Below are 67,505 nucleotides of genomic sequence, written 5' to 3'. Positions count from 1 at the left end.
CCACAGAACAGCTGGGTATTGGGTCCTATTACAATGTCAATTTTTTTCGAGGAACTTATTGAGTTAAATTTGATTTAAATTTCACTTTGAAGTCCAGAGACCTCATGTTTATAAGAAAAGTATAGAAACTTCCAAGATTACATGTCATTATTCCTTCAATAATTTCCGGATGCTTTGGAAGCTGATTTATTTTAGTAAATTAGTGAATGAGTCTTGGTTTTCATTTGTTAATTTTTTCCTGTAGCAAATTTGAACATGACACATACTTAATGTTTCCTATAGTTCTCTGAAGTATTTTTAGTTTCACTTATGAAAACTGAAATGAATCTAAAAAAATATGGATGGAGGTAGTAGTATAAATATATAGTTAATTTACCAAATGTCTCTTTTAATTCTTCTTTTGAAATAACTTGTTCCCTTTTCATAGTTGTGAGAAAATAACATTTTTAGAAATAATGGGGTTATATAAAGTTTGGAAGGAACTTGATAAAAACATGATTATGGATGATTAGAAGTCAGCTCATTTGAGCGGAACTCTTAGACACTCTCTTGGCAGGATGGAGACGTTTAAATGTAACAACCAAATTACAAAAATGGAGTTAACAACATCCATGCATTTCTAATGGGAATGATTTCAGCCGATACCACAAATAGTGGTGACCAGCTGAAATAAATGGAGACTGTACAAGTTTCTGTCGATGTTTCTTCCCTCTAAGAGAATATCAAGGTAAACACCCTCTTCTTCCAGCTGTGTGCTCAGAGAACATATATTCCAAATTGGACTATACTCAAATGTGTGTTTTATCAACAACTAAAAATCACCATAACTATATCTTCTTTTCTGAAACAATGTCCTTATATATACAGATGTACATAAAATATGAGATTGAAATTTAATGTTTTTGAAAATAAGCAGTAAAATCTGAACTCATAATTAGAAATACCTGTAAGGTGTGATATCTTGTTTTTGAAATCACCATGACTATTTTTACAAATTATAATATAGGAACTATGAACAAGTTAGTATATGCAACACAGACAATACTGTATCCAGACAGTTGGTAAACAAAATGAGGGGGTGGCATTGTGGTACTTTCTTGAAAATATTGATATTGTGTTTAAGAGAGAAAAGCTAGTGTAAAAGGGCCTGAGTTGTTTTGGATTGCTTTCTTCAATTTAGATGCTATGGTGTTAGGTGCCTACTGGAATGTAGATGGTTACAATTTACAGCACATTGTAGTGAAAAGTAAACCATAGTAATCCATATACAACTTGGAGACGGCTTTGATGACTGAGTTTAATTCATATATATGCTAAGCTTGTAGGCATTGCCAAGTGGAACATTATGCATTTTATCCAGTGATGAAATACATTTCTTGTTAAATTATCTGTCATATAAAAAAAACCCACACAAACATAAACATACTTGATCCATTTGAGTAATTTTGTTAAAAATACATTAGAAAACATATAAGTACCTTTTTATGCATAACACTAGCATATATATATCATGATGTAGATCTAAATATCATGTGTATGTTGATAGTCCTCAAGGTTATAATTTCATATTAAATTACAGCATTCCTAAAATTCATTGATACGGTCAAAAGCTTCAAATTTGGACTGATTCACAAGTAATTGGATCCTGTAATTGAAGAGGCATTTGTTGCCAACAGGGTAACAGAGTTTGCTAGCTAGAACACCTGGCAAACTGGAAAAGGACAGCAATTGTTTATCTCTTTGCTTCCCTGAGTCTCTGATATTGTTACTTCTATTGGGTGATCTGTCAAAGTTTGTGAAAATGTGCTATGAAAATACATTACTTTTTTATGGAAAAATAAATCTACCTCCAAATGGAGACAAAACTGTGCCCCTCTAATTAATGATCGCAGTAGCAAGATTCACCATACTAGCAGATGAAGTAACAGGTGGGTCACAGGAGAGATGGCCTGGGAGATACCAGGGAAGCCACCCTGCCCCCAGATGTTACCTGGGCCTCTCAGGGTACTAAAAGACTACCTGAAAAATAATTTTTCCTTTACTTTTAAAGTAATTTTTTTATTGTCCCCTATAAATATGAAAATAGCCCTGCCATGGGAAATGGATAAACTGATATCAGCTAATGTATTACCAAGATATGTTAATAGCTAGATAAAGCCAGATAGGAATGAGGCCAGCTTAGACAAAATTTTAGAGAGGGGTGATATATCTATATATGTGTGTATGTATGTCTGTGTATACATATATTTATATCCTCTAGGCTCTACTGTTTTGGACAGTCTACCTTTAGTATATACCTGCTCTTTATTCTCTTCCCCTGATAATTCTCAGTTTGTTATAAAAGTATTAAGTTACGTCCTGGGTCAGCTTCATGGGCCACTCTTAGAGGGACCTGGGGCTTGGCTGAATGCTCCAGTGTCACCATCTTGAAATTCCTAATTTTTGAACAAGAGGTCTTGCCCTGGGCCCCACAAATTATGTAACCCATGCTCATTATGCCGTGGTGTGAATCAAAGATTTAAAATTCTGATGTCCGGGAAATAGAAAGTGCATTTGAGATTAACTTTGCAAGGTTAGGCCCAGTGAATATTTGCATTTAAAAACTTGTCTTTTAAGGACGATACAATGAAAGATACGAGATACTCTTTTAATTTTGTGGTGGAAGTTTCCCGTTGCCTCTGAAGTCACACGGAGTAGGTATCCAGCTTCTGAGAGCACCGGCCTGGTAAAGCAAAGGCCTCTGAAAGGGAGTGTCCTCTTTGTTTCATTGCGGTGGACAAGATGCCCCATTATAGTGTAAGAAGGAAATAGCAGATCTATTAATATTTATATTCACTTTTATGTATAAATAATGAAATTAAGTTTTATGACTATTAATAATAAACAAATTAACAAAGGCACAGTCTTACTCAGCATATCAGATGGTCGTGGAACAACAAAAAATGGAAATGGTGACAGCTTCTCTGAAGTAAAAATGATGACATTCTGCTGGGCGTGATGGCACGTGCCTATAGACCCCATCACTTGGGAGGCTGGAGCAGGAGAATTGCTTGAGCCCAGCAGTTCGAGGCTGTGTTGCTTTATGATCGCAACTGTGAATAGCCACTGTACTGCAGCCTGGGGAACATGGCAAGGTCCCATCTCGAAAAAATAAAGTAGTAATAATAATAATAATAGTGACATTCTTATTAGCCCTGTTCACAAAACACCACTGATATTAACTTGAAAAAAATTTGAAATGTACAATGTCATCCACTATAGTTATGATACTCATCCCAGTATAGATTGCCTTTAAGTATTTTATACATTACACATTAATATATATATATATTTAAATCACAGTTCTAAGAGGTTTGAAGACCACGGTGTAGACAATACATTATAGAATGAGAGGTCTTGAAAGGAGTTGAGCAGGAAGCTGAAAAATTTCCCACATAAACTAGTCACTGTTGTCGGGAGTATTCTTAGTTATTTGTATAAGCATTTCATAATTCCTCTGTTATCAATAGATATTATATGCCGTTATGTTCTGAAAATTTCAGTATTCTGATAGTTTAAAAAATACTTCCCAACACTTTTCATGAATATCATCGTATTAGTCCATTTTGCGTTGACATAAAGGAATACCTGAGGCTGGGTAATTTATAAAGAGAAGAGATTTATTGGGCTCATGCTTCTGTGGGCTGTACAAGAAGCATTGCATCAGCAGCTGCTTCTGGTGGGGGCTTCAGGGAGCTTCCCGTCAAGCTGGAAGGTGAGGGGGAGCAGGTGTGTCACATGGCAAGAGATGAGCAAGAGAGGGAGGAGGAGGTGCCAGGCTCCACACAACCTGCTCTCTCGGGAATTAATAAAGGGAGACCTTACTCATTATTGCAGGAGGGCACCGGGCCACTCCTGAGGGGATCGGCACAGGACCCAGGCACCCCCCATCGGGCCCCACATCCAACGCAGGGATCACATTTCATCGTGAGATTTGGAGGAGCCAAACATCCAAACCATATCAGTTGTGTTACATTTTAAAGTTTTTCTTTAAAATTTTATTGCTTTTCAGTTAAGTTAGTTATTAACCGATGTTACAGTTGTTTCTGTGCTTTGAATTTTACAACAGAAATGGAAATGACTATTTATTAATAATAGTATAACTTTATATAACCCTTGGTTGTTATAGGCCTTCCACATCCATCATTTTCCTTAATCCTCAGAGCAACCCAGTGAGGAAGATACTGTATCCTCTTACGCCTGAGAAACCTGACACTCCATTTTAGTGAAGAGACTTATCTAAACTTGCAGAAACTTTTTAAATAAAGTCATAAGTTTTTGGTTTCAGAAGCAAAACTGATGAAAATTTCTAAAAATTTTAAGTTGAGATTAATTGCCAAATTCATTCGCATGGACCCAATTTGCTTAGAATGTTTTTGCAATTTAATGATTCGGAGTATCATTTATTAAGCCTGCATCCACGAGACCATAATTCTAGGCTTCCTGTGCACTGTTTGTTTTTGGTAATAGTTAGCTAATAGAGAATTTTTAGGGGAAACCATTAAACTTTTCCACTTTCAAATCATTATTTAAGGTGCAGCAGAAACAACTTCTCTTTGAGAGTAAAAACACTCTAGTTCTAAATGGCGCTAAGGGCTACCAGTGATAAACAGATAAATAACGCCTAACATCTGTCCTTCCAGAAGGTTAGTTTTTTTTAATAGGGAAATCATGGAAAGTATAATAGAGTTTCCATCTCAGAATGTGTGTAGGTTCTGATGTAAACCTCCCCTGGCCTTCCCACACCCCCAGCCACCATTCGCACAAATTCTGCTCCAATCGTAAAAGGCAAGCTCGATTATCAGTTTGCTTTCTTAAGCCTACTTATAGCTGTGAGACTATCTCTTGAAATCAAATCCCTTTTCCTTTCTTTAGCCTTCTTCATTAGTCCGACTGACCAGCCATTCAAATCTGGGTGTTAAAATGTTCTAGGATGTGCTATGTGTTGAGTTTGAGCTGTCTTTCTTTCTGCATACACATGTAATAGAGCCTTTGCCATACCTTGGAGACAAGTTATCTGATAAAAGAAAAAATAAAAACATTTTCTTCAGTAAGTAGAGCCTAATAAGAAAATTGGTGATTAAAAAAGTAAGTTATAAGTTTATTAGAGACCCATAACCCATGATATTTAAACATACTCCAATTACGTATGGCAGCTGTATCACTGAAAAATCAATAAGTCACAGAATCCCTTTTGAAAATTAGTAATAATTAGTGGTAATTCACCTATACAGTTATTACATTATTCCATTAATTATGTGGCATTCTTGAGAGGTAAGAGGTGAAATTAGATCAGCCTAAGATTTTTAAAATGGATTATTTCAAAATATTGAATGAAACTGTATGTTTCAGTGAAATAATGAGAGCTATCATAGACATATATATGAGGATATATTCTATTCTGAAAGCTTAAAGCCCTTTGAAATATAAGAAAAAATAAGTTCAGACCGTAAAAGTATTTATACACCCATATTAATACTCCAGCCACCAAATTCAATCTGTAATTTAAAAAGAAAATCTGTACATTTAAAGTTCATTCACACATTTACAAAGCAGTGACAACAACCAGGCAGTTTTGAAACCTCTTTTTCTCTTGGCAGCAGCCTCTATTTTGTGTAATGACCACGGAACATTGTGGACCCCAAGCTGCAGCTTTTTCCTTAGCGCTTCCTTTAAAAAAAAAACAAAACAAACCACACCTAACTGTATATCTTACTTCCTTGCGGGGAGAAGGATGACATAATTGTGGGTCTGAATTCCCACACCAGGTCAGTATTTGTGGTTTGTCATCTCTGTAATTGCTGTAGGTTTATATGCTTGTATCATTTCATCATAATTTGCTATAAACGCATTATTAGAAATGACTGTGGGGTCTGTCTTCAGCGTCTGCCTTTTGAAAGTGTCCTTTTCTTTAATCATCTCTTAATCCAGAGATAATAATGCAGAACAACCCAGGAACTGATGTTGATCCTCCGTGCGTTAATCTCAACACGTGCCTCTGAAATCCTTGGCTAGATCTAGTGCCTGAGGAGCCTGAGCAGGCTCACCTTTGAACCAGTTCTAATCTAGTTTTGTTTATTAAACAACATTGATGTCCTCAGATACAGTGTAGCAAAGCTAAAAAATATTAAGAGTTTACTGTTGTTGATGTGATTGTTTTTAAAAATCCAACACTGTGGCCTTTCCTTTGTTCTTCTTTCTAGTCAGTCTCTACTTGAATAGGGTCCTAACCTCTTACCTTAGAGGTTAGGTGAATAAAGATAGAATAATCTGATGCTGGAACTCCTTCTATCTCCATTTGAAGAGCAAGTCGAAACATGTCTTTTGCTGTTGAATAAAATTTTGCAACCAGTTTGAGAAACTGGCCTACACCATTTAAAGATAAATAGAACCTTTTTAGTTTTAAAAGAGTACTCACATCATTATTTCATTTAATCTTATAACAATCCTGGGAATAATTGTCTCCATTTTGTAGATGAGGTAATTGAGATTGAAAGAGATTAAAAGACTCACTCAAAGTACAAAAGCAGATAATGTGATAATGGTTTGGTTAGGACTTCTTCAACTCAGATCTTTTTACTCTAAGTGATCTTTTTTTGTTTTGCTTTGGCAGCCTTTTAACTGTACCAAAATTTGAATGAATGATTGAATGAATGAATGAATGAAAAAATAAAAATTGCATGATAGTGGAGGATGGAAGAGTGAAGAGCAGACCAAAAATTAAATTCAGGTGTTGGCAAGAACGTTCGGTCGTGAATTGACAGGAAACTAAGATGTGGGAAGAGCTCACCTGAGACCCTGAGACACATGAGCTAGGAGAGAATGAGAGGGAATAAAAAGGGAAGTGATGTGTTAACTATGCTTTCTGCTGGGTTCTCCAAATTACTAGATTGTTAGGAACCAGTGTCCTTGGAGAATATTATCTAATCTTTCCAAAGATGTGTCTTGGTTTGTTTTTTTTTGGGGGGGGGTGGTGGTGCTTAGATAAGAGGGCTGGTAGAATAAATACATATTTGAATTTTAAATTATTTCTTTTTGCTAAAACATAACAACTACATACTTGTGTACCTTCTTTTTTCTTCTTTTTTTTTTCTAGAAATAAGAATATTTCTAGGGCATGGAAAGGGTTTAACTATTTTAACTATTTAAGATCCCTGGTATATCTACTCACTCATCTATCTGTGGATCATATTACCTTCATTATAGTTATTTTTAAATTACTACTTTGGTTACGTCATGTGCTTTGGCACTGGAGGCCACCACAAATTCTCTGTGGTGATAGACAGGCTTTAGTGCTGACACATCAAAAAAACTGCTTGGAGAAGGTGAAGCTTGAGAACCATCAGCTATTTGGGAAAATATGGGATTAGGCCCATGGAGTGAAGCATCACTTTTTTAATCTGTGGTATTTGTTATTCTGTGGTAGTAACGAATGGTTTCTTCTTGATAATATTTTATTTATTAGTGTTTTTCCAAACTCCGCTAAGTACACGAGTGGTCCACTGGTCCGTTACTGGGCTTTAAGAGAAACACGAACTACTCAGAGAGAATGGACTTCTCTTTTATGTAAATAAGGTAGAGAAAAGAGATCACTGTGAAATAACGTGGCCATAATAATAGTTCTCTTAAAAAAAGGAAGAAAGGATATGGACAGTCTCTATTTCATCCACTCCTCTCCCTAAATAGATGTCTAAAATATTAAATATTAAACCTTGGTAATGAATGAAAATTAGAGATCAGAATGTTTGAACAACCAAAGTGCTGGAGGTGAATATCATAGTGCTGCCACTATCAGGTGATAGGTCTTAGTATTTGGGGAGTTTGAAAATAAAAATACATGAGAATACTAGGGTTGGAAGCGACAAAGCCGTATAACCCGGCTACTCAAAGTGCAGTCCATGAACTGTCGGGTCCGCATCTCCCAGGCGCTTGTCAGAAAGGGACCATTTTCAAGACCCCGCCCCCCAGACCCATTGAACAAGAACCTGCATTTTGATGGGAAAACTGGGTAATTCGTATGCACACTAAGGGTTGAGAAGCACTATTCTATACCATGCCTGCTCTCAGATCAGAATGTATCCCAGCCAGGTCAAAATTTACACGTTTTCAGAGGAAAGAGGCCCTCCTGAGTAATGCACTGTATTTATCCTTACCAGGACATTTTTGTATTCTTAAGGACGGAAAAGAGGCTTCCTTATACCGTATGTCAGACTGCTTTGCTCTCTGCTAGTAGCTTCTTGAAAGCAGTATAATTCAGCAACTATTTATCTGGCGCCTACTTTATGCTAGGAGACTAAAAACAGCTGCGCAGGTGATCTAAAGATAGGTGAAGGGTAATTTCTGCTCCTAAACTTATGTCATGTAAGCCTCATGGAGATCTTTTCTGTAGGGATGAGAAAAAATATATTTAAAAAAAATATAATTCAAATAAGATAAAGTACCATAAGAAACAAAGTCTCAAGTTTCACCAGAGGACTCTGATTCCACGTTATCGGCCTCCGGGGCTTCCAGGGGACTGGCAATAGGCACTTGATAAACACCAGTTGACTTCCTGACAGTGTACAGGGAGAGCTCAGATAACATATCGTCTAAGTAAACACCCCCCTGCCACAATCCTGTTAAGACTCTCCCCGGAGATTTTATAGCACTCTTTTTTTTTGTTTGTCACTCTGGACAGTCAGGAAGCATCCTTCCTCTGCCGGGACACCTCCTGCTTTTCAAACTCCTTCCTTCGGGGTCTGTGCCTTGCTGAGCTCAGTCTCCTTCCCTCGAAAGCCATGCTGGGCCAGATCTCTGATACGTCTCTCATCTGACAATGGGCCTCCAAGCCTCTGCCGTCCTCCCTGAGCTTAGCACTGGCCGGTTGTCCCTCACGGAATGCCACTGGCAGGCCACAGTGAGCCAGTGCCTGTGTCCTCATCCCTGCGGCTTGGCAGTGTGTCCCTCTTGACGGCTGATGGTGGCAGTTAACCCACAGGTGAGGCAGCTTCCCGGGTGTGAAGCCTGGGAGGACCTTGCCCTTCCCCTCTCTCTTTCCTCAGTGTCCTCAACTGTGAAACATCCCCACTGGCTCTGGGTGGCTCACTTTTCATCTGAGTCTCTGCTGAAATGTTGCTTCCTCGGAGAGGCCGTCTTTGACCACTCGGCCCAGAAGGGCTCCTTCTCCCCCCACCCACCCTGTCTCCGTAATTCCCTTCCGGCCTCTCAGCCAGTGTTGTTTTCCTTACAGTGCTCACTGCTCTCTGGAATCAGCATATTAATTGCATTTCCTTGTTTGCTTGTGCATCATGTCTCTAACCCACGAGCACAGGCTCTGCAAGCTCACGATCGGCACACGTGTTGTTTGCTGGCCTGTCCGCAGCGGCTCGGGCAGTGCTGGCAGCAGTTGCCGTGTCAGCTGGGAGCTCTCCCATCCCGCCATGCTGACTCTTTGAAAAGTTTCTGTTGTCACTGCCTCCTTGGTGGTATCGCTGCTTATTACGTCACTAGAAACTAGGTTATAAAACATTTCTTTGATCCAGACTTTAGGGAGGGTGCAGCCCAGATGTTTAGCAGACAGAGCTGGCAGAACCACCAAAGCCGTTTTTAAAACCAGATTTGTCTTGAGAACAGGAATATCTTTGAGCTTGAATCATTTAAGTACCTTGTTTTGTTAATGTGGTAACTAGACCTAGAAAGACCTTTTGAATTTTTAAGATCCTTTGAGAAGGCAGTACGTATGATTCGAGATAGATAGATAGATGGAAAGTGTGTAAAAATTCAAGGTTGTTGCTGATGGACGAGTGAAAAGTTGGGTAGTGTTTTAGAAAATTTTTTTCCTGCTATAGTATTCTGTTTTTGGTTTTCAGTTTCATCCTTGCTGTCACTAACACACAAAATTAGTAATGATCTCAGGTCAGAAGACAGAGTGATTATTCAGTTTGGTCCATTAGTTCATCCGTATTTAACGAGCGCTTAACGTGTGTACTATAAAATGTATGAAGAGATTGTTGATTTTTCTCCTCTAGGGTGTGATACTTCCCAGCGTGGCTTCCATCCTAAGGATGCTGCCCGTCACTTCTTTTCTCCTCCAGCCCGCGTTTCTCGCCGGTCTGGTCCACTCTGTGAACTCACCGTCTGCATCTTCGTGGCCCAGGCCTGGGCAGCCCCCTGCAGTCCCGATTATTCCGTTGACTTTAGGATTGCTCCGCTGATGCTGTTGCTTCCCAAAAACGTGCCTGGAAGCCTAAGTTATATGACTTTGGCAGGTGTGTGTTTGTCGGAAGGCTCATGGGTTTTAATCATCTTATTTGGACACAGCTTATGAATATGTCCAGTCACGTATGCCAAATAGTAATACTTTCTTGTCAAATTTTCTTCATAACTTCTGTATGTCTCTCTTATGCTGTTTCCTTCTTACTTGCTATAAACTACCACTTTCCAGAACTAAAATAGGGCTTTGAACTTATTCCTCCTCCAGGTACTCTTGACAAATTAGTTGGCCTCTAATACTGTGCATTCTTGCATTTGAAATGTAAGTTTGAGGAAGCAGGTTTGGGGGGCAGGGATGCACTTACTGCCTTTTTCCAGTGTGTCCCACCAGCCCTCCCTGCGTCTGGCAAACCCCATGTCCCACCGTGACAATGGGAATCAGTACTTTTATTGTTCTAACCGACACATCTTACTACTTTCCACCTTGGCCTTCCTCCTCTGTGTTTCTCATCACATGGAGAGACCACCTTCCTCTTTGCTCCTCTGCTCCAACACCTTGTTAAGTATAATAACTAGTTTTTAAAAAGGCATCTAAAATGTCCCACTATTCGTAATTTATTTGATGCCACCTGGAAATTCTGCTTGACAAATTTTATTTCTCTCTGATTTCTTCCATTATGTTTTATCACTTTATTGTATGTGTGTTCCTGTAGTCAGTGTGTTATTTTTGATTCCTCTCTTTTCCTCGCTTTCTGCCGACAGCTCACCTGCATACTCTGGGCCGCCATCTGTAAAACACATCCCAGGGCTCTCCGTTGTCTTCCATCTTCTCTGCAAACTCCAAGCCACCACCATCTCTACCTTGCACAACTGCAGTAGCCATCATCTGATCTTTTTGCTTTTACAGAGATGAGGTTGTTTTTTATTTCTGCAGTTTCCCTGAAATCCATTTTCTACACCATGGACAACATGAATCGTATCGTGGCCCTGCTGGGATTCGAGGGCTTTCCATCACACTCAGAATATAATCCAGCCGCCTTAATATGGTTGTAAGGCTCTGTGTGGTCTGCACTTTACCTTTCCCTCTCTCCCACTCTGTTCTCTGATGCCCTTTCCTTTTGTTAATACCCCAAGCTTAGTGCCACCCCAGGGCCTTTGCACCCACCATTTCTCTCCCCAGAATGCTCTTTGCCGTACGTTTGCTTCACTGGCTTCCTGTTGTCACTCAGATCTCAGCATAAATGTCATTTCCTCCAAGAAATCACACACGGTCTTTCACACAAGCCTATTTTAATTTTTGCATAGCTACCAGTCTACCAGTGTTTTCGTATTTGCATATCTGTTTATGTGTTGTCTCTCACTCCCACTAGAATGTCCCCCTCATGAGGTCATCGCTCTCCCCAGAAGAGTGCCTGGCGTGTAGCAGGGACTCATTACACAGACGTTGAAGGAAAAAATAATGAATGAGTGAATATACTGACATTATTGGATTCTGCTACCTGGATATATGTTTTGTCTTTATAAGCAGATTATAAATTGCTAAGATATTTATTCTGAGCCCTCATATCACCCACTTCAGTTTAAAGTATGGAGTCATTTCTCGGCAAACTGTTATTCTCTTGATTTTAGCTCTTTGGGCCATATTTAGCTCTTGGTATCCTAAGGAATCTGTGAAGTCGTTCAATTCTTGGCTACCATGACTATAAAAATCTAATTTATAGGTGTTACATACAGCGAGGACTCAGTATTTGTTTGTTGGCCATGGCAATTCATGTCTCGCCTTCCTGGGTGGCGTGTGCTGTTGCTAAATGCTGTGGCATCTGCTATGCTCCATCGTAGCTAGATTTCGGTAGAGAATGAGGTGTGCAGTTTGTAAACCGCTTTGGGGAACATTACACAGGAAGTCATTTACATTTTGTGGCAGGTCAACAGGAAATAAGGCTTAGTTGCCAAACTAAGAAAGCAACCAGGCATATTACTGTTCCCTGAGGAGCTTTCATTATTCCAGCAGTCATCAGTTTCTCCCAAGACAGTGGAAGTTATCCCAGCTACATCACTTGTCACATGACATTTTGGTAGGAAGAAGGTATGCAGTATTTTGTGCCCATTTTTCTTTGCGTTATTTTCTACATTGTTTTTGATATCTTCTAATCACCTATCAGGTCCATTTTGGGAGATGTACTCCTTGCTTTAATATAGTGGGTCTAGCTTTCTGGATTAAAGACTGTTCCTATCTGTGGTGCATTTGTTTGGCCATTGCTATTATTCATCGTTCTTTTGGCAGGAGTGGTGGTGGGAGTCCAAGGTACTTACTTGAAAGTCTGATCCTCTTTCAAGCCATCTCCTTCTGTAGGCTTGGCCAGCCTTTGAAACAGGATGACCCCTGACCTCAGCCCTGTCGTGAACTATGCACCAGGAGGGTCGGGGGAGTGGATGACAGAATGGAAAGTTTAACTCCTTGGCATGTTTTAATTTCACATTTTTTATATTAATTTAATTTCCTTCCAGAATGAAAGTTGGCAGCCATTTAGGGAAGTGCTGGAGAAGGCTGGAGTCATTGCAGTTGAAATGCATGTGGAAATCCCCAATCCACAGGTTATTGACATAATGAACTCGAAAACCCTTCCCAGTCATGCCATCACGTGCCGACAGCCTGCGTTTAGGGAGCGTTAGCACATGGGTTCTGTGCGTCAAGTGAGCTCTCCTTCGCTGGGCTGGGCGGAAGTCGGTATCTTTCCACTGCTTTCCACAGTTACCTGCAGAATGAGGGCTCACCTAGCGCGAGCCGGAAACCGCTCCTTAGGGCAGGCCAGGAGCCTTTACTTCTCCCTACTTTATTTCTCCCTTTTCAAATATGGAAAGATCAGACTACAGATATGCTATATTTCTCTCAAATTTTTTAACTGTATCAGAGAATTTTTGGATTTTTAAAAACATCCAACTAACTTCAGTCAACATTTTCATTGTTTGCAAAAGACGACAGAATAAAACCACTTTTGAGAATCCAGCTTTTTTTATTGCTGCATTTTTGCCTAGAGGGATTCTGTTTGTCCAAGCTGGCAAATGGTGGGCATTCCAAGGCAAAAGTGCACAGAGCCCTTGCTTGCTCACTGCTCAGGGACTCTCAATTTCGGCAAACACGGGGACCCCGCCTGCTACCAAAACTACATTCTTTTTCTTTGCAGTTAGATCAAATGCTTCAGAGTTATTATCAGATGTGGCATGGAAGATCCAAACAAAAACAAAACGCCCTCGAGTTTAAAATAGAAGTTCTAAAGACTAAATATTTGCACTTAAAAAGGAAAAGAAAGTAACAGAAATCTCTGTGGCAGACCATTCCTTGAAATTATTCTCACTAAATTATACTCATGCACTTTCCACTCTCTGTAATAAAACAGTGGATTTCATTTATTCCAGATGCATTTGCTTCAAGTAAATCAGAATTCCCATCCTTCTTTTTGGTCATCGTGAATTTATTTCAGTTTTGTGGCCTACACATGATCAGGCACATTGGATAGTTTTTAAGTGAATCTGAATGATACTATGGGTTCTTTTTTTAAATTGTATACTTTGTGTTGTATTTATACAGATGAATCTGATTTTAAGTTTTGTAATATGTACTGTCTGTAAGAGCTTTGACAAATATGCTCATGTTTCTGCAAGTGACTTACGGGACCTTGGTGGCTGGTGGTGGAGGGATGAGGGAATGTGCTTTGACGTGTTGTCACAGGTAGGCAGGACTGTTGGCTGCTGTCCTGAGGAGCCTCCAGTGCCGAGAAAGGGTCATAATGGCTTCATGTATGTCATACCTTCTATTCAGAGAGCCTTGCACAGCTATATGAAAACCCAAAGGAACCTTTTATTTACTAGATTTGCAAATCCCTTGCGCTGGTGAGCTAGCATAACTAAACAGCAGTCTATAAATATTAAAGACAAGCTTTCTAGTGGTTTGAAATGTTTCCTTACTCTTAAGACAGTTGTTATTCATGGTTAAATCCATTTAATATATTTTTAAGTAGTAAAAAATTAACCAGGCTTATTTACTTATTATCATTATTTATACGATTTCAAATAATAAATGTTTATGTTCTCTAAGTGAACCTGTGGTTTAACCAAGATTGGTAAATTGACTAGTTGATCGAATGTAATTGCAGATAAATTTTGCAAAATGACAGTGGGGCAACCACTGCAGGTATCCTGGGGCAAGTTTAATTGTCTTTTACATACACTGTGCTTCTTGTGGCCATCCTGGGTATTTAATTGATACAATGGCAAATTATTCAAGCTCCTTTTAATTTTTTGTTTTGCTTACCATTGGCGATTTTACGATTCACAAGCATTCCCACAGGTTTGTGGGAAAAGGCTACACCAGGTCAGTTTGACCATTTAGCTACACTAAAGGCTTCTCCATAGAATAAGAAGTTGAAACTGATGCTGAACATTATGTCTTTGAATTATTTCTACATTTTTAGTTATCCATCATTTGCTCGACTCCCTACTCCTTGCAGAACAACGCAGATGCTTTATATCTATTCACTGGCGTTTCTTTTAAAACCGAAGGATTTGAGGGGGAGAAGCAGCTCCCATCATCAAAGTCCTCAAATATTGAAAAGAAAACCGTTCTCCACATATGCATCTTAAGCTGTAGTGTTTATCTGCTTACCAGAGAAGGGGCAGCACACATTCTGTTTTTATACTGAAATGACTCTTCTTTGGGGACTACTACTCATTTACCTTTACTCCAGCATTAACTAATTGGATTCATAGTGTTTCTAAATATTTTGACCGAAAAAATATGTATGTCTATATACATATACTGTCTAAACTAATTATATTTATTTACTTTGCAGTACCCAAACCCATCTCTACCTTTGTAAGTAGAGAACACACTAATACTCTCTAATTATATTTCAGAAATAATTTTTCCATTTAATCTAGGACACATGGACATTCCAAAGAATAAAACTATCTCATGTCACCATAATCTATTTTGCAAAGATTGAGGTGTATCAAATCATTAGGTCATTTTTCTTTTCTCATTTCAGTTTTGGCAGGATCTGAGGGCATAAATATGAAGAAGGCTTTTGGCAACATGAACAATGTCCGAGTTTCAGTTTAGTGTCCATGTGCTTGATTCATCAGAACATTTCAATCAAAACAAAGTTAATCTCCTCAGTAATAGGATAACACCACCTAGTTTTTCTGGGTTGTGAATAATTGTGCAACCAAATTGATTGATCTGCATAGTAAATATATTTGGAATTACCCTAGCAACTTGCTACTAGTGTTTGAACTAGAGCCTCAATACTGCAAAGATGTAAGATTTCTTGCTGTACAGACACATTTCCTGCACTACCCACCAGATGGCCATGAAAAAAGAAGTAGTGCTGAAGGTGAAATTTGGATTAGTGTTATTTAATCTGAACATTAAATCTAAATATGCTCTGGATACCTGGAAATAGCAAAAAGAAATGAGAGGAAAAGTTATGCCATTAGAGGGCACTTTTGTAATCTTAGAGAGAAGTCTGTTCTTATAAACTGACTTAACTAAGACTTATGTTTAACAATGAATTTTCAGATGTTTATTTAAAGTGAGTAATTCTTAAACTAAATGTCTGAGAGAGAATATTTCATGGTAAGGGAAAAAAATCTATAAAATCTTAAAACTACGGTATAAACAATGTTTATGTAAAGGTTCAATTTTTGATCAGTGAATATAAGTTGTAAAAATATGCACAATGTATCTGCACAGTAGTTTTTTGATCAACTATATTCATTGCGTATTTTAAATACATCGTGTTAAAAAAATTCTGCCTGTAACCTCATCAAATTGAACAGATGATTAATGCTTCCTAATATCCAAGTTTTTCCCCAATAGTAGTTGAATGTTATTATTAATAGAGAACATCTTGAAAACCATAAAGTGACAATATAAATTCTTGCATTTGGGGGCCATGCTAATTTTAAACACTTTTCTGAAAAATACCTGTTTTGTCCATAATTGGTGTGGCAATTAAGATGGTTAAAACTGTTTCAGAAACAAAAAGTGGGACCTGACAGAATTTTAGTTGGGGAAATACGATCTTTTGATGAAACAAAAGATCAAATTGAGTCTGTTCTCTATTGGTGGTAGTTTAAATGAAAATGTCTACCTGAGCCAATAAAGTAGGCCAACCAGTAAAATATGAAAGGAAAAGCTTAGTGTCAAGAACTGTGAAGAGTTTGAGATTTTATTCCACTTGCAAGCTAGTAAATGCCTGCCATAGTTTCATGGATGCTGGAAGAACGAACGCGACTCTGAGCCTTACTACTGGGAGCTGTAGCGGTGGGCGCAGCACCATCATTCGCTGCACTGGCTCCCTGAGCCCCCACCCCCTGCCCAGCGCCCGTAGGATGATGCAGACAGGCCAGAGGGCACCAGCCCACGCAGGGGGGTTTGCTGCAGGAGAGAAGTTCTGAATTCAGGGAACCCAGATCTGGTTTTCATGGGTAGCAGTCAGGCCTGCCCTCTGCCCTGGAGGCTCTGCCTTCCGAGGCTGTTCACTCTACAAACATCCTGGGAAAGATAACGTGGAACAGAGGCAGCCAGCACTTCTGCTCCCAAGACAGGCAAAATCAAACACAGAGACCCCTGGAGAATTATCTCCTAACACTTACTCTGCAGAGTCCTATAATTTGAGATGTTTACTAATATTAAATTGCTAAGTAGCTGATGTAGAGAAATATAGAATAATCAGATTTACCATATTTTAAGTCACCCATAGTACATAGTTTATATTTTTTACATCATACGGTATTTAAGCCTTGGTTTGATTATATTTAATATGAGAAAAATGTAGCCCCCACATCACAGGGTTGTTGCCAGCGTTAGGTCAGATTATACATACCTATATGTAACACACTTAGAAGAGTGCCTGGCTTGCAGCATGTACACAGCAAAGTTTTATTAATATTGTTGTTATATCAAAATTCATCTTTTATAATTAGCTGAGAATGCTGGAAAAATTCCGATGGACCGTGCCTAGCGATGTCTCTGACTCTGGGCTGGCCTGCGTGTCCCAGGCAGCCCGAGACACTGGCCGCCCGTCCTGCTGAGCGGCACAGGCACAGGCACAGCTGGCAGCTCTGTGGGCAAGCACGGGCCTGGGGAGGCGACCTGCCCTCGAGTGGTGGCTCCGGGCGGAGGTGCCTGGCACCACACACTCGCATACTCCCCCGGCACGTTTGCTCTGCGTTCCCAACAAGGATGCAAAGCCACATCCTACCTGTGTCTAAAGAGACTTTTTTTCATTGTCTGGCCTCTTCTGCTCTCAGGAGGCCAGTATCAGGAATGGTACTACAAAGAGAAGTGACCTGAATGTGTTTTATTTTGCTAGAATCGTAAGTATTTCTGAACACAGGCAGCCTATCGAATGCCACTCAGATTTTCCATTTCTCTTAGCTCCAGGCAAAGGGGGAGCAGGAGTCGGGGCTGGGGGTAGTGATTGGAGGTCCTGTGGGTTCAGCAGACCATGTCCCTGTTTGGCCTTGATTTTGGTCCCTCCAGTCGTCTTTCGTAGACATGACCTTGGTCTCTTAGTGACTCGCCTGAGCTCCCACTCACAGCCCCAGCGCCCCGTGGGTTTCTCCTTGACAGTCATCTGGGGTTTGAGGGACAGATTATCTCAGGAAACCTCGGCAGCCTGGTCTGGTTCCTAAACTGCGGCTGGTTGGGAAGAGTCTGATACTCAGTCACAGAATCGTTTCTCGTTAGAGATCACCTATCCACACCCGTACAGACCTGAGACCTGGGGTGGGTAAGTGAACAGATCCTACATCTAGTGAGGAACTGAAACTACGCGTCAAGTTTCTTAGCTCTCAGTTGAATTTTCTTTCCGTTGTAATAGAATTAAGAAATAACAGTGGCAAATAAAAACCTCTGTAAAAAATCGTTGGGCTGTCTTGAGAGATGTTAAAAAGGAGGCACGTTTTGGCTCTTCGGTCAGATCCACCTGGATTTGTGTCCTCTCTCTGCCTGCATGGCGAAGGTTTGTTCTTACACAGTGGCGGTGCCCACTTCACAGGGTCGCTGTGAGGACTGACGGGAGGAAGGCAGGGAGAGGAGCGTTGTGCTTCGCGCCCGGCAGCTAAATCACTGCAGGTATTTTGTGTAGAAAGCTGCAGGACACGGGGCAGACAAAACATTCGGAAAAAAGAAGAGAAGTACTTTCTGAGCAAGCTCATGGTGCAAGAACTACTTCTCACATCCTCATTATAAAAAAGAAACAGTTTTTTTCTTTCAAACATATTTTTAGTTGTCCCGATCTATTTTTGATAACACTCAAAGAAAGATGAAATTAAAGTCCAATGATGTTTTAAGTAGAGATTTTTAATTATTCATATCTGTAATGCTGTCTGTTTAAAAATAAAACAAGCATTCACCTCATCTTGAATAATCACAGATGTTTGCATTTGGCTTTCCCACTATTTAAGGTACTTAAATGTGAAAACACTATATTTCTGTAATGCTTGAAATCCCTGATGTAGGTAGAGTGAAAAAGGTAAGGGAACACAATTCCTTACATGGCTCTTCCTGTGAGGAGAACTTGTACCGAATGATCCGGAAGGCACAGCCTTTCCCTGGCACCTGCCGTGCCAAGCGCCTGTGCACCTCAGTGTTGTTAGCACTGAGACACGTGGAAGCCAGCTTCTGACGACGTCCCTACGGCCATGTGCAGTAGGGTCATCCGTAATCACTTACAAGGTTGTGATGAAAGTCAGTGGCAAATGCCAAAATGCAGCTCAGTGAAAATGCTCTGCTAGAGGTTAAGACAAAGGGTCTAAATATATGACTTTCCAAAGATCTGACTTGATCTGCAAGTGGGAGCCAAGCTCGCGTTCTCGTGTTGTAGGTGTGTGTATGTCAGTGTTGTGTTGAAGAGTCTGGGACTCTGTGACATCCGGACATCAGCAAGCAACTCACCTTGTGATTTTGGATGAATTGCTTAACCTGTGAGGGAGCTGAACTTTATAATCTCTAAAAATCTCTGATACATGAAATTTGATCTTGGAATAAGCATAATCTATACATGTATAATCCTTAGTCCAGTTTTAAGGGAGAATAAAAACGACTGTACAGGGATAATTTTGTGGCTCTCAGGGGGTCTCTGTGACTCACGCTGAAGGCAGTGGTTCAGGTGTCAGGTGACTGCTGAGCAGTGGTGCCTGCCAGCCACCGCCAGGGCTTTTATAACAGCCGAGAGAACTTGCCCTAAGTGACCATTTCAGCGTAAGCTTTGACACATCGATGTAACATTATCCATTACTGTCCGTATAGGCTTCCGCCTCAGTGAAGTGAGGGTTTTCTCTGAATACCCAGGGAAGTTAAGGCACCAAGAATCCTTTCATTTCAGCATCTCTGTAATGTCTGAAATTCTGGCGAATTCATTCTCAACTTCGTAAAACAGTTTGAAGAAAAAGAATAGGAGAGTTGCCTTCAAGATCATGTGCATGTATTCAAAATATGTGATACGTCCCTAAGTTTCCATCAAAGCTCACATAATGTGAACGCTTTAGTGAGTTTTGCTTGCAGAACTAACCCAAGCGATCGCTTCTGCTGCCCAGGATGGCGCTGCTCCGCTGCTGTCTGCTGTGGCTCCTCCTGCCCGTCGGCTGCGGGACCCAGAAGTTGCCCACGCGAGATGAGGAGCTGTTCCAGATGCAGATCCGGGACAAAGCGTTTTTCCATGATTCGTCAGTCATTCCAGACGGGGCTGAAATCAGCAGTTATCTCTTTAGAGATACGCTTAAAAGGTATTCTCCCTGCAGTGCTTTCTTTATCAAAAATCTCATAAAGGATGCCTCCAAAAAAGAAAGTAACCTTTTAGACTTAGTTTAGGGAATTTGCAAATCAACCTATGAATGGCATTACTTATTTTCTCTAAGTAAAAAAAAAAATGGCAATGCAACTTCTATTCATTAAATGGAGCTGTTTGGTTCTTGCTGATTGTGATCTCCTTTTGGGAAGAGGGGGCAATCCTTGCATTTCTTGCATTTTAGAATGATTATTTTCTTATTTTCAGGATAGTAGGAAATTTCTAAGAAGGCCCCTGTAGGACTAAGATGAAATTAATTGAATAGATGATTCTTCAAGGGTTTGCATTAAGTTTTATATGGATGATATTTCTTTGACAAATCTGATCAGATCCCGAGGGAATCAAACCAGTGATAAAAAGCTGGCATTGTTCATTTACCTTTATGCCAACATCAACAAATTGGGCTCGCATATGTTTCTGAATATTTTGAACTCTAAAAATTATATACCTCATATAAATTATTTACCTCATATAAATAAAATATGTCTTACAAACTAATTAAATAAAGTTACTTATTTTGCAGTGCTCAAACCCCTCTCTACACTTGCAGAACACATGGTTGCTCTTTGGATAATTATATTTCAAACCCAATTTCTCCTTTTAACTTGGGGCACATTGGCATTCCAAAGGACTAAACTGTCTCACACAGTCAATAAGCCATTCTCCAAAGATTGAGGTATCCCCCACCATCGGGTCATCTTTCTATTTTGATCAAGAGTAAGGGAAGGTGACGCTTGGAATCCCTTCCACTTCTGGCCCAAGGATATCACCGTCTGGTCAGTCTGGACGATGCTCGGAGGTGAGTTTTCCTATTTTGACTGAAGTGAACTACTGTTTAGGTATCACTTCAGCACTGCCCGGGTGAAATCATTTATGTGAATGAATGCAATGGATCAGGAGCTGACTTGTCATGAGTCTTTAAAGGACATTCATGAGAGGGAGGCACAAAATGAAAGGATGATCACGTAGAAGGAACTTGCTGTCCTAGTCCTTGCTAAGACTCAAGTCTGCGCAAACAGGAAAGGGAACACAAAGCAGTCCTAGCACTTCAAGTTAACCTTTACTGTTAACTGAGTTCTCACTGAGTACATTTTGCTTTTCATATTATTTTGTCCCTTGAAATTTTTGAGTATGTCAGATCAAATCAAAATTTTTCTTTGGAAGTTACTTTCATTTCCCAAATGTACATGTGTACTGCTTGTTTTGCAGTGTTCTTTAAACACAGCATTCCATATTATATAATCATATCACTCAATCAAATCGTTTATCTCCTTTAGTTTTCCACTCCCTGAAAAGTTAAGTAAGTTTCGGTTCTAAAAGTTGTCTTAAAAATTACACTTTTTTTTTTAGGAGATTACTCTAGCTGCAGTGTGAAGAATCATTTAGAGATAGTGAAAGTAGATGTGTAGGAAACAGCTGTTCATTAATTCATTCAACAGATGTGTATTGGGATTGCCCTGCTCTCTTATAGCTGTCATTCTAGTTGGGGAAGATGGAAAAAAAAAAAAGTAATATATAGCATGTCAGGTAGTGGTAAGTGGTTTGACGAAAAATGGAGTGAAAGGGAGCTTTGTGGGCTGGAAGTGTACCATACTTTACACCAGGGGTCAGGGTGGTTCTGTACAGGGTGGAGCTGGAGGAGAGAGCTGGGGAGGGGATGAGCGGGCAGGGTCCCTACCTGGAGGAGGAGGATCTCAGGTGAGAGGTGGGGGCAGGAGTCTGCGTGTTCCAAAGCGAGCAAGGCGCTGAGTGGAGGGGGGAGGAGAAGGGTTTAGATATTTGCTTGTAAGACATTGCAAGTTCTTATCCCGCAGGAAACAGGAAGCTCTTGGAGAGTTTTGAGCAAGGGGGTGTGGTGTGTTTGCCTTAGGTTCACTGGGACCCCTCCGCCTGCCTGGAGGGGGGAATAAACTGAGGGGTCCAGGTGGAAGCAGGAAGCTCAGTCAGGAGGCTGCTGCAGTGCCCAGGCAAGAGGTGGTGGCTCATATCAGGTGGTACCAGGTGGAGCAGGACAAAGAGCCAGATTCTGGGTATATTTTCAAAGTGCAGCCAAAGGTGTCTGCTCGTTCATAGTGTGTTAGCAGAAGAGAAAGTTGACAGTGACCCTGTTTGTCCTACATGACTGCAAGGGTGGCATGGTCATTTGCTGAGAAGGGACAGACTGCAAGAGAAGCCAATTTGGGGGAAATAATCTGAAATTTGGGTTAGATATCTTCAGTGTGAAATTGCCTTAACATCTAAGTGAAGATGGCAAGAAGATAGTTGTAACTGGAATTTTTAGGCAAGAGTTCAGGCTGAGGTTTTAAATTTGGGGGTGATTAACGTACCAGAGGTTAAAGCCACGAGCCTGGTGAGTTCACCCAGGAAGAGAGCACAGGTGAATGAGGGATGCTCCGAGCACAGGCCCATGGTGCATGCCAGGAGTTGGAGTTTGGGAAGGCGAGAGGCTGCCAGCAGGGGAGACTGCAGGCGTGGATGGCTGTGGTGGTCAGTTTGGAGAGCGTGGTGGTCTCAGATACGGAGAGAGCAGAGAGAGAAGAGGTGCCCAGGAGGTTCAATCTATAGGAGGCAAAACCTCCTTTTCTTTACCATGGAATCAGTGAGCAACTCCGGGCTTGCTAGAACTGAAATCACCATTTCCTCATTTGCAAGATTATAGGCTTTGAAATACAATTAAGTGAAATTATCTAAGTCACTTGGAGTAAGAATATACAGTCTTAATATTTTTATAGATAAGCAATATTTCATGCATTTTAAAAAGTCTTTTGAGAGATCACAAAGTCCGAGGAGAAAGCATAGAGCAGAATATTTTGAATTTTTTAAATTTTAAAAAATCATCAACTTATTAATTCAACAGAAAATCCTGGTGATAGAGAAGTGACAGACAAATGTATCTTTCCACTGACTGACACAGTGGTCTTTACTTTTTAAAAATATTTCTCAGATGGTGATTAGATATTGCTATTGAAAAAGATACGGAATAGCAAAGCTGTGAATAAAAGTCACTAATGTAAAAATGTGAATACAATGTTGTTTTGCCAGAGATCAACATACATTTCAGAACTAGGTTGCTGTGAAGATGGTGTTTCGAAATAGTTGGGACTATGTCAGAGCAGCCTCAGTGTAACGTGCAAATTTATCACCAAAATTATGGAAAACACAGCAATAAACCTGGAAATTTCCTTGATAGTGGCTTACTTTGCAATGGCAGGGCCTATGTTAAGTAACAGCCAGACACTGGTGAGGGTTGATTTTTAAGTCAAAATGCTTTTGGTTCAGTGTTTTTTGCTTATTTCACACTGTGTTTGCTGGTGAGAAGTCTGGCTGCGGAGCCCTGAGCTGCCGGACTTGCACAGTTAGTGCCGTACGTATCATGTTTTGTGCCAAGCAGGAAGTTTCAGTGTCTATGAAATGGAAATAAAATGAAATTTTATGAAAATGAAAACCAAATGATTTTTCCACTAACTCTGGATTGTAAATGTTAGAAAGAATTACCGTGGTCTGAATGGAGTTCGCTTTCCCACAGGTATTTCTTTGTGGTTGAAGAAGACAACACCCCGCTGTCGGTCACGGTGACACCCTGCGACGTGCCCTTGGAGTGGAAGCTGAGCCTGCAGGAGCTGCCCGAGGAGACGAGCGGAGAGGGCTCAGGTACACGGCAGCGCAGATCGGCCCAGACCCTGAAGGGATGGTTAAAAGGCTTGTGAAACATACACCTTCTGGTAATAAGAAAAACCAGCACAGGTGCCCAGGTGAAGCCGGAGATTTTTTTTTTTTTTTTTTTGAGACAGAGTCTCACTTTGTTGCCTGGGCTAGAGTGAGTGCCGTGGCGTCAGCCTCGCTCACAGCAACCTCAGACTCCTGGGCTCAAGCGATCCTCCTGCCTCAGCCTCCCGAGTAGCTGGGACTACAGGCATGTGCCACCATGCCCGGATAATTTTTTTTCTATATATATTTTAGTTGGCCAGATAATTTCTTTCTATTTTTAGTAGAGACGGGGTCTCACTCTTGCTGGTCTCAAACTCCTGACCTCAAGCGATCCTCCTGCTTCGGCCTCCCAGAGTGCTAGGATTACAGGCGTGAGCCACCACGCCCGGCCTGGGATTAAATCTTGTTTGTGTATCATTTTGTCCGGTTAGCCATCACCCTTGACACTGGGCCGTGATTTTTTAACCTTGAACCATTGATACTCAAATTTTTTCCAGTTGTTTTTATAATTGGCTCTCCTGTTTTTCAAAACTCTGTTTATATTGAACTTTATACTTTAAAATATAGACATTTTAACATTTTATCTCTGAGTACTTCAGTATGCATCTCTTAAAAATAAGAACACCGCCCTACATAACCAAATCATTATCATAATTAATATGACTGGTAATCATTCTTAACATTGTCTGATATTCTGTCATATTCAAATTTTAACAGCTGCCCCCGCAATGTCCTTGGAAGATGGTTTGTCTGAAGCAGAGTTTGGTCCAGGACATGCAGTGTGTCTGGGTGCTGTGTCCTGAGTCTCTTTGGCTCCAGAGCGCCCTCTTTCTCTTTTCTCCATGGCCCTGACTTGTTGGAGAGACCAGGCCGGTTGTTCAGAGAATGTTCTCTCTTTGGAATTCTCATCATTTCTTCTTCCTAGTGCATTCAGTTTATTCCTCTGGTTCTTGCAATTCTTGAAATAGAGTTTAGGTCCAAAGGCTTGAAGATCAAAGCAAACACTTGGCTAGAAATCATCACAGGTGACATGTTCTCATCTTGCATCTCCTCAGTGGTCATGGAATAGCTGGTTTTCCCTACACCTGAGGCCAATATTGAGCACCAGGTTCTGATTCTTCACTGTAAAGTTACATTTTTCCCTCTGTAACTGAGTCTAGGGTCTAACTACTAATTTGTAGTTCATACATGGGGCAGGAAGAAGCATGATAAATCCTCTGCCAACAGGTGTGACCATAATTACTGGCATTGTTTACTGGTGTGATCATTTTCTTTGGACTAGTCGGGAGTAGGGCCACTCGGTTCCTTTTCAGGAAACTAATTAATCATTAAATTCCCGAGACTAGATTTTTTTTAAGTGTTCTGACTGGGTATCAATTTCAAGACCAATTTTCTTAAACTTCCCAGGTGTTGGTGTTGGAGTTAGCATAGCATAAGATTGTGAGAACAGCCTGAGATTGCGTCCTACTTTTGGAGTTAAGCAACAGAACCTCTTAGTCCCAGTTTTCTCATCTATAACATACTTCCTAATTTATGGAGTTTTGTGTCTACAGGGCAGTTAGCTCACATAGTCAGTCTACCATATACATTGGTTATCAAGGGCAGTCCAATTAGGTACTGTTATATTTACAAATGTTATTATATGTTCAAAGTAAACTGAGCATTTGATGGTGAGATCATCAAACACTATCTATCTAGAACTTTTACTTAGTTAGCTGTATCTATGAATTTTATCTTCTAAAAAACACTCCAAGTGTATATATGTGTAGTTACTGAGTTATTAATTATGCATGGAGTGTGCTAATTGATTTTCATATGAGTTACTAGGAAACCTATGTCTTTGCTAAAAGTATTAAGACCTTTAAGAGTATAGTAATAACATTTAATATTACCAGTGGCAATATGGATTATTCTAAGTTTAAGCTGTAAGGCATTTTTATTATTAATATGTTTCTGTGGCGAAAAGCCAAACTTTTGGCCGGGCACGGTGGCTCATGCCTGTAATCCTAGCACTCTGGGCAGCCCAGGTGGGTGGATTGTTTGAGCTCAGGAGTTCGAGACCAGCCTGAGCAAGAGCGAGACTCTGTCTCTACTAAAAATAGAAAGACATTACCTGGACAACTTAAAATATATGGAAAAAATTAGCCGGGCATGGTGGTGCATGCCTGTAGTCCCAGCTACTCGGGAGGCTGAGGCAGGAGGATCACTTGAGCCCAGGAGTTTGAGGTTGCTGTGAGCCAGGCTGACGCCACGGCACTCACTCTAGCCTGGGCAACAGAGTGAGACTCTGTCTAAAAAAAAAAAACAGAAAAGCCAAGCTTTTGTTGCTTAGAAAGATGCATAGAAACTTTAAATGACACTGAATATTAGTTGCATTTATAGTTATTGAAGTCATCCTAAAAATGCATGTTGTAATGCAGAGTTCTTTCTTTAGTGACAGAGACTTTTTTTCACTTATCTAAGTAGTTCTCGAACCAAAGCCATGTTGACAACAACAGTCAGTTACACAGAACATAGAGATGGAGTCACAAGGAGGCCATATGTTCGTGTTGAGCACACGCATGAGTTAAGCAAAGTGCTAACATCTTTTTCAAGCACTAGCTCACTGCTCTTTTTGTATGAGGGGATTCATGTTTGGAAAAGTAGCTAAAAGGAAAAATATCTCTGCATATACAAGGCAGCAAAGATCCTCCACAAAGCCCTCATAACAACTAGCAACCCAGCTTTGTAGAGATTTGTTTTTAGCACAAGTTCTCTGATGCCCTGAGCTGACACTGTTGGTTTGCCTTTCTTGCACTGGATTTTATAGCTCTCTCGTAAGTTTGCATTAAAGAGTAATCTGCAACTCTTCCTCCTCTCTAATCTGTCTTGCTCATTGATTTAAAGGCTAAGTACTTTCAGATGAGATAGTTTTTTAATGACACATGGTTGACATCAGAGTGTAATTGTGGCTTGTCTCAATGTATGCTTTGTTCTTAAGCAAATTTCATCTCTGTCTTATTTGCTCTGTTGAATTCCCAGGGGGCAGCTACGTCATGCCTCCCTGGAATAGTGCTTGCAATTTCCCTGTGCGATGCTGTCTGTGTTGACCCTCATCTTTTAATGTTGTCTGTGTATTTTGCTAGCTGGCAAGCTTCCTAGATACAAAACGAATTATTATACTTAAGATACTTAAATTGGATTAACTCAGAACTTGGAGAAAGGTAAGGTGCAGGAAAGGAGGCAGCCAGATGTTAGAAAATTAGATAACTTGAGACTACATATATACCCAGTGAAGTTTCAGGTGCACACATTTTAATTAGAATTCCTTTCTGTTTGCTTAACATTAAAAGCATTTCCCCGTGTCTTTCAAAACACTTAAAAGCATGGCTGAGTCCTGTGACATCATATTTTATTGTGTGGACGTGCCATAATTTACACAGGAATTTTAAAATTTTGGACATTTCTTTCCCCTGAGGTTTTTTTTTTTTTTGGCCATAAAATGATCATGTACAACCATATTATTGAGTAGTTAGAATAAATTTTTTTCTGGTATAAATTGCTCTTTAAAAAAATTTTTTTTGCTCATGTATTTTACTGTTCATGAAAATTAAAAAAGTATTTTATAAACTTTACAATAAAGATAGCCTGGTATATGGAATTCTTGAGCAGGAAAGAGACCTTGTTTGATAGGTAAGGAAGTTCGGCCCCCTGAGGTCACCCAGTGGCCCCGAAGTCACAGTTAGTGGGAGGCAGAGTGACACTGTTAATAGGAAAATGAATAATTTCTTTGCACAAAAAGTTTTGTTTTGGACACTACAACCTTGTGGTTTTTTTTTTTTTTTTTGGTAAAATACTTTGCAGGCATTAAAATACTTGCAAAGGTTTGCCTCTGATTATGTATGTGTTCACTGAGAATCTGAAGTTGAGTAATGCAAGTCTCAGCTTAACTTTTGGGCCATCACCTTATAATCTGTAATAAAAATAACGTGTATGTTCGTCCAGTGTGTTATAGGCTACAAATTACCTCCATAAATATTCTTCCTAAAATTACGTTAAAATGAATAAATAAATAAAACAGATTTACAGCACTAAAACCAGAAAAGGTTAAGATGCTGACTGATTCTTCCTCCCTCCCCACTCCCCAGCTCTGCCTTTTGGGGAGCAGGGAAGGTAAAAACTCTGGTGTCTGTTTAAACTAAATACCAGGCAGTATTTAGGTAAATTGCATCCTGTGAAGGATGTGTTGTTCATCAGCTGTTGGGGGCCAGGGCAGAGGGGGAGCTGCTTGGCGGTGCCGGGAGAGGAACAGGAACCGGTGTTCACTGAGCTCGTGCATCATGTCAGCTTAGTTCCTACCGCCCTGCGGGTCAGCCCTGATCATCCCTGTGTCCAGCTGTGGCGTCCACGCCTGGGAGGTTTCAGTCAGTTCCCCAGAGTAGCCCAGATTTAAACCTCAGAGTCTGGCCAGGCGCCGTGGCTCACGCTGTAATCCCAGCACTCTGGGAGGCCGAGGCAGGAGGATCACTTGAGGTCAGGAGTTCGAGACCAGCCTGAGCAAGAGCAAGACCCCGTCTCTACCAAAAATAGAAAGAAATGGTCTGGACAACTAAAAATATATAGAAAAAAATCAGCCGGGCATGGTGTCACATGCCTGTAGTCCCAGCTACTCGGGAGGCTGAGGCAGGAGGATCGCTTGAGGTCAGGAGTTCGAGACCAGCCTGAGCAACAGACACTATCTCTGCTAAAAATAGAAAATAATTAGCTGGGTGTGGTGGTGCTGGCCTGTAGTCCCAGCTACTGGGGTGGTGCCGAGGCAGGAGGATCGCTTGAGCCCAGGAGTTTGAGGTAAAATATATGTAACACAAAATTTACCGTTGTGACAATTTTTAAGTTTATAGTACATTAGGTATATTCACATTGCTGTACAACTATTACCACTGTCCCTCTCCAGAATTTTTCATCATCCCCAAATCAAACTTTGCACCCATGTTAGATGACTGAGTTTGGGCCAGTGATGTTTAGGTAGGAGTGTCACGTATCACTGTAGGAAGTGTCCTGTCCTTGTCCCACTGCCGGCTCCTCGCTGACTGCAGGGCAGAGGGGGTGGCTGGAGCTTGAGGAGCTACATTGGGCCAGAAGGTGCCACCCTAAGGATGACAGTAGAGCAAGCGAGAACGAGCTTGGGGCCCTAATTACTGCCCTCGAGCCGGCAGCTACCTCTGGTCTAAACTTGTTTAAGTCGCTGTGATTTTCAGTTCTGTTGCAGCCACCTCTATTTCTAACAAAAACGTCTCTTCACTCAAGTTTATCCGTAGTAAATTTACTTCTTCCACAGTTGGAAGTGACACCACTAGAACCTCAGATTCCAGTGATGGTAACCGCCTGTCAAAATGATGAATGACTGCAGAAATTGCATTTTCAGCCCTTGTCACCCTTGTCATTTTTAGACTACAGCATCTATATTTTTAGTTTGTTTTTTCACTGATCCTATATCTCTTCCCCTTATTTTAGTTGCCCTTTTCCCATAACATTACAACTATCTTGACAATTTACAACAAAAAATACATTGAAGAAAAAAAAAGAAGGAGGGGAGGGAGGCTGGGAGAAATGGTCTTTATTCCAGATAGCCATTGTCCTCCTGAAAATCTGAGGTTCCTTTTTTTTTTTTTTGAGACAGAGTCTCGCTTTGTTGCCCGGGCTAGAGTGAGTGCCGTGGCATCAGCCTAGCTCACAGCAACCTCAAACTCCTGGGCTCAAGCAATCCTCCTGCCTCAGCCTCCTGAGTAGCTGGGACTACAGGCATGTGCCACCATGCCCAGCTAATTTTTTCTATATATATTTTTAGCTGTCCATATAATTTCTTTCTATTTTTAGTAGAGACGGGGTCTCGCTCTTGCTCAGGCTGATCTCAAACTCCCGACCTCGAGCGATCCTCCCGCCTCGGCCTCCCAGAGTGCTAGGATGACAGGCATGAGCCACCGTGCCCGGCCAAGGTTCCATTATTAATGGAGAAAAGGAGGGTACACATTGGGGCATCCCTAATGATCTCTGAAACGTGTGTAAGGGCTGAAAATGAGAAGAAGAACACCAAACAAACAAAAAAGAGACACAGAAAGTCGTGCATGAGCTTTGAAGTGAGTTGGCAAGTAGGATTAATAACTGTGCTTTTACCAGGGGCCACAGAAATGCGCCAGACCAACTTCCGATGTCTAATCCGGAATCCTGTGTTCCCACAGTGGCATCGCCAAAGCGTGGAGTGGGGTGTATTTTGGCGAAGGTTCCGGCCCCGTGGTGCTGGACGAAGTGCGCTGCACGGGGAACGAGCTCTCCGTCGAGCAGTGTGCGAGGAGCTCCTGGGGACAGCACGACTGTGCCCACGGAGAGGACGCGGGAGTATCCTGCACCCCCGTCACAGGCAAGGACTTGGCCCCATTCGTGCGCGGACCCCTGCCCCGGCACTGCTGGGGCTTGCCCCGGCGCCCCTCACCCTCAGTTTAGATGGTATCACCACGTGGGCACACACATCAATCCCCCAAATCAAACTAAAAAAAAAAAAAAATGAACACAAATCGTATATCAAAATACTATCTCCTTATTCACAGATATTTCTGAATTGTGCAATTTAAGGCTCTACAGTCCTGTAAAACTTGATCAGGACACGAGACTTTGTTGCAATGTAGGGTTCAGTAATGAAATCAGTGTGCAGTGATAAATTTCAGGCAGTAGATGTAAAGATTACGTCTTTAGTCCATTCGGCTGTTACCTTGGCTTGACTCTCAGAAGGTGTTTAAAGCTGGTAAAACCGTAGTGATGCGATTGCTGACGAAAGCACACTATTAAAGAAACCAATTAGCTTTGCTCAGTTTTTAGACTATTCCAGATTGTAGCACAACTGTGGAAACATGTCAGGGGGTAGGAGAAGGGCGTGTCTGAGTGCAGACTGGTGTGTGTGTGTGTGTGTGTGTGTGTGTGTGATTACATGTTGGGGGTGAGAAGAAGGAAATGAACAGTCAAGAGAAATTGAGTTATCACAAATCCATTGTTTTTATGGCAAAAAGAACTTGAATAAAATTTTTTTGTTTAAATCTTTCTTTAATAAAAATTAAAAAAATAACTTCTTGGAGCCTACAAAATACTAAATTTATATTTTTATTGACAATTCTCTACATGCCTTTGTTTTTATTAGCAGATTAACACATTGGTAGTCAATAAAAATAGATAATTTATGCCAGATTTTAAACCAGAGCACATGATCTTCTTGAGTCACAATTTCCCCCTCTTTCAAATGAAGATAGCCTTGTAGCGTTGCTGTGATGGTCCGATGAGGTAATACTCATCGCGTGCCTTGCAGACAGTGCAGTGTTATGTTCGTAAATGGTTCTGTTGCTAAGAGACCTTTATTTGCTTTAAATGATCCCAGAGATTCATGAGAAGTCTGACTTTTACCCAAGATTATATATATGTTTGATGGGAGGACTATTTGGATTATTTGGGATGGAAAATGGCTTTTAAATCTACATTTTTAAAATTTAAATTTATTGTCCTGTGTATCTGCTTCGAAGCTCTTTTAATTATTCAGTTAATAAGATTCCAATTCAGATCTGTGTCATCAATAAAAGAACAAAGGCAAGATGTGCGTTCCAGTGTTTATGACTCATGGACGCCTAAGGAATAATAAATGCATTGACCCGACAGACTGTCCTTTATCCAGAATAGTTTCTTCTGTCGTCTTATTTTAATATTTTTTATTTGCAGTTGAAATTTTGAACCATCTCCAAGTTAATATGTGTTCTTACTTTTTACATTTAAATGGCCCATGCTGCTTAGATTTCAAAGACTAATGTTATAGGAAACATCACAAATATTACTTAGTCCAGAAAAATTTAAATAGATACTTCGGAATTATATCAGGATATATTTTTCTACTCAGAGGACAGGAGTACACATAGAAAGGGACACTGTCACACTTCAGCATCGATACAGTAACCCCAGGTCACCGAGCACAGATGTGATACAAGTTTAACAAGAGGCCTGGAGCTGCTGATAGTTCTCATGAAATGACAGCATTGTTTTGCCTGTTTTTGAGCGTTGATTTGCTTAGTCTCTGTGTCTCCTTCTCATCACAGATGGGGCCATCAGACTCGCAGGGGGCAAAGGCAGCCACGAGGGCTGCTTGGAGGTGTATCACCAGGGACAGTGGGGCTCTGTCTCTGACGACGGCTGGACGGTGCTGAACACATATGTGGTTTGTCAGCAGCTGGGATTTAAGTAAGGCTCACTGGGATGAGGCAGCTGAATGCCAGATTCTGTCTTTAAAAATATTATTGTGTAATCTCTATTGGAATTTCTTTCTTTTTTTTATTTTATTTATTTATTTATTTATATTTTTTTGAGACAGAGTCTCACTCTGTCACCCTGGCTAGAGTGAGTGCCATGGCGTCAGACTCACTCACAGCAACCTCAAACTCCTGGGCTCAGTCGATCCTCCTGCCTCAGCCTCCAGAGTAGCTGGGACTACAGGCATGCGCCACCATGCCCGGCTAATTTTTTCTATATATATTTTTAGCTGTCCATATAATTTCTTTCTATTTTTAGTAGAGACGGGGTCTCACTCTTGCTCAGGCTGGTATCAAACTCCTGACCTCGAGCGATCCTCCCGCCTGGGCCTCCCAGAGTGCTAGGATTGCAGGCGTGAGCCACCGCGCCCGGCCTGGAATTTCTATAATACTACAAATGCATATTCGCTATCATCTCTCTGCCTATCTAGGGAAGCACAACAATAAAAGCCATGACAGTTTGTAAGGTGATGGGTGATCATGTCTTGCTGTTTGTCTCATTCACCTTTCCCGCCACCACCCCTCGTCTTGAACAATTGGTTGAAGCCAGGGTGACTTCTAGGTCTCTCTGTGTCTCTTCCAGCAAGACTTTGCTCGATTTTATTCTCACGCTCCAATACTGTTGCATGTCATTAGTTTCGACATCGTCGTGTCTAACGTTGCAGAGACGTCCGGTGTCAAATGCTTTCGTGTTTCATTATTCCCTTTCTCAGAATGTGATGGTGATTCTCACTTTTATTTGAGAAAAACAGCCCTCTTGTTATGAGACGCCCTCTAGAACTCGCCTTTGCCCTCACTCACGTAAAAGCCAAGTGTCACCCTGGGGACGTTCATCCCCTGCCACACACAGTGCATTCCAGAGCAGACCCAAGTATGTCCCCGTAACCGCAAATGATGCCTTTCCGTTAAATATTGAATGAACGCCCATTCTTTCTTGTTTTTCGTGTCTCTGTGTCATGCTTGAAGGAATTGTTTGAAGCTTGAAGAAAATTGGCAACATTGTTTCATTGCAGCTTCAGATAGAGCTATTTGCAAATATTCATTCCATCTTAAAAATATGCCTTCATTCAAGCTAGGTAAAGCTGTGTTTAAATGTATATTTTAAAATTTATAAAAGTAACATAAAACAGAGAAAGTTTGGAAAAGAAAGAAAATTTTAAAAAATCCATAATGTTTTATTCTTACACCATCATTATTATAATTTGTGTGTATGACTTTATATCAGTGCTAGTAGTGGACGTGTAATTTTTATATCCATATTTTTTACCATTATATTGCTATGTAGTCATAATTTTTAATAACAATATCCATAGAAGGTTCATACCATAACTTATTGAATATTTAGTTTAGTTTAATTTTGCCTGTTACAATAATGCTATCAGGAAGATATAAATGCATGTAATTGTGCCATGTCTTGAATATTCTTGGGCAGAGCGCTTATTGGGTAAAGGGCTATGACGTAACAGCCAAATAAATACAGTGTATTGACATTTAATTAATGAGAATTACTTAATACGTGTCATTTTAAGTAAATCTCTATTAGACTGTTAACTATACTCCAATTTCATAGATTTAGAGAGTCATAAATCCTATTGTTTACTATTTATATCCACATTTTTTCCTTATTAATGAAAACGAATGACATTGATTTTTTTTCTCCATATTTTATTTAGTTTCATAAATCCATTCGGTTTTTCTTGCATACACAGTAGTATACAAACTTACTGATTCTAAAAATGTTCTCAATAATGTGTGTTAGAAGTTTTAAGTGATTGTTTTGGATGGTAGTAAAAGCATGTGCTACATTTACTTGTAGTTTAGGGAGGAATTTTTGAAAAATAATTTTTGGGGGCATGAGAAAAGGATAAACTTTTTAGGTTTCTTTGTACAAATGCAATCCCAAAGTAAAATGACTTCCTGTTGTATGTTATATGGTTGATAAGGATAGATGATAATCAGATTGGGGCATTTCATGTAAGAATGGTGAAAAATGATAGCAATGGGACATTTAGGTGAATTACTTTTCTAGTTAAGGCCTAATTAGCAAATAGGAAAAAAAGCCTTAGAACGGTCTATTAAATGTTTCATTGTTTTAATTTAGTAAAATGTTCTTTAATAAATGCTTGTATAGAAAGAAATTAAGAAAACTCATGCCAGGGAGAAAGATCTCTTTGTATTCTTAGCACAGAAATAATAAGAACATGAATTGAGGGAGATGATGGACATAAAACTTATGAGTAAGAGTTGGATTTCATAGACTGTTCAAACTGAAAGATACCTAAAATATCCTTAAACTCAGTGATTTCTGGAGGTTTGGATTTTATGGGACAAAAGAAAACAAAATTGGGGGAGAATGAAAGGATTGTAGACTAAATTACCATTTTTATTTTGTAGATCTTTCCTATTCTGCAACGTATATATTTGTTATAACATATTTAGTTTTTTGGTAGTGCAATGTTACAAATAAAGTCAGCTGGAATGCAAATATAATTTATAAAAAGTTGGGTTTCTATAATCTTATGAAAAGCCAAGAACATTGTCATTCTGATATTAATGGGCCGAAATCCAAATTTCATCACGGATTAGGAACAGTGCCTGAGTCATCCCTGAACTAATCCGCACTTTTCCTAGCGGAGAAGGGGTCAGTTAGCAGAGAAGCCTGGAGAAGCAGATGGAATCAGTGAGCTCAGGTGGCCAACACGAGCTCCGTGTTCTCACCGTCTGGTCCACACTGTGACTTCTATGGTCAGGAATTTGAGGGTTTTCCTCTTTGTCTGCATTCTCTTTGATGGGCGGGTTACATTGCAGACAAAACACAAGAATGAATGGGGAAAGAGGTTTAGTTATTCATTAGTTACCCAGTGAAATAATAGAAAATTTTTAAGATGACCAACATGTGTGATGGAGCAAACATAGCTCTTAGAACTTTGTCCCCAAGGTAGGAAAGGAACAAATACTTACCCTCTGAAGTCATGACACTTCATGAGGTTGTTTTATGTGTGGTGGTTCCTTGAAGCCAGCAGTCTACCAGCCATGTTTGTTTTATTGTCACAGATACGGCAAACAAACCTCCGCAAACCACTTCCCAGAAAGCATGGGTCCCATATGGCTGGACGATGTCACCTGCTCCGGAAAGGAAACCAGTTTCCTCGACTGTTCCAGGAAGCCCTGGGGGCGGCATGACTGTGGCCATCGCAAGGACGTTGGAGTCGCCTGCTACCCTGGCAGCGAGGGACACAGACTTTCTCTGGGTGAGGACTGGCCTGGCTCTCGGTATCCCTAATTCAGTGGCTGCTGCACCTCCACCTGCTGCTCCAGAATGTGCAATGGCGCTTTTGGGGGGGTCTATTTCCCACAACTGTCTAATTGTCAGTCAATTTTATGCAGAGAAAAAACAATGTTTTGAGTCTCTCCACCAACTATGAAATGTCTACCCCTAAATTGGGTTTCTTTACTTAGAAGCTGAAGTTTCTAAAATGTTTAGGATCACATGTATCCGAGGTATGGACTAAAGAAGCTGCAATATCCATCCCCCTACTCCTTGGTCCCCTGCTCTGGTTTTTATTTACTTTGAATTCTAATGAACTATGTGAGACAGGATTAAAAAAAAAGAAATTCCATCTCCTCACCGCCACCCCAGCTCTGCCCTGCATCTAAGGATTCAGTTGTTGTCCCTGGCCAGCCATTGCTCTCTCGAGATTGTCAGGGGGCTTCTAAGTGGATTCCTTGCAGTTAATAGCCCACCCATCTTTCTAGGATGCTCTTGTATTCCAGAAACCCATCAGGGACCTTTGCTACTCCCAAATTATAATTTTTTTTTAGCTTTGTAGTTGGATCAAAGGCCACTAACTCCTCTAACAGTCTTGCAATAATTCTGGATACAGAACCTTTTATGGGCAAAGAACAGTTAAACATTCTTGACAGATTCTCAATGTCTGACAAGTAGGGGAGAATAAATACCCCTGAAAAATACAGAAGGAGGCATTTGGAAGACTTTCCAGAAATGCTCTTGTAGCTCTGTTATGTACCTACACATGCATCCACGTGTGTGTGTGTGTGTGTGTGTGTGTGTGTGTGTGAGTGTGAGTGTGTGTGAGTGGATGTTAAAATGTCATAGGTAGCCTTTTAGCCTCAGAATTGAACCAGCCCCTTCTTGTATCCATTTGTTTTGGGACCGTGAAGCTGAAATCTTCACATTATAAAGTAACAAAACTTGTTGATTCCCACAGCATTAAGCATATTGCATACTTTAAGTTCGTCAAAGTGGATGGTTATTCCTCGTTGTACTCTGAACGGTGAGATTGTGGTGACTCACTGCACTAATCTAGCATTATATCAAGTAGAAATACACGTTTTTATTCTATCCCTTGCGGGTTAGAGTTCCAATTTTCTTTCTTTGTATTTGTTCTCCTTGTCCCTTGCTCTATTGTTCTTTTGATCCCCCCAGGATTATGTGATAAATGATTGCGTGTGGCTGGGGAGAAGGAAGCTGTTTGCTAGAAATGGACCCTCTCGACCCCAGAGAGGAAGTATTAGGGTCTTGGGGTGACAGCTCAGATGTGCTCTGTCACCACATCTGGTGACAGAATACCGTGTAATCTGAGTTCTCTGCAGGCCTGTGTTGTTAACTACATCGGAGGGTTAGGACAACTGACCTTTCCAGTTCACCTGAAACTCTTTTTAATTCTAGGACTCTAAAAGTATTTTTTAAAAATTTAAAAAGCGGAAGGTGATAATGATTAATAAAATATGTGATCACTATTATGAATCTCTTTGGTTCTATTCTAATCTCAGTAATGTGTCTATTAACTCAAGTCATTTGTCCAAAGAACATTATGTCTTTGGACATATCCTTTGAGGAAATGATCATATGACCATTTATGCAGTCAAATAGATCGTTACTTTCCCACTTACTAAAAAATACTTTATATTGAAAAGATAAGCCTAGAGAAGGAGATCGTGGTTTACTGATACAAATAACAGCATTTAAGAAACAGTAGAGGCTGGGCGCGGTGGCTCACGCCTGTAATCCTAGCACTCTGGGCAGCCCAGGTGGGTGGATCGTTTGAGCTCAGGAGTTCGAGACCAGCCTGAGCAAGAGCGAGACTCCGTCTCTACTAAAACATAGAAAGAAATTATACAGACAGTCAAAACTATATATAGAAAAATTATCCGGGCATGGTGGTGCATGCCTGTAGTCCCAGCTACTCGGGAGGCTGAGGCAGGAGAATCGCTTGAGCCCAGGAGTCTGAGGTTGCTGTGAGTGAGGCTGACGCCACGGCACTCACTCTAGCCCGGGCAACAGAGTGAGACTCTGTCTCAAAAAAAAAAAAAGAAAAAAGAAACAGTAGAGGTTTTTACTACTTACTTTTACTTCTGCACTTGAACTTTAAATGTGAATGCAACTCTTCTCAAAATTAGCTTTAGCCCATTTAGCACACTCTTTTCCGTCTGCAGTAGGTGGAATACTCAAAAGTAAAATTCTAAGCCAGTAAAAGTAGTTCTGGTAAGAATACAGTTAGCGCCTGTGTGAGTGAGAGGCAATTTCTGGGGAGTAAATACGTGGACTTCTCACTTTATTTATTTTTTATTTTTATTTATTTATTTATTTTTAAGACAGAGTCTCACTCTGTTGCCTGGGCTAGAGTGAGTGCTGTGGCATCAGCCTAGCTTACAGCAACCTCAAACTCCTGGGCTCAAGCGATCCTCCTGCCTCAGCCTCCCGAGTAGCTGGGACTACAGGCATGTGCCACCATGCCCGGCTAATTTTTTCTATATATATTTTTAGTTGTCCAGATAATTTATTTCTATTGTTTTAGTAGAGACGGGGTCTCGCTCTTGCTCAGGCTGGTCTTGAACTCCTGACCTTGAGCGATCCACCCGCCTCGGCCTCCCAGAGTGCTAGGATTACAGGTGTGAGCCACTGCGCCCGGCCGGACTTCTCACTTTAACGTGACACAGATTCTAAACTTCAGAGTGTTAAGCCCTAGCAAAGATTTCTTTCCCAGTGAGGTTGCCTCTTACTCAGTTTTACAGTATAAAATTAGACTTTTAATTTGTAGTTATGCTATATTTTGTCTTTTTTCTAAGAGATAGTATTATTTTCCAAAAATAGTGTATTATATCAATGTTACAGGAAAAATTAAAGAAAACTGCTAGAAATCAATTTGAGATATATAATTAAAGATACTGTATACCCAGAGATTGTTTAGCTTTCCCAAATATTTTATATTAAGATTTTGTAAAGGCCAGGCGCAGTGGCTCACACCTGTAATCCTAGCACTCTGGGAGGCCGAGGTGGGAGGATCGCTTGAGCTCAGGAGTTCGAGACCAGCCTGAGCAAGAGCGAGACCCCATCTCTACTAAAAATAGAAAGAAATGATCTGGACAGCTAAAAATATATATGGAAAAAAATTAGCCGGGCATGGTGGCGCATGCCGGTAGTCCCAGCTACTCGGGAGGCTGAGGCAGGAGGATCGCTTGAGCCCAGGAGTTTGAGTCTCTCATGCTTCATGCTTGTTTCAGCTGTTCTAATGCTCTCGAATGGCGGCCTAGGTTTTCCTCTCCGACTGGTGTATGGAGAAAACAAGAAGGAGGGATGCATGGAGGTTTTTATCCATGGCCAGTGGGGAACCATCTGCGACGATGGATGGAGTGACAAGGACGCAGCTGTGGTCTGTCGGCAGCTTGGCTTTAAGTAAGGAAAGCTTCATTGTTTGTGGTGGTTACTGGTGCCCATTTCTGACTTTTTTGTGCTTGTTCTAATGAGTTACTTCTTATCTAAAATTCGTTTATATTATTCAGCTGAAAATACTGGCAGCATGTTGATTTGATTCAGAATTATAACAAAGTAACAGGTAGAGTCTATGCAAATTTTTCTATCATGAGAAACCTTATGTCACGTAAGATACAATATTTGATACAATGCAAATGCAAATTTGATCCAATGACCATTTATTATTATTTAATATCATTAAATGAGTTTTACACAAAAAAGATTTAATTCTAAGAGAAACTTTAGAAGCATCTTTTTGGGCACAGGAATCTTCCATCACTAAACATTTCTATTTTTTTCTTTTTTTAAAGTTAAATTATTTACTTATTTTTAGTTAAAAATTTTTTTTTTCAGACAGTCTCACTTTCTCACCCTGGGTACAGTGCCGTGGCATCAGCCTAGCTCACAGCAACCTCAGATTCCTGGGCTCAAGTGATCCTCCTGCCTCAGCCTCCCGAGTAGCTGGGACGACAGGCATACGCCACCATGCCCGGCTAATTTTTTCTGCATATTTTTAACTGTCCAGATCATTTCTTTCTATTTTTTTAGTAGAGACGGGGTCTTGGTCTCACTCTTGCTCAGGCTGGTCTTGAACTCCTGACCTTGAGCAATCCTCCTGCCTCGGCCTCCCAGAGTGCTAGGATTACAGGCTAGGGTTTTTTTTTTTTTTTGACAGTCATGAAATAAATGGTTTTTAGCACATGCAGAGGCTAATTTTAATATGCAAAAATTAGAGAACGTGGAACGGGGGCACAGGCTGTGATTTGCTCAGACGCGTGATGGACTGACTCTCCGTGTGCCTAAGAAGGCTCTGTTTGCAGGGGCCCCGCCAGAGCACGAGGCGTGGCTTACTTTGGGGAAGGAGCAGGACCCATCCACGTGGACAACGTGAAGTGCACAGGACATGAGAGGTCCTTGGCTGACTGCATCAAGCAGGACATCGGAAGACACAACTGCCGCCACAGCGAGGATGCGGGCGTTATTTGCGATTATTCTGGCAAGAAAGCGTCAGGTAACAGTAAGAAAGGTGAGCCGCCTTCTGGGGCCCTAAGCAAGCCACGGGATGCTGACCCCCACCTCGTTACTCCAAGGAGGGCTTTGGTGACGTAAGTCCCGTGCAGCAAGAACGTATGCAGTCAGTGCCTGCTCCTGGTGGTAGTATTTAGAGCAGTGGTTCTTGGCAAACTTGCCCAGGTGGGGCTTGCAGAGAGAGCATGCTCAGGGCTAGGAGCGGATTTCCAGAAACTGTGATCCCTGGGATCACCCCCTTTGTACATTCTTAACGGTTCCTATATTCCCTTCTTTGGATGAAATAAAGCTGTCCTTGAAGATCCAGAATTGATATTTCCGTCTTAAAAAGGAAAGCAATGGAAATAGAGAGGAATCCAACAAAGGCACTTCTTCACTCTTATTTTATTCTGTTATATTTTTTTTTTATTTTATTTTTTGAGACAGGGTCTCTCTCTCTGTCACCCAAGCCGGAGTGCAGTGCTGTGATCACAGCTCACTGCAACCTCCAAGTTCTGGGCTTACACGATCCTTCCACGTGAATCTCTCAAAGTCACTGGGACTACAGGTGTGCACCACCACGCCCTACTAATTTTTTTAAAATAATTTTTTGTAGGATAAGGTCTTGCTACATTTGCTGAAAAGAACAGTCATCTCTTTGTCTGCATTGAAAGTTCATATTTTTGTGCCATTGGCTTTTGTTAAGATCAGGTACATCTAAGTATTTGAGTATTATTCTTTTCTAAAACCTTTTAATAACTGCCAAAGACAGTGCAATAAATGAATGCAATAAATGAATTGGATGTTGGTTTTTTTTTTACGTTTAAAAACATTTTTTTCTTTTAAGCATTTTAGAGCATTCTGGATGTTGTTAATATGATTCTTCACTATCTGAGGAGCTTTTGAGTGTAGACAGAACATTGACAACTCCTTGTGCTTTATTTTTTTACATATACATATACATACACATAGGAATTGGTAAGACAGTTTTCTCTACATTCTGATTATTAAGTTCCCTTCAATAATTTAAACTACACTTACAAATTGAATATAACTGATTCTTTGGATTATGTCAAATCCCTGAAGTAGTTATAAAATATAAAAATTCAATAACTGTGAAATATTTTACTACACTTCTATGTAAACCTATTCTAAAAGATGAGCTACCGTAGGTTTGTTTCTTCATTGTTTATGTGTTTGTTTTTATGCCTTTCTGGAGTTGTGGCAATACTTATTTTGACTCCTTTCCATGGTTATAACAATGTTGCCAGACCTCAAGTAAAAAGATTTCCTGCTACACTAGCTAGATTACAGAAACTGGCTCAGGAACCGATTGATTTGATATTCACACTCTTGACTGGTGACTTCTATAAGGTGATTCAAACTCAAGTCATTGGTCATTGGTCATCTGATGGGGTCCTTTTATAAATGAACTTCATTTTGCTTTTTATTTATTTTTTATAACAGTTTGTGGGTTTAAATACATTTTATTCTCTTGCAATCTGGTGCTTTGTCTCAGAGTGATGTCAACTTCAGGTTTTGCTTGCTCACTGTTACATCATTCCTTTTCTTGGCATCATATACATTTAGCCAACTTGGAGCACTATTGGAAACTTATGTTTTTTTTCTAATATCCTATAATATGCAGTGTCATCTAGAGGACTCATATTCTAAGAGCTGAAGTTACAATTTGACAGCATGCCTCTGAGATCATTTGGCAAATTAGTCATCTTGGCACACATTGTCGGACCTCTTTCTCCATCAAGAAATAACGACTGCTAATTCCCCACTGGGCTCTCCTCTACCTGAGTATCATGGGAGACCATTAGTCCCCATGAGGTCTCGTGTTCTTGGCAAGATGCCCACCCTTCTGTCCTTACGCAAATGGAAAGACAGCGCGTATCTGTGCCTGATCCACACGTACTTAACCAAAGAAGCAAAGTACCTCTATATACATTCTCTTGCTTTCTAAAATTATTTTAAAAATTGGTCATATCTGTTAGATTTGCCCTTCTTTTTTACACCACCTTGCATGTCATTTTCATTGAACTCTTTTTTGTATGTTCCTGACAGAAGTCTGTTACCTGGGGAAGTTTGACTGTATTACCCATCAATACAGTTGACCACTTAAATTGGCTTAGCAAACCCTTTTCATACGTTAATACCCCGAGTAAACGTAAATTCAGATCGGAATTCTAGCCTGGGAATGTTTGCTCCTTTGAGTTACATATTCATCTGTGGCTTGGAACAGTGGTGTATTTGGAAAGTGAGTCATTTAGACCCTTACTGCCTTTGCCATTCTCTTATTTTGTTTGACATTCCTGAACTCCGGGACAGCTTCTATAGTTGGCAGCAGGACACGACCAGGACAAGGCACTAGACGGGGTCACACGACTCAGAAGCCCTAAAACCCCTTGGAGCTAAAACCTCATAAAATTTCCCATGTGTTTGCAACTTGCTACCATTTGGTCGAATGAGGACACTTTTTATCTTCATTATAGGAAAAGTTATCCTACAATTTGCAGAGAAAGGGATTTTGACATAGAGGAGGAAGCATCAGGGGAGTACAACACTTATTGTGCCTTTACCCCTCCATCAGCAGCGAGGGTCTAACTCCTGACCTTCCTCCTTCAGGGCCCCTGGCGTCTGTCTGTGGGCTGAGGTTACTGCACCGTCGGCAGAAGCGGATCATTGGTGGGAAAAATTCCTTAAGGTAAAAGGTTCTTTGAAGCAGATTTTCCATATTAAAGAATTATTTATATACATACAGCGTTACAAACTAGGCATGTTCTATTATTATAGAAGGGATTTGTTTCATTCATTTTATTTTCTAAACTAAATACAGACTGCGCTGATAATCACACTGTCTTTTGACCTGTGTTTAATTTATATAGACCCTGTTCTTCTTTTTTTTTTCTTTTTTTTTTTTTTGAGACAGAGTCTTGCTCTGTCAGCCGGGCTAGAGTGCCGTGGCGTCAGCCTCGCTCACAGCAACCTCAAACTCCTGGGCTCAAGCGATCCTACTGCCTCAGTCTCCCGAGTAGCTGGGACTACAGGCATGTGCCACCATTCCTGGCTAATTTTTTTCAATATATATTTTTAGCTGTCCAGATCATTTCTTTCTATTTTTAGTAGAGACGGGGTCTCTCTCTTGCTCAGGCTGCTCTCGAACTCCTGACCTTGAGCGATCCTCCCACCTCGGCCTCCCAGAGTGCTAGGATTACAGGCGTGAGCCACCGCGCCCGGCCATCTCTTTTTTTTTTCTTAAGAATACTTTTGACTTACGGAGAAGTTTCAAGAACAGTACATAGAGTTCCCACACACCCCTTTCCCAGTCCCTCTGCGGTAACATCTTACATTACCGGGCTACCTTTGTCATACTTAAGGGACCGACCTTACTTAGCATCACTATTAACTAAATTCCACACGTTATCTGAATGATTTCACTAGTTTTCACCTTATGTCCATTTTCTCTCCAGGATTCCACAGAGCCCCTTGCATATCACATTTGGCTGTCATCTCTTCTTAGCCTCCTCTGTTCCATGACAGTTTCTCAGGCTTTCCTTGTTTTGGTGACCTAGGCAGCTTTGAGGCGTCCCGGGCAAGCGCGTTGTAGAATGTGCTCAGTCTGATGTCCCCGTGAGTAGACGAAGGCTGCGGGTCTGTGGGGGAGACCACAGAGGTCAGATGCCTTCTTGTCACGGCCTCTCGGGTCACACTCCCAACATAGCTGATCACTGACGCCTTCGCCTTGATCACTGGGTCAGTGTAGCATGTGCCAGGGTTCTCTGCTGCGGAGGGCTTCCATGCTCCTGGGAAGGAACATGGGAAGGGCATAGCAACTGTGAGGGCTGGGAGGTCAAGGCCGCCTCCTCACATGCACCGTCTGGACTGCGTCCACACAGGCAGGTGCCTCTTTCCCCTTGGGCCTCCCTGGGATGGAAGTTTCAAGTGCCCTGGAGGCTTTGCCAAGCTTTCTCTTCCCTGTGCCATGATGACCGTGAACAGTGGCTCCATGGCCAGGACCCAGAGGAAGGACAATGATGACATGGACATGTCATGTGAACAAGAAATGAAGCATCGTTGTTTTGAGCCATTGAGATTTGGGGGTGTTTGTTACTGCACATTACAGAGCCTATTCTTTCTCAGGGAAAGGATCGTTGTAAGAAGAGATGACAGCCAAATGTGATATGTGGGAACTCAAGGGCAGAAGTCAGCAGGGTTGGGGCCACAGAAGGCACAGTGTGTCCATTAGTGGTTTACAACTCAGCCTGGGACACAGCCAGACATGGGAGGTCTGCTCTGATGTGATGTGGCCTCCGTGGCTTGATGGGGGGCCAGATACCATTAAATCCCCCTGTCACAGGGTGAAGCTCTCCCTTCTAGATCTCTCCTAATTACTGCAACACACATTGATTTTGTCATACATCTCATCTCAAATCAAATCATCACCTCCCATCAACCATAGCCAAGACCTGCTCCCGACTTTGTATTTCTGACCCTGGTATAGTCCTCTTCTCTTTACCAACTCAGAATCTTAGTATTATTTTTGGACACAGCTTCTGCTGTGGTCAATCACTTGTAGAGGTTCTACCCACAATGTTACACTGACTTTCAACTTTTCAATTCTATGGCTCCCTGTCCACTTCAGAACCTCCTACCCTTCTGTCTGCACCATTATGACAGACGCTATTTAACTTCCTGCTCTCTCTTCACCCTTCCCTTCCTCCCTTCCTGGTGTCTGTCTCTAATCTAAACACCTGATCAATTCTTTCTACTATGCGAACTCCCTTCGTGGTCGACCATTGGTCTTCCACAGTCCGGTTTCAATCTACTTGCCCAACTCATCTCCCGTTACCCCTGCACCTCAAACTCACAGCCCAGACAGCCTGCTGGGCCCATTTTCCAAGTGCGTGTGGTTCTTTGTGAAAAGGTCCCTCTTCCTCTTATGCTTTAACCTCTTTTCTCCTTCTCCAAGTGACAGATTCTGGCAACCCCTCAATGCTTGGCTCAAATGTCATCTCTTCTGTGAAATCTTGATTCTTTTCCTATTCTGGACAGAATTAATCATTCCTTTTTCCTTTTCCAGTTTGGAAAAATCATATTTGCTCTTTGGTGTTTGACTCAAGAATCACCTCTTATTTTCCTTCTTTCTGTATTAGTTTACTAGAGCTGCCATAACCAATATCATGGACCAAATGGATTAAACAACAAGAATTTATTGTATCACAGTACTGGAGGCTAGAAGTTTGAGATCAAGATGTTAGCAGGCTTGGTTTCTTCTGAGGTCTGTCTGTCTCCTTGGCCTGTAAATGTCCATCTTCCCTGTGTCTTCACATGCTCATCCCTCTGTGTGTGTCTGTGTCCGTCTGTGTTCTGATTGCCTTTTCCTATTAGGACATCAGTCATATTGGATTAGGGCCCACCTTTGTGACCTCTTTCATATTAATTACCTCTTTAAGGATTCTATTCCCAAACAGAGTCACATTCTGAGATACCTGGGGTTAGGAGATACCTGGGGTTAGGACTTCAACATATGAATTTTGGGAATACACAATTTAGCAAATAACATCCTTCCTTCCTTCCTTTCTACTTCTCTCTCTCTCTCTCTTTCTCCGTCTCTTTCTTTCTTTTCTATGAAAAAGATAAGTTGAGCCCTGTACTTTCAGTAGGAATAAAGAGCAATGAATACATGGTCCTTGTCCTCAAGCAGAGTCTAGTCTCTTAAAGGGGACAGGCATGTAACCAAATAAGACCAAGCTCCCTTCAGAAGGAATCATCAGGCTCCTTTGGGGCTCTGTCAGAACTCTGTATACCAGGCTTCAGCTAAAGAACTCCCCACGTTGTTCTAGAATGCCTTGTCTAGCTTCCCATTTCAGGAAGAAATAGTGAACTTCTTAAGGACAGGGCCACTTCAGTCATCTCTGAATTTACAGAGCCCAGAATTGTGCCTAATACATAATAAATGATCAACAAGTACTGGTTGAATTGAACCTAAATAAAGTGATGTTTTATTTTTATTCTTGAAGGATTTCTTGCTATGGATGAACTTTTTCAAGACTTAAAAAAGGGACAAGCTTCCTGGTTAAAGTCATGTCAAAGGTGGGCAATTACATCATATTTTGCTTTCAAACTGATAAAAATATGGATTCATATCTAAAAGAAGCAATGTTTCTACAATATGGGAGGGACGACCTCAGAGTTTTCTTCTATTTAGAAATCTCGGCCGGGCGCGGTGGCTCACGCCTGTAATCCTACCACTCTGGGAGGCTGAGGCAGGTGGATCACTCAAGGTCAGGAGTTCAAGACCAGCCTGAGCAAGAGCGAGACCCCGTCTCTACTAAAAAAAATAGAAAGAAATTATCTGGCCTACTAAACAATATATATAGAAAAAAATTAGCCGGGCATGGTGGCGCATGTCTGTAGTCCCAGCTACTCAGGAGGCTGAGGCAGGAGGATCGCTCGAGCCCAGGAGTCTGAGGTTGCTGTGAGCTAGGCTGACGCCACGGCACTCTAGCCCATGCAACAGAGCGAAACTCTGTTTCAAAAAAAAAAAAAAAAAGAAAGAAAGAAATCTCTCAGGTCTTTTCCACTGCAATGAGTTATGTATCTAAAAATGATAAGTGCAATGACAAATTAATATTAGTTACCTTTTGACATGAACCAAAAATAAAAATAAGCCTTATGCTCTGTGAAAATGACCAAGAAGTTAATCAGAATCTTACAACAACTTGAAAACATTTTGAGGAAATAAAAAAGTACAAAATTAGAAATGCCTGACTTAATTATTAAATAACTAAGCTTTAACAACTAATTTATAGCTTGAACAGTCGGGTCTAGTTTAAAGTTACTGGTGACAGTGTTTGTAACCGGCGGTTGCGTGGGATCGAGGGCACACTGTGATTGCCCGACACAGAGTTGCACTCTGTTTTTATTCAGAGACTGATGGTGATTTCCCCTCAGTCTCATCTCCGTCATCTGCCCAGGAGGCAGCTTCTGTGGGAGAATCCCGTGTGGCCGTCTGGGGCTACTTGCACCCCGTCGCGGCCCAGGTAGCGGAGCTGCAGCTGGCCCCACTGCACCGGCAGCCGCGCCTGGCGGATGGGCAGAAACTCGAGAGCCGGGCAGGCCACGCTCTGAAGCTCCTGCTTGGTCACCGCCTTTTCAGCAGTGTCCTGCCCTTCCTTTTCCATCTTTTCGGGGTCTTTGTAGAAGTAGAGACCAGATGTGACTTCCCACAGGGATGGGGGTAGTGACAGCCAATACATACCACCCCTGGGAAGGGAAAGGCTGGGGGTGGCCGTGCTGTTGGCAGGAGTGACGCTTGACCCGCTGGAACTAGAACTGTGATGTGACAAGATGTCATCAAAGTAGAACAACGACAACAACAATAATACCAGCAGGCACTTACATAGCAGTTGCTATAAGCCAGGCAGTGTTCCGCCACTTTTATATATGTGAACACACTGTACGTTATTTTTTGTTTAATATCACAAACACGTAATATGCAAAAGACTATTAACTCCTATGCATTTCTAGTGAGATGCCGTTTCCCATTAAGTCTCTTAACAGATGACCAAAAAAAATAAAAAACAAAAAAAAGCAAGCCTTACGTTACGAGAGGCTATCAGGGACCACCCAGCAAACCTTTTTAAAAAGCTACTTATGCCATGTAATTGAGCTCATAGAATTTCCTTTTAAGTATCGAATATATTATGCGACCAAAATCCAAAGTGATTCTTATGAACAAACAGCACATAGCTAAACTGGAAAATTATTCTGGGACCTCACACTGTTACAAAGTTTTCCCTTCCACAGAAGCAGAATCTTCTTCCCCAGAACATCCTTCTTTATTCCTTATGAGATCTCTTAGTGCAGCTCAAAGCATGCTTGGTCCTCTGAGAAATGTCTGAGTAACACAGCAGTCATTTGTCTGGGGTAGCAGCTTTCTTCCTTGCTAAACCTAATCAGTTCTTTTAGCTCTTCTTTATGTGAGATGTGGATAATGCATACGTGCATATAAAAGATACATTTACAAAAATGTGTGCACCGTGTGGTTTAGCAGGGGATGCTCTCTGCATGGCTACGCGAGTACATGATGCGTTGATAAATCATGCACACGAGTCCTTGTGGGGCGGGCCCTGGTCAGTGCAACGGGAACACACTGCGTAGCTGACCAGTGCAATACAAGCAGCCTGAACAGTACAAGCCTGAACCGCGTGGCTCCGCCTCTACACAGATTCTTCTCGATAAAACTTACCCTGACTGCACCTGCCTCTCCTGCCTCTTCTTCCACCTCCACCTCTTCCACAGTGAATATATTTTCTCTTCCTTATGATTTTCTTAGTAACATTTTTTTTTTAGAAATGAGTTATTGCTCTGTTGCCCAGGCTGGAGTGCAGTGGCACAGTCGTAGCTCACTGTAACCTCCGAACCCCTGTGCTCAAGCGATCCTCCCGCCTCAGTCTCCTGAGTAGCTGGGACCACAGGTGCACACCACTACACCAGGCTCTGACTTTCTTAATAATATTTTCTTTTCTCTAGCTTACTTTACTGTAAGAACACAGTACATAATGCATATAGCATACAAAATATGTGCTAATTGACTGTTTATGTCATTGGTTAGGCTTCCAGGCAACAGTAGGCTATTAGTAGTTAAATTCTGGGAGAGTCAAAAGTTATACGTGGACTTTCAACTGCATGGGGTCAGTACCCCCAACCCCCATGTTGTTCATGGGTCCACTGTACTGACACTGCCGGCCTCTCTTTTCCTTGGTGCACAGTCAGCATGCATGTCAATTGCAGTTTTAGTTTCTTTCTTTCTTTTCTTTTCTTTTTTTTTTTTTTTTTTTGGAGACAGAGTCTCAGTCTATCACCCTGGGTAAACTGCAGTGGCATCATCACAGCTCACTGCAACCTCAAAATCCTGGGCTCAACGATCCTCCTCTCTGAGCCTCCCAAGTAGCTGGGGACTACAGGCATGTGCCACCATGCCTGGATAATTTTTTCTATTTTGGGTAAAGATGGGGTCTCGAACTCCTGACCTCAAGTGATCCTCCCATCTGGGTCTCCCAGAGTGCTAGGATTACAGGCATGAGCTACTACTCCTGGCCTGTAGTTTTACTTTCTCCTAAGCGTATTTCGTTGCTTCAGTGTTTTTGTCTTTGGATCAAATTTATTTATTGTTTTGGTCAGAATTTATGGACAATCTGCAAAGCAGTAGCCATAGGAGGGATTGCCATGCTCGCATTAGTCAGGGTCCCAGGGAAAGAGATGATGCACTCAAAGGGGTCGCCGAAAATACTTAAGTTGACAGACTATCTAGAAAAGCCAGGACAGGATTAAGGAGACCAACAACCTGTAGCAAAACCCCGGAGATAAGCGACAAGCAGAGGCCCTTATCACCTCTAAGCCTGTTGGGGACCGGGAGACGGGGACACTTACCAGAACTCAGGGCTCTGGCTGTGGAGAGGGGCTGCCGACAGAACCAGAGGCTCCAGAGGGGGAGCGAATGTCTCTGAGAGAGTGCACAGGCAGGAAAGCTCAGCCTCTCTCCACCCTGCTACGGACCAAGCCCAGCGAAAAGCAGAGATCTCAGAAGATGACAGGGGAAGAGGCTGGTCTTCTGGGCCACATAACAGGGTTGGTGGGCTCTGGAGGGACAAAGGAAAAATCCAGCCCTACACAAAAGGCAGGAAGAGAACGACAGGTTCCCAGAAGGCAGGGACTATGCACACGGCACCTTTCCATGACCACGTCCAGTGTCTCGTGCAGGGCTTGACACACACGTGCTCAACCAGGGTCTTAATGAACCCATGAATAGATTAGAAGTCAGATGCTCCTGAAATACAAGACGTTGCAACTAATAGGAGAGTACTCATGAATTCTGGCTTTTTTAGACAACCAACATGCCACATATTACTATTATTTAAAACGTCCTCTTCTAAAACAATATCTTTCTTTTATTAATCAACAAATATTAAAGGAGAATCTGATAAGTCTGGCTTTTCGGATCGTCCCTAACCTGTGCATGGAGGAATTGTCTTCAGAAGGGAGTTTCTGATGTCCTTAAGCACCTAAAATTTTTATAAGTAAATAAAAGAGCAAAGCTGTCCTGAAGAGAGAACCAAGGCTGCAAGGCGCAGCAGCAGGAGGCGGACTACGGTTCAAACCCTCACTCCACAGCCGGTGTTTCCAGGGGTGGGTCACCCGCTCTCCGAGTGCCTCAGTTTCTTCACCCATTCAATAGAGTATCGACTGGCTTAAAAAATATACAAAATAAAATAAAAATAGGAGTAATAACAGTACTACCTCTTAGACACTCCTTTCTAGCAACTGTCCTACCTTCATCAAATGCCATCATATTGCACAGTGCATGTTCCGATCAGTCAATAACTTCTATTGCTTCCGACAACTCAAAATCTCTTCCTTTAATCTGTCATTGTTTGTTCTCTCCAGCTGACCCCATGGCTTGGTTACTGGACTCTGCCTTACTGTCTAGCTCATACATTAATAAATGGGCACCTTAGCTCTGCTCTGCAGCTCTGGAGACCGTGCTTAGAGCAGGGCTGCCAGAGACGATGCAGACTTTCAAAATGTAAGTAAATACAGATGATGTTTAGATAAAATGCAAAGTAAAAAATTTGAATTTCAGACAGACAACCAATATTTTTTTAGTATAAGTATGTCACAAATATTGCACGACAACCCCAGATCGGAAGCCATCTTTCAAATCAACCTTGAGTTCTGAGGTGCTGAGAAGCACTGCTCAGCTCGTCCATTGCCACATTGTCCCTCTTTCCCTGGGGCCTGAGCACTGTCAGGGGCGACCCTATCTCACTCTGGGGAGGAGCGTGCGGTGTGGCGGGACGAGCTCAGGGAGTGGACAGCTGCCGGGCAGCCACGCGAGCCCAGGCAGCCCCAGCCAGTCCAGCAACCCAGCTCTTCTGGGAAGGAGGTTTAAACAAATACCCTCCACTGGGAAGAAAGAGATCACGGTGTCTGTGGGTTCTCAGTATTGGGTGTGTATGTAAAGCTGTATGAAATCGTGTGAAGAGATTAAAATTTTAATGACCACCCTTTGCACTCTAAGGATCTATCAAAATTCCGCCTTGAGCTTCCTGAGAGAGAAACTTCCTTTCCCGTCTCGTTGATAAACCGACACGGGTTCTGTTTGCTCTGTAAATGTATGAAAAAAGGGCTGGCCTTTCAGTTCCTGGTTTGGTAAGGACTGTTGAGAATCTGGAAGTCCTTGGACAGGCTAATGAAATGGAATTCTGAAGACACTATCCAGAATCTTATCAAATTCAAAGTGAACTATAAATTTTTATCACTTTTTGAAACCCAAGTGCAAGCCCAACTAACCTGGAGGTAGAATTGGGCCTGTCCACCTGGATCGGGAATGGAGGCAGAGGCTGCAACGTGTCCCACGAGTCCGGTGGGGCAGATCCTGGCTGACGTACGAAGACTCATTGTTTTCATCTTCATTATCCGTAGAAATACACCCCAACTGACTGCAGAAAGGTAATCGAACTGATCAGCAAATTCATATTAAATAAGGCATCTGGAGAAGATATTTTTGACACTCAAAGTTGTTTTTAAAGTTTTGGGTTCTAATTCTTGTCATCTTATTTATTACTGTTAACTCTGCAGATAATAATTTTACCAGTTTTATTTCAAAATGTAGTCCATCTTTTTTCTTTTAGAACAATCGCTCTCACTCCCTCTCAACCATATACTTTTCCTCTGTGCTTACTTTCTGAATGTTAATATGAGTGGACTGTCCAGGTCAACATTCTGGAGGCAGCGGTTATGAACTGTCCTTCTACAGCCAGACGTCGTCCTGACCTGTGTCACATATTCACGTGATTAGTCCAAAAGCCTGTCTCCCCCTTCTCCTCCCACCTGCTCCCCCCCACTGTGACCAGGGCAAAATCCCTACATTCTCTAGGTAAGCTGAATGCGTGCCCTCTATTTTTGTAAGAATATAAGACAAGTTTCTACTCTACATGGACGATTGTGTCATTGCATACCTTCAAATCCCCTGGCTCTGCTATTTCTAGCCTTTGGTTGAACTTGGAAAAAGTAACTTAACCTCTTATGTTTTCTCACCTTTCAAATGTAGAAAATAAAAATTATCTCTGAAGTTGTCTTGAGGCTTAAAGAGAATCATTTTAAACACTGCTGAGCACGTGCTAGAGGCTGTGACAGAGTCATGGTCTTCACTACGGAGCTGTGAGCACGTGGAGCTCTCAGGTCTAAGACTCACTCAGTCAGGGGCGCCCTGTCTCCCTCTGGGGAGGAGCGTGCGGTGCGGCGGGACGAGCTCAGGGAGCGGACAGCTGCCAGGCAGCCACGTGAGCCGAGGCCACACTCGTCCAGGCAGCCCCAGCCAGTCACCGAGCAGGGCAGGGTACTCAGGCCTGGCTACTCCTGCCCACCGTAGGGCTGCCTTGAAGGACAGTTGGCTCTGGAGCTTCCCCTTGGATTGATAGAGTGTCCCGTATGTGTCACCACCTGCGGTCACCCTATCCAGACTACTGTCTCCCCTTTATCTTCCCCACACGTTACTCCCACCACGAGCCTTCCATTCTCTTTACCCCATCTCGCTGTGTACTTCCTGGAGAACTGACACAGCGAGGACAAGTCCCCCATACACACCACGCTCAAATACAAGTTCACACAGTGATGGCGCCTGGTACACCTGGAAGGGAATAAAGATGGTAGGATTGGATCGGATTATAGTTGACCCGTGAACAACACAGGTCTGAACTGCAAGGAACCACTCACATGCAGATTTCCTTCCACCTCTGCCACCGCTGAGACAGCAAGATTCACCTTCCTCTTCTTCCTCCTCAGCCTGCTCAGTGTGAAGCCATGAGGATACAGACCTTAGGATGATCCACTCCCACTGAATGAATACTAAACATATTTTCCCCTCCTTATGATTTTATTAATAACATTTTCTTTTCTCTAGCTTACTTAATTGTAAGAATACAGTATATAATACATATAACATGCAAAATAGTTAATCACCTATGTTATCAGTAAGGCTTCTAGTTAACAGTAGGCTATCAGTTGTTTTGGGGGCATCAAAAGTTACACATGAATTTCTGACTGTGTGTGGGGAGTGCTGGTGCCCCTACCCCTAGCATTGTTCAAGGGTCAACTGTACTGTTAACAAGCAAAGACCTATATGTATGTGGGGGGAGAGAGAGAGAGAGAGAGAGAGGGAAGGAGACAGAGAGAAAGAGAGAGAGAGACCCGAGAAGGAAGCAATGTGGAGAAAAGGAGGTACCCCTGCTCCAGAATTCACCCCTTGAGCTCCTTACTGAAGAGCTCAGAGTCTCAGCCGAAGCAGTAGAACTTCACCTGTTGACTGTATCCCATGCCCGGCTAGAACTCTAAAACTGTGTTGAGCTGAACTCCTGATCCCATACCTTAGCCAGCCCTGGGCCTCTGAATTCCCAGTATCTGGCGGGTTTTCAGAAGTCTGGTAACCATAGCAACTATTAGCATGAGAGATTTTCTTATCTAGAACTCCTGCCTGGTTCCTTACTTTGTCTTATTCTCACAGTTGTCCTTTAAGGAAGGATTGTTTTTTTTCATTGAGGAAACTATAGCCTAGAGGAGTTGAGTAACCTGTCCTAGTTCTACCGCAATTAAGTAGCAGAGCCATGAGTTTGAGATTTTTCTGTCTGACCTCTGACCACTCTTACACTGTGTCCCTTTAGGGAGACTGTACTAGCAAAGGTATTTAGACCCGAACTAAATCTCTGATGCACAAAAGAGCAGGAACAAGGTTTATCCTTTACAGTTAAACCCAAACCAGTCTGAAAGTGAGCAATTTCAATGCAAAACTGTTTTATAGTTTCAATCTTGTTGACAAAGTCACAGGCTGTAGGTGGCCTATCATTCGGTGACTCTGCACCTGCTCCCCCCTTTGTCAGCTCTGCCCATCGTCGGCTGCGTCCTGCATGCCCCGTCTATGGATCACACGGGCAGAGAGTCTTCTGCTCTTGTAAACTTTTGGAGCCACAGATCTCCCAGCTCCCACATCCCTCTCAAAAGTATCTGCAGATGCAAGTCCAGCCAGAATCATCTCATGATTAACAGGCCAGTGGAGACTGTCTTTGTGTTGCTCATGTAGCCTGTTCAGCAGATTGTGCTAAAGGGTCACGACCCACCTCCTGTGAGCTGCCCACTCTGCTGCCAGCCCCCAACCGTCACAAAATATTCTGCTTCTTACGGTCCATTTCTCCACGACCACAGGAAGCTCGAACTGAGCTGTGCCACAGTTGCATAATTAGTTCAGCTCTTGGAAAACTGTGCTTCCTGAATGTTTTGCCAGCTCTATATGGAACTGAAACTGTGTTTTATTCTCAGCACAACCACAGTCTAATAGGTTACAAACCTTTAGGGATTGCAAATGTATGGGAGGGATTGCTCCCTCCGTCCCAGTAAATGCATTCTCCCCTGCACAGGGCCTCTGTGAAGCAGGGTCCAGTGAAAGCTTAGCCTCGTGAGATGGAGCCTGACAAAATCCACCTGCCTAAAGTTCATCCTGTCTATCCAGAAACTAGCCTTGACTTCAATTTTCTTATACTACTGGAAATAAGGAAATGGGGTCTGATAAAATGTCCTATGTTTGTCAATTGTTTGTACAATATGATTGACACTTACCAGGGATAGACAGGCCATGGGGGACCTTGGTCCTGTGAGCCCTGGGGGCATTGGAGATGGGGAGGAGGGCTGGCAAGAGTTGCTTGTGACAAAGTCACTTCATGGAACATGGAAAGGAAGTCATTTCTCCTCCAGGGATCCTGGCAAAATGTGGAGTGAAGAGGAGAGGCCAGAAAGCTGTGTAAAGGTCTTCCAGGAACAACCTCCAAGACCCAAGTGCAGATGCTGGCGCCTCCCCTTGGCCTGATGGTGTCTCCCGTGGCCACGGCCCACCTGCGCTAGTGCTCAGCGGGGTCCGGCTGTCTAGGGCCTCACCAACCCTGACTCTTCCCAGCTCCCCAAGACCTTGCACCAGACTTCAAGCCCAGGACATAGCCTTTTTGCTATAAAAGAAGGATCTTAATTTCCAAAGAAAGCACTTGAGGAACAGAAGAGCAGGTTTCTCCCCTATATAAGCAGAATAACTTTAAAACGGCACAAAAAGGAAGAATTTGAGAGAAATCATGGCAGACAGTCAGCAGGTTTTGCCTCTGGAATAAATACAAATGCCCTCATCTGTTTACCCGAGTACCTGGGACCGGCCGGTGGTGGGTGGGGCTGACTGGCTGGCTACATCCTTCCGGAGGGTCTTCCCATACAGGAGAGTCTGGAAGACTAAAAACTGCATTGCCTGGAGTCCCCTGCAGCTAGCACTCTCTAAGTTCCTGGGATTTTAGAGGCAGTCGAAGCAGAAGCAGCTTTAAGACTGTGTGTTCCAGTGTTAATTCTCCCACTTTGAGGAGTTGAGAGGCAGTTTGGGAGGTGGCAGGAAACTCCTGATTTGGGGATTAAAGTTCTGGCTCCAATGGCTGCCTAAGAATGAGTCCATTCTGTGAAGTGCTGAGAGTCATTCCTGAAACCCTGGGCTGACACTCACCCCTCCAAACCTCCTAACGATTGCGTGAGCGTGTAATTCCCTGTATTCAATCCCTTTCCCAGTAACAGACATAAAGGTGGCTTCTGTTCCCTACTGATACAAATCCTTAGTCAGAGACCCATCTGGTCCAAGCTTCATCTTTCCTTACTTATTCTATTCTTACTTCTCAAATTGTTTTTGAGGTTCTCTTCTTATCCAGCTTCACATTTTATTTACCCCCAGAAAAAGCATACATTTGAGAGTTCAGTAGATCTTGTTTTAGAATCTCACTCTCCCACTGATAATCCGCGTCACCGTGGGTAAAGTTTTTAGTCTCCAGCCTCTGTTTTCTGGTCTCTAAAACATGCCCAGGGGCACCTTTCCTGTCAGTCGGGGTGCAGCTCAGGAGAGAAGTCCTGGAGGCCCCTAGCAGGACAGAGGGTAGCACTAAACCGGTCCTTCCCACAGTGAGCTCCACGGTCATCAGTTATCATTTCCAGTGTTGGAGACGGTCACTCCCCCACCAGGGATACACAGCCCAAGCCCCTCTTCAGTAGTTGGGGTGAAAGAGAAGCTCGGTGTAGGGTCTTTCCTGTCCCCGTGTCCATGGGCTGGATGGCACACATCTCAGCACCCGCGTGATGTCCCCAGAGCTTCATGGTGACACAGCCTCTGCTCAGTGCCCTGCAAAGATGTGGACTCCTCACCCCTGGGGATCTGCTCTCTCAGGCCTCGTCTGAGTCTTGCTGGAGTCCACGTGTACGTTGTCCAGTTCGTTTCTTTTTCTTTTTCTCTCCTTATATGTCTCTCTCTCCTTCGCTCCCTCTTTCTCCATTTCTGCGTTTTCCCACTCCCCACGTCTGCTCATCGTTCTCTTTCTCCTACGGGGTGTCCGGCCCCTGCTCTGTTGCAGTGTCTGTCCCACTTCCTGTCATTCCTTCTTCCCAAGTTTGAATTGTCCGCTAACTCCGTGTGTTTCTGCCTCTCTCTTCCCTGTCCCGGTCCCTCTTCCCCTGCTCTGCCGTCCCCTGAACTCGGCCTCCCTCAGCCTGCTGAGCTCCTTGCCTGCTCTGGGTCCCCCTCTGCTCCTGTCACTCATTAACCCCCACTCTCAGTCTGCGGCATCTCCCCGCGCGGACGACTTCTGCTTCTGGCGGCCGCAGCCTCCCCGTCCCCGCCCTTCCTCTCTGCTCAGCTCCCTCTTCTCCCTTTGCTTTTCTCCTGCTTCTGGCGCCGGGTCTCCCCTTCACTCCATTGTTTCTCCAAGTGCACAGGCTCTGTCCCCTGCTGTGTGTCACATTCTTCTCCCTCACAGGCGTTCTAGTTATCCCTCCCTTACTCTCTGTTTCTGTCCCCCACCCAGCCCAGCGCACATTCACGGGTGCGGATAAAAAAGATATTCGTTGCCTGGAAGAGCAGCTCAAGCACGCAAACACGCCACAGCGAGCACAGCCGGTGGGATGTGATTTGTGCAGAAGAAACACAGAGGGTCGCCAGACAGGCGCAGGTCACTTCCGCCAGCACGAGAGCCGAGGGCCTGCCGCGGTGGCGAGTGCCCTGGGGACAGCCAGGGGGCGCAGGGTTGGCCCGAGGGGTCACAGGAGGGGGAAGCGGAGAGAGGGGTGGGGTCTGCAGAATTCCAGGGTCAGGGAGGAGCCCCACACAACACTTGGACCCACCGACCTACCCACATGGTTGTGTGGGGTGAGGGGGAGGAAGGGCGTCACCGAAGGGCGTTAAGCAGGAAAGTGACAACACAGCGGGTGTCTACCTGGACCTACTGCAGACAAGCAGGGGTGGGGCGTCGCGGGTGGCCCTGACTCATCGCGGAATGATTTTAACCCGGGATAAACGTGGATCTTAATCAGAGCAAACAGGACTCAGAAAAACCCCACGTGACACCAGGGCCGAAGGGGTTTTAACACACGGGGCGGCTGCTGACCCCTGGTTGTGACTGACCGGGGTCCTGGGTGACCCAGAGATCACACACCTGACGGCTCAGCTCCGCCCTTGCTCTGCCGGGTGCCTGCCGCTCACCTCAGCCATGAACCTCTCCAGAGCAGGGGCGATAGGAAATCTGCAATCTTTGTCCCCAAGCTTCCCGGGGTATCTGGAATATAGTAAGGCCGCAACATGAAATAAAGCCATCTCCCCCAGCTCCTTTCCCTGTGGACAGACAGCCACTCGGAGCTTGTGGCCCCTGGGGACTCCGAGCCACACGCGCCTACAGGCTCACCGCTCCCTCTGCGTCTTGTCTCCAGGACTGTGGCCCGACAGGGCTTTTCCACATGCAGCTTCTCCATGTCCGGATCCTGCCCCGCAACACCCCCGGCATCTCCTCTCCACACCGTCGTCAGCGGGCGCTTTGAAGCAAAAAGCGCTTGAAATCATCAACTGACTTCCATCTTAGGAAATAACCAAAAATGTGGACAGAAATGACTACAGAACAGTGTTACATCCAATATTCAATGTCAAATTTTGTGCTTTATGGTTCTGAGATATAAACCCCCAGCTAGAGAAAATTTCTAGTACCTAGCTAACTTGTGTGAATATTGCTGGGCGTAGGGACAGAGAAGGAAAGATTACATAAGAGTTAACATGCTTTTGGCAGCAAGTAACAGAAAGTTTGTCTCAATAGGGCTTAAGCGATAAAGGACTTTGTTGGCTCACGGAAGTGGAGATGCAGAAGTTTGGGCTTTGCGATTCTCGCACTCTGTCCTCCTCCTTTGGAGACCTTTATTCTTACAGATGCAGGGAGCTGCCAACTGAGACAATAGTCACGACAAGTGGGAGAGAAAGTCTCTTATTTAACTGTGAAATTAAACTCCCCTCTTCATTCTGATTGGAATCATTTAGTATATGCACTTGTCCCTGAACTAGGAACTGTCACCAGGGAAATGCCACACACTGACTGGCTTAAACCTGAGTTCCTAAAATAATTCCTAGCAGAGGAATGGAATTATCTGACTGGCTTAGGCTGGATCTGGAGTCAATTCCCAAAACCACATTGTTCCTGCTCTAAAGAGCAATGAGGAGACAGATGTTCACACACAAAGAGAACTGCGGAGACGCGTCTAGTCCCTCACTTGGATCAAAGTAGTGTGAAAGATTAAAAAATATTCACAAGACAAAAAGTTGAAACTGACATTTCAGTAGAAGTGAGAAGTCCAAGCCAGAAATCCTGAGGAGGTCCCTGAACTTCCCATAGGATGTAGGAAGAGAAGTTTTGAGTTGGTTTTATCAAAGTCACAAAGAGCAGGACAGAACGACCCAGCTTTATCTGAGTAACACACATAGAATAAGTAACAATGCCTAACAATAAGTAGGCGAGGGGGGGGACAGTGAGGAGGAGGTATAATTGCACAAAAGCAAATGCTGGGGTGAAAATGCTGAAATATAATAGTCTCTGCCATTGGATAAGGGAACTGTGATTATTTTTCTCCTTTCTAGTTTTCCCAATATTCTTCTAATGAGAATATATTAATTTTACGATTAGAAAGTATAAAAATAAATGGCTGTTAATGGTGGTTTCCAGATGTAACTTACTCTGAGACGTGCCATTCCCATGACCCATTCTTTACTCGCCATACACAAAAGCCAAATGCACAGTAACAAATTTTCTGATACTTGTTATGCACTGAATTGTTAAGCTCTTGGGAGGCCTGGCAAGATAAAAGTCCCTAGTCAACAAGTACTCAAGGGCTGACACATCACGTGTTGAAACTGTGGTATATTTGTGGTTGAAGGCTATGCTTATGTTAAAAAGTTAATTGTTACTGAGTCAATAAGAGATAACTCTGGCTCCAGCAGAGAAACTGATTAAACTGGGAAGCCTCAGCAGAGCTCCCGCTGCAAGGAGAAGCACATTCTTGTCTCTAGGCGACTTTCCAGGAGCAGCAGGGTGAGTCCCTGGGAGGCAAGAATTCTGTGCAGTGACCATCACATGCACACACAGCGGCATAATAAAATCTTTTCTTGATACAGATAAAAACCAACAAACTCTCGTGGCACAAACTCACTTTAATCAGCTTCATTATTTTCTCTGTTTTGTACTATTTGATCATCTTCATTTTTCTTCTCTCCTTTCTTTTTTAATTTCTTTTCCACATTAACAGGGTTTGGATTAGCAAGGATTTCACTCACTGAACTGCCCGTGTGTCAGGAAGTGAGAGGTTTTGTATCCTCCTGGAAACCCTTTATTTGCGAGGGACCTGGCCTGCCACGCTCTTAGGCACCAGAGCTGCCTCTTCTTTCCTCGTCTCTGCGCGGACGCTGCTGACGGGCCGCTGGCCAGGAGGACATGGGCTCGCCCAGGTCGGGCCTCCAGACTCACGCCCAGCCCAGTGGTCTCAAGACATAACTTTCTTTATTGGAGTTTGGTGAGAACTATGAATTTCTTAACCTCGTATTGAATTTGGTTAAAATAAAAAATCCTAAGCCGGTAAAGGTCAACCAACAGTGAAGAGAATTTTGATTATCTTAAAATTATAGAGAAGAGACAGTAGAGATTTCTTGGTTTCAGCTCCTGGTGAGGATGAAAAAATTCAAAGCCAGAGAAATTAAACTCATCCTCTAAATGTGCACAGCGGGTCCTGGCAAAGGCAGGGTGAGGATTCAGGGTTCCTGGGACCCTGGTGATACCGGGCAGTCCTCTCTGCTCTGCGCCATGCAGCCCCTCCTGGTGGCATTGCCAACACACACTGCCCTAGAGCAACCACCCTTGCTGAAACCCCAGATGTGGGCATATCACAATTGTATGCAAGAGAAAAGGAAATGTCTCAAAAGTATGGACAGACAGTGCATGTCAGAAGAACAATGAAAGTCAAAATCAGAGAGTGTCTTATGGGATCCTGGGGCACAACTACCCAGGAAAATGCCTTTGGGGAGGGAGAGGGACAGAGTGGGGAAAGAAATCACATTCTGGGAACCCATTCTGGTGCTTTGGGAAGTGGCTCAGAGGAGCTGCGGTTCTGCTGGAACACCGCTACGGAGGGCCACGCTGATAATCGTAATAAATTTAACACAAGGTTTTAAAAATGGCCTCCTGTACCCTGTGCTCTACATTGTTCCCATTGTCCAAATGCAGCCTGAATTCTGTTAATTTTGCTAGAAAAGCGAACAGGGGGAAACAACATAAGTCTGCCATCAAAGGGACATCCAGCCTCTAGCTCAGCCGGCTGCCTCTGTGCATGAGCAGGCACCATTCCCCTCAGTGTAAGCGCCCTCCCTCCCCAGCGCAGCAAGACCCAGCGGAGAGTCTAGGCAACATCTTGCCTCACCCTGTGCATAGTCAGACACTGGCAAACATAGTGTAGGTTACTGCCACTACTGTACGTTTTACCACCAGCATCCCTGGCTGCTAAACCGGTTGTGTTCTCCACCTACACAATAGTGTACGTGCTCCACCTCTCTTTACCCAAAATAGACACGAGCAATGGACTGTGTCAGCCCTAACAGCCCCCACCTCCCGGTCTCACATTAATCTAGTCGGCAGGCCCCAAGCAAACCACCTCCCCGTGCTCATGCACCTGTGCAACGCCTTCCCCCACCCGCAAACATTGTCTCTGGGCTTGCTTTGCCCCACGGACATTACCAAGTGGGATGCAAACAGAGGCTTGGGAAGCCCTCGCACACCGGAGCTGTCTCTCTTGGCACACTCCCCGGTGAGGTCTGGCTAGTCTCCACGCTGCAAGAAAAGTCAGCCTAGACTGCTGAAGATGGGGGTGCACAGGCACGGAGCCCCAGACAGGGAGATCTAAAGGTGGAAGCCTACAAAGGGTCCCCCAGAGTCAGACTCCCCGCTGCACATCCCTCAACCACACACGTACACATGGGGCAAAAGAACTGCCTGGCAGAGCCTGGTCTACCCACAGGAGCACAAGAAGGAATAAATAGCTGCTGCTCGAAGCCACTACACGTTGGGGTGGCTTGTTATTCAGAAATAGGCAACTGAACCAGCACTAACCCCCTACTGGGGGTTGTAAGGGGCTCTTCTGTATCCTCTCCGTACAGGAGCAGAAAGGGAGAGGGGAAATTAAGGCTGAAAAAATATCCTCAAGGAGTAATGGTTCTGCCACCTCCTCAGGCAAAGTCCCTTAGCAAATTAGTCTCTTTGCTTCTCTCTCCACTATATAAGGATAATAGCAACCGATCCTATACATGCCCAGCATGTGTCGTGTGGGGTTAGAAGGGATGATGCATTCATTCATTCATTTATATCACAGCTTGGTTGAAAGAAGATTTAGGCAAGTTAGGGCAATGGATGAAATGTTTTTCATGCCCCATAAGCGAAAGTGGTTCATAAATTTCAGATAGTACAGTGTTTACCAAAATATTTTCTCCACCTATCAACTCGCTCTTTTCCCTAGTCTTCTCTACCAACATTTTCATAAGGAACATTTGTATTGTTTTACCTAAATAATTATTAGCCTAATTAATGATTGATCACCTTCAACTTTTTCCACTTTGAAATAGAAACACTTGGCTTTCAGCAGGACCTGATCAGTTTTGGGGGTGAAGGTCAGGCGATTTAGACAAGGGGCAAGGGTAAAGAAAGGGGGGCTGAATCGGAGATATGGGCCAATTAACCATGTGACCAGGCCGCAGTGGACTGTCTAACTTTGGGTGGGCACTTGGGCACATGGGGCCCACCATAAAAATTATTCAGGGTTGTCACAAAAGTAAGAACTACTCACATAATGACCCTGCTCTCATTCCCACCCCTTAGACTGAAATAAAGTGACAAAGAAGGTAGGTTTTTTATTTGTTCAAAGTTATGGGGTACATGAGAAATTTTGTGACATGTACATAACATGTAATAGTCCAGTCAGGGTACTCAGGGTGTGTGTCATCCAAGGACAGTACACTTTTGTTGAGTACAGTCATCCTAATCTGCCATCAAACACTGAATTTATGCCTTCTATCTTACTGTACGTTAGTACCCTTTAACTCACTTCTCTTCATCCTTCCCCATCCCCCTCCAACGCTTGGAGTCTGTTATCTATTTTTCTACTCACTACCTCCAGGTATTCAAAATTTTTATCTCCCGCCTATAAGTGAGAACACATAATATTTGTCTTTTTGTGCCTGGCTTATTTCACTTAAGATAATGACTTCCAGTTCCATCCATGTTGCTGCAAATGACATGATTTCCTTCTCTTTATGACTGAGTAGTATTGTGTTGTGTACACACACACCACATTTTCTCCATCCACTCATTCACTGATGGACACTGAGGTTGGTTCCATGTCCTTGCTGCTGTGAACAGCGCTGCAATAAGCGTGCGCGAGCAGGCGTCCCTATGACACATTGATTCCTTTTCCTGTGAGGAGGTACCCAGTAGTGACATTGCTGGATCAAATGATAATTCCATTTTTAGTTTTTTGAGAAATCTCCGTTGTGCTTTCCATAGTGGCTGTACTACTTTACATTCCCTCCACCAGTGTATACGGGTTTCCTTTACAAGGAGGTAAATTGTGTAGGTAAATTAAGCGCATTGAAAATCCACTTATCAGTGACCATGTGTGGGTGTGTCTAGTTTTAGATCATTAATGTGCAATAATAACCCGTGTGCGGGCCTCCTGACTTTGTGCTCTGGCCTGACATTTCATTTCCGAATGACCATTGGGAGCCCAAGAGGATCCAAGAGAGGGAAGCACACAGGGGAGGAGGATCAGAGTGGGAGGAAGAAGTTTGGAGACTCTGGATGACTTTGGGGGGAGGCGGTTCTGTTTGGTTTTTGGGGTTTTTTTTACCAATAACTTTTGATGAATAAATGAGTCAAGCCAATCTAACTATTGCAGTTGTTATTGCTGTGGTTGATGACATCACAGACATCACAGAGTTCTAAGCTCCTACCGAGCACCTCTCCAGACACGTGAGCAGATGCAAAATGGAGCCCTGGACTGGCCAGCCGGGCTTTGTATAGTCTAAGTCCATGACAAATTGGAGAGCAAATGACAGTCAGCCTTTCTGATCTTCATGGTAAGATGTCAGTTTTTCTATTTGCTCCTGAAGCACGTGACTCTTTTCCACCAGCTACATAACAATTTGGTTCTTGTCTTGAAGCACAAACTATTATCCCGCATCTGTCAGAGAGATTGATGCACGTGATATCTCCAAAAGTTTGTGTACTAAGGGATATACTAGAATGTCCAAGTTCTATTTGTACTTTAAGTTGGGACTATAAGAATACACATCCTCAGGGGAATACTTTTCATAGTGACAACCAGTGTATGCCGAATGGCTATTACACCTCTAGCTAATTGACAGGAAATGATTTTTTTTAAAAAGCCATACGGAAAATGTTTCTCCATCTTGTACAAAGGCAGGCATTTTTGGTACCCAAATTCAAGGCAAGAAAACAGAATCCCCCTGCAGAGATTCCAGAAAGCAACACAGCCCTGCTGACACTTTGATTTTAGTGCAGTGAGACCCATGTCAGATTTCTCATCTCCAGAATATAAACCAATACATCTGCGGCTGGAGTCAGGCTCAGCAGTGGGATGGTGTGACCTCAAGGGCTCCAGGCTGCATGTCCCTTTCATGGGGGACATTCTTGTGCTTTGGACTCTCCAGAACCACAAGGTAAGGGTGTGGCCAGTGGGGGTCTGGGGAGGTGGGTGGTGCAAAGGGACAGTTCTGTGCATCATGTAGAATGTGCCCTAAGCCTGGGGAGTCCCCGTGGAAGAGTCCCCAGAATCAGGGAAAGGAGGCGGGGTGAGATGCTGCTCTTGTGAGAAGACAGAGGCTGCAGGGGGAGGGGCCAGGGTGAGCTGTGAGCAGAGAGTGGGATCCAGGGGTGACCTAGAGAGACGGGCTGCCATGCTGGGGCCAGGGAAGAGAATCACCTGTTGTTCAGCTCACATTCCCCTTCCTCCTCCTCCTCCCCCCTCCTAGGCCCAAACCCTCCCTGCCCATCCCCCTCTGGCTCCCCCTCCATCTCAGGATGCCACACGGGGGTGCTATGGTCAGAAGGCCCAGGTCCCCCCATTTCTTACGTTGAAATCCTAACCTGCAGTGTCATGGTAATATCAATAGAAGATGGGACCTTTAGGGAATGATTCGTTCCTAAGGGCAGAGCCCTCTTGAATGGGATGAGGGCCCGCATAGAAGACCCCAGAGAGCTGCCTTCTAGCACGTGGGGACACAAAGAGAAAGGGCCATGGACGAATCAGGAAAGGGGTCCTCGTCAGACAGCGAGCCTGCTGGTGCCCCTTGGACCTGTCAGCCTCCGACCTGGGAGAGAACGAATTTCATTTGCTCATAAGCCCCCGGTTCATGGGTTTTGTCGCAGCAGCTGGAATAAGCTAGGACGGGGGTGACAGGGACTAGCACAATAGGCTCACGAGCACATTTTAATTTATTTTAAATAACTTTATTTGAGGTCAAAGAAAATATTTTAACATAAAATATTATGCTTTCTCTTTATGATAAATACAGGGTAAAATATGGGAAAGGGTACTGTACAGAAATAAATAGGGAAATTAAAATATTTATTCTGAATATTATCTATGTCAACTGTTATAGTTTTTTTTTTTTTAGGTAGAAATGGTACTTTTTCTGAAACACTTTTAGTTTTTTCATAGTTCCAGCAGTACTTGGTATCTGCAAAAAGAAAAAAAAATCCAGTGAGAGTCTGTGAGGTCCTGCTGGTGGCTGAGTCGGGAGGGGTGGCTGAGGGGGACGGACCCAGGGCCACACTGGGCTCCTGCAGGAGGCTGGGCTGAAGTGGACAGTGACAGCCACAGGGGAGAAGGAAACCTCCCTGAACTTAAGGTCACCCTGAGGGGCAGGATATAGGGACCCTGTCCCCGCCCAACCAGGACCTGGTTCTATCAGCCACTTTCTTCCCTTGTTTGCAGAAAAGTGATGGCTTTTCATGCCTCCTGGTGGGGGACATGCTCAGTGTCAACCACCAGACTCAGAGACAGACACTGCAGGGGGAGGGGCCCCTGGCAGAGTAACAGGCCCTCTTATACCCCCACGTCCCAGACTTCCAGGGAGGGGGGGGCGGCTGTGGGAAGAGCCCGGCTGTGAGAGCCAGCAGGGACCTCGGACTCCTCCACGTCCCGTCCCCCTTGGACTGACGAGGAGAGCGTGGTGCCGAAGGGCTGAGACTCCACTAAAGCCACGTGACCTGTTGCTGACAACCCCGGAACTAGAACCCCGGCCTGAGGCCCTTTCCACACTGTTTGGAAGGAGGAGAGAAAGGGTCCAATGGAGAAATGAACAAGCCACTGCAGGCTGTGGGTCACCCTGGCTGGGACAGGGATCAGGATTTAGAAACAGCAAAAGTATTTTCCTAGAGAGGGTCGGCAAAGAAAGGAAGAAGGAGAGATTCCAAATGGAATTGCACAGAGAGAGCAGGGACTCTTGCCTGGACTTGTGGAGGTAGAAACGGGAAGGAAATGGACAGAGAGCAGATGTCTAAGGACCCCATGGTCTATGAGGATTGATGTCCCGCCCTGTGCAACTACTTCTGCACTGACGTCACTTTAGGGTCCCTTCAGTGTCCTTCAGCTAATGTCGGCTCAAATGAGTCCACAGTGCCTGGACACTGAGTCCCTGCAAACGCCACCCTCGTCACACAGCCCTGCACCTCTGGGGCTGAACACAAAGCTGACAAGGCCACTGCAGGTCTCCTGCCTGGGACCAGGTTCTAAGTTACTTTTTGCCATGAGCAATAAATGTGCTCACTTTTAACTGTTCTCATTCAGAGGTTGGAGGGAGTCACAGCAGGGGCCGCTCCTAGGGAGCTACAGGTCGCCAAGGATGGAAAAGAAGGAAAACTCTTGAGTCCTGGCAGGCGCATTCCAGGGACCTGGCTGGCCTTGCAAAGTCAATGATCAACTTGACCATCGAGACCAGACGGAGGTTACAGCGGCTGTTGGAGGGAACACACGTGGCAGAGAAAGAGCAGCGGGAGAGGAGCTGTCCGCTTGCACAGAGAGCAGCAGGAGTGTGTGTGTGTGAGACCGCAGGTGGGGTTACCTCTGCACCCGCAGCTGCAGGCCTGAGAAACTGCACGTGACTCTCCACTTGCTGAACAGCAACTTTCTCTCGCTCATCCTCGGTTTCAGGGCACTCGGGCCAGCGAGCAGGGGAGAGACCGTCTGGGCCAGTGCGGGGAGTCTTGGCTGGGCTCCTGGGAATCCAAGAACTAGAAGACAGACCAGAGGGAAGGGCAGAGGCTCAGATGATACAAGTTACCAGGACAGGGGTCTGGGATTCGCATCCTGTGAGCACTGGGCACTTCTCAGGAGCCCTCCCCATGGGGCCAGCCTGGGGCTCCTGACCTCTCGTGACTCTCGTCTCATCCTGGGTACCTGGGGCTTGTCACCTCTCAGATGACGGCATGGCCTGACAGAGGAGGCCCAGGCCACAGGCTCCAGGAGGAGATAGAGGGGACAGAGAGCAAGGAGGGGCAGGACAGGATGTGGGGCCTGGGAGGGCTGTGTTAAGACAGTCTGAGCAAAGTGGGTCCTTCTGAGAAGGAAACTGAGGACATGGCCCTGCCATGCCTGCAGGTGATGAACTAGAGGGGCAGTCACAGGGGAGACTGATTTGGACAGTTTCTAAAAAAAGGTTGTGCTTTGTTTCAAAAAGAAGATTAAAGAAACGGAATAAAACCTGGATATGTGAGCAAATTGACCTGTGGGCCCAGGATCAACACTGTTAAAAAAAATCCATGTGAAATCACTATGTAAGTGATAAATCACCGAAAGATATAAGGACTAGACATGACATGGTCACAGCTTTCATTGAACAATTGGGCCCCAAAGTCCTCTCCACCCCTGCACGGTGACAGCAACCCCAACATCAGAGCCTCCTGCTCCCCTGTCCTGCCCACCTGGGAGGAGCAGCCACTGGTGCCCAGAGTCAGCGCTGGCTGCGAGGATCCAGGGGTCGCAGGGGAGGCTCCATGTGGCAAAGCCACAGCCACGACCCCACTGCTGGTCCAGCTGGAGCTGCAGACAGTCAGTCACCAGGGCGCTTGGCTGCAGCTGTGTGTTTGCAGCTTGCACCTGTGACAG

General features: G+C 43.3%; 2 protein-coding genes and 1 long non-coding RNA gene across 3 annotated transcripts in view; 2 read left to right on the top strand and 1 right to left on the bottom strand.

Moving 5' to 3' along the window:
- Window positions 1-19,834: 19,834 nt before the first annotated feature.
- On the top strand, window positions 19,835-52,043 carry LOC123629780 (neurotrypsin-like). Its single transcript, XM_045539170.1, has 11 exons — window positions 19,835-19,962; window positions 21,711-21,782; window positions 23,631-23,735; window positions 30,011-30,189; window positions 31,901-32,042; window positions 35,165-35,361; window positions 38,666-38,807; window positions 39,707-39,912; window positions 42,528-42,606; window positions 45,923-45,995; window positions 49,879-52,043. Exons 1-10 carry the CDS (start codon window positions 19,835-19,837, stop codon window positions 45,939-45,941), a joined length of 1,269 nt encoding a protein of 422 aa, XP_045395126.1. The 3' UTR covers window positions 45,942-45,995; window positions 49,879-52,043.
- On the bottom strand, window positions 48,925-57,541 carry LOC123629791. Its single transcript, XM_045539176.1, has 7 exons — window positions 57,508-57,541; window positions 55,147-55,279; window positions 54,576-54,715; window positions 52,493-52,596; window positions 51,258-51,406; window positions 49,636-49,734; window positions 48,925-49,546 (listed from the first exon to the last, which is right to left on the bottom strand). The coding sequence occupies exons 2-7, from the start codon at window positions 55,240-55,242 to the stop codon at window positions 49,334-49,336; spliced, it is 801 nt and encodes a 266-aa protein (XP_045395132.1). The 5' UTR covers window positions 55,243-55,279; window positions 57,508-57,541; the 3' UTR covers window positions 48,925-49,333.
- Window positions 57,542-63,382: 5,841 nt separating this feature from the next.
- The window catches only part of LOC123629789, a 10,916-nt gene continuing 6,793 nt past the window's right edge, over window positions 63,383-67,505 (top strand). The window contains exons 1-2 of the long non-coding RNA XR_006732253.1: window positions 63,383-63,453; window positions 63,929-64,056. This is a non-coding gene — a long non-coding RNA (uncharacterized LOC123629789). The remainder of the gene's footprint in view (window positions 63,454-63,928; window positions 64,057-67,505) is intronic.

This window comes from Lemur catta, unplaced genomic scaffold, assembly GCF_020740605.2.
Source record: "Lemur catta isolate mLemCat1 unplaced genomic scaffold, mLemCat1.pri scaffold_43_ctg1, whole genome shotgun sequence".
Taxonomy (NCBI): domain Eukaryota; kingdom Metazoa; phylum Chordata; class Mammalia; order Primates; family Lemuridae; genus Lemur; species Lemur catta.
Note: the sequence above shows the minus strand (reverse complement) of the source record. Positions and strands in the feature narration are given on the sequence as shown.

Bases quoted from the DNA above. Each gene is read 5' to 3' on its own strand.
- LOC123629780 (XM_045539170.1), top strand. From the start codon at position 19,835: ATGGCGCTGCTCCGCTGCTGTCTGCTGTGGCTCCTCCTGCCCGTCGGC. The intron at 23,736-30,010 runs GTACACGGCAGC...GTGTTCCCACAG, and splicing joins GACGAGCGGAGAGGGCTCAG to TGGCATCGCCAAAGCGTGGA. The intron at 38,808-39,706 runs GTAAGGAAAGCT...CTCTGTTTGCAG, and splicing joins TGTCGGCAGCTTGGCTTTAA to GGGCCCCGCCAGAGCACGAG.
- LOC123629791 (XM_045539176.1), bottom strand. From the start codon at position 55,242: ATGCAGTTTTTAGTCTTCCAGACTCTCCTGTATGGGAAGACCCTCCGG. The intron at 52,597-54,575 runs GTAAGTGTCAAT...ATTCCCTTCCAG, and splicing joins CCATGGCCTGTCTATCCCTG to GTGTACCAGGCGCCATCACT. The intron at 49,547-49,635 runs GTGCCGTGTGCA...TTGTCCCTCCAG, and splicing joins CTGGACGTGGTCATGGAAAG to AGCCCACCAACCCTGTTATG.